At 40.9% G+C, this 72089-nt stretch overlaps 1 protein-coding gene across 7 annotated transcripts; it reads right to left on the bottom strand.

The window, feature by feature from the left end:
* Window positions 1-53691: 53691 nt before the first annotated feature.
* Window positions 53692-59021, bottom strand: LOC141601415 (DNA (cytosine-5)-methyltransferase DRM2-like). 7 transcript variants are annotated; one of them, XM_074421719.1, is made up of 10 exons: window positions 58774-58994; window positions 57780-57858; window positions 57585-57665; window positions 57180-57272; window positions 56665-56770; window positions 56515-56561; window positions 56048-56146; window positions 55592-55670; window positions 54658-55424; window positions 53692-54368 (listed from the first exon to the last, which is right to left on the bottom strand). In XM_074421719.1, exons 3-10 carry the CDS (start codon window positions 57585-57587, stop codon window positions 53937-53939), a joined length of 1626 nt encoding a protein of 541 aa, XP_074277820.1. In that variant the 5' UTR covers window positions 57588-57665; window positions 57780-57858; window positions 58774-58994; the 3' UTR covers window positions 53692-53936. The 7 variants fall into 7 exon arrangements, with proteins under 7 accessions (XP_074277820.1, XP_074277822.1, XP_074277806.1 ...); XM_074421721.1 differs by lacking the exons at window positions 57780-57858; window positions 58774-58994 and adding an exon at window positions 59003-59021; XM_074421705.1 differs by having other exon boundaries at window positions 57585-57858.
* Between the last annotated feature and the right edge of the window lie 13068 nt (window positions 59022-72089).

The following is a 72089-nucleotide window of genomic DNA, read 5'->3' as shown; positions in this document are numbered from 1 at the left end:
TTGAGAAGTGATAAAAAAAAATGAATACGTGGCATAGCTAGATGGCGTCTAAACAACAAAAAACATACACTTTTAAAACATTCTACATTTAGCGGCAAAAATGAAATAATAAAGAGCTAAAAAAAAAACCAACTTCTAGAATGGTTAGGAATTGAATTAAAATAGGCTTTAGTCCCTAATACACTTATATATAGAGTGTTTGTATACATTATATGCTAGCTTAGAGTTCATTGTAGCATTGGCTAATGGTTTAGTTACCTTTGAATATGCCTCGATTAATATGATTGTTCGTTGTTGACAGCGGTGACTGAACTTTTACCTACTCCTGTACAAAATTGGTTCGTTACCTTGCGGAGATAGGAAAACTAATCATTGTAACCCCAAAAAACGACTAAAGTGTATTATTTGCTTGATGCTTACTACTGAAGTTAGTTATCAGTTTAGTCTATTATTTCCTCCGAGTTTAGTTTCCTTTAAATCATTTAACCATATGATGTGTCACAAATACTTTTTTTTTTTTGGTAGTTGTAAATAAAGATATACCTAACTAGGTTTATACAGATGGCATTTGACTCATTTGGTCAAATGCACTTATTTTAGGAATACCTCCATAAACAAAAACAATAAAGTAGCTACATCCGCTAACATAAGAGTGTTGATGGCGTACGGCTGTCTGCACACAACGATTATCTTCAACATCCCCATCATCCATGAAGGGGCAGCTAGAGCTGGCCAAATGGTCGATCATACCTTTACTCATCTTAACAGACAAAGCTTCGGAGAAATACCTGCAACAAGACACAAAAATGTGTCTTGGAGATTCATCCCCTTGGCTATGAAAAAGGGCATTTGAAGACCAACGAGAAGCTTGAACCATCAAGAAAACACAAAGTGCACTTACGTCACTAGGACGTAGAAGGAAGAGGCGGAAAGCAGACCAAAATCTGTCTCCAAAGGAGCATAAACTCCTGCACTTTAGAGGACAATCCCAATAGACAAGAAACCCGTAGCCTAGAAAAGCGAGAAAGTATGTAACCAGCGATAAAGTAAGCAACTTGAAAAGACCCCTACCCAAAACCATCTCAACAAACCAGAAAGAGATGGACACAACACCAGCCGGATGCAAAATTACATTTGTTGTTATTGACTCCCTAATAAGATGACAATCTATTCCCCGAAAGGCTAAGGGACAGGACACCCTCAACCAAAGAAAGGTTATTATTTGAATAAATAAAAGACAAAGACATTGTTTAAACATTAGAAAGAAGGGGGACCACTGCAACCGGCACAACCACCAGCACCACCAGACCGTAACTTCCCCTACCAGTCCCAACAAAGATATTGCAACTGTGACACCCTTAAATCTAGCCTTAATTAAATACGTAAATTCTACAAAAAAACTGGTAGGATATGTTTGTAAATGGTTTAACTAGTCCAAAAACCTGCAATTTCAAAAATTTTTCTAACTTAAACCATTCACAACCAATCCAACTCAAGAAGAGTGTCAAAAACCCTGCAACAGCTGATAAACTAATTTACATACATAACTAAAGACGCAGAAATATAAGGATACAAACCAAAAATAGAAAAGGGAGACATATGTCCCTTCAAAAATATACAAACCAAAAGTGTAAAAGGTTTACTAATAGAATAGCCAAAACTAAGTCCAAGGTTCCTTGCTCACTAGCTCGTCTGTGACCCCAACAAAGAATCAACAACCTGTCAATCGCATTTTATACAAACACGAAAGCCACAATTCAGTGGGGAGTAACTTCGAGTCCTCCCAGCCACGAATCGTCAAAATTAATGTACATGTAGTAAAACATGTGAACAAGATGATAAAGAATTCAATTATCCATCATTCTAACATATGAGCCCTAAACTGACCAGACTAAACTAACATGTGAAACATTTAACAAATTGTAATCCAAACTCTATCAACCATAGCCGGCTTGCATCTCACCTTCTATGATTCATAGTGATGGGGCATATTCTGCACCGCTGACCAAGTCAACATATTGAGCAAGGTCAAAGATATCCACAACAAGTCAACGACTTGGACAGCCTAGCCGATGCGGCCAATCGGCCTGTCACCTGGGGTCTCGGCCTGACAACCAGCCAGCCGGGACACATATCCGCGTACTCATATCCAAGACCCTCGGCCGGCCTGCCATAGGTCCATCGGCCGAGGGTAGAACGGTCTTTCCACCTGCTAGCCACTTGGCCACTACGTGACAAAAGGTGAAAGCCTATAAATACTCCTCAACCTTCATTGAGGAAAGGATCCAGAAATTAACCTAAGAATCACTATTCATCTGGTAATATCTCCCTTATCTCTCTACAATATATCCTTAGCCAAGTAATAGCAACTTATCCCACTAAGTTCACTGACTTGAGCGTCGGAGTGAGTACGCTTGGCACAAAGCCAAGCCCTCAGTTCGTTCATTGTTGCAGGAGAGGCCGAGAGGAACGATAGGGACGAGAGGAATCCAACTCAAGACATCATTCTACAAGCCACGGGTGGTAACAATACTTGCTCTGGAATTACACCCGGAATAATTGGCGCCGTCTGTGGGGATAGACACTAGAAGCTAGTCACATTCTTTCCCAAACAAAAATACACACAAAAAACCCACCCCAAAAGCCAAGAAGATGTCGAAAGAACAAGAGGCATTCGTGACCGACGAAACCGAGTTCTACCAAGATGATACCGTCCACAAATCTGGAGTCGTGCAACCCTCCGCCGGTCAATTGATTCAACCGGAGTACGGGATGCCAATAATACCAGACACTCCACTGCCTGCCGACCAGGTCACCATCATGGGACATGTGGTTGATGTAGCAAAACTGAAGACGCTCCTGGACCTAATTGGGAGTACGCCGGCTCACACTGTCACGCCGACAAGAGCAACGGAAACCGTCCAGGAGACCAGGGCCCAAAACGTGACCCCAAGAAACTTGGATGGAGCATTAGGAGAAGCTGACCCTGTCAAGACACCGGGGAAGCCCAAAGTGGTCGTGGTAGACCTAAGTCCTTCTCGCACTCGTGAGAAGACTGCGTCGCCGCGGCACGAACGAGGCACACCCCGGAGGAGCGAAAGAAGCCCAACTCGCCAGAGTTGGAGAAGGAGCCCGACTCACCAGAGTCGGAGAAGAAGCCCATCTCGCTACGAGGAGAGAAGCCGGACTAGGAATGCGAGGAGCCGATCGCCGCGTGTCGCCCGACATGTGGTCAGACAGCCCCTCAGCGCCTACGTCCTAGATACCCCGGTGCCGACTAAGCTGAAGCTACCACCTATAGCATACAAGGGAGAAGGCGACCCAACCGACCACGTCGAGGCTTACGAGTCTCACATGTCAGTATGGGAGCAACCCGATGAGGTTTGGTGCCGAATCTTTCCAACGACACTGCATGGGATGGCACAGAGTTGGTACAAGGGGCTACCCGACGGGTCGGTATACTGTTACGCCGACCTAAAGGACGCATTCCTAGCCCAGTATTCCTGCAACAAGAGGAGGGCCGTGGAGACATCGGACCTCCTGACTATCAGGCAGGAGGGAGGCGAGTCTCTTCGAAGCTATGTGAAGAGGTTCGACGCCAAGGTTCAGCAGATTCGTGAGCTGAACAGCGAACTGGCAGCCTTCGCGCTGATGAAAGGCCTCCCGAGGGGAGACCTAAAAAACGAGCTCATCAAATGCGGCGGCCTGACCTTTGACGCCGCCAGACAATTGGCTGATCGGGCCATTAAAGTGGAGGACTATCACAAGACCTGGGCAGGCCCTAACGAGGCCAAATCCTCAGAAAAGAAGAGCCGCCGGGAGGACAACCCAGATGAAGGACGCCGTGGCAATGATCGGTCACGGTCTGGTGAAAGACGTCGTGACAATAATAGGTCACGGTCTGATAAATCTGCCAGGAAACAGGACTCGACGGGCGCCGGGTGGAGTTCGGGATCGTACCACCAGAGACGGTATAATGACAAAACCCCCCTCGTCGTATCGGCCGCCGAGGTCTTCGCCCTGAGCAAGCACGAGGGCCAGAAGTGGGAAAGGCCCCCCAAGCCGAAGGGAGACGGTGACACGAGCCAATACTGTGAGTACCACGGCCACACCGGTCACCTTATCGACAATCTGCAGCATCGAAGAATGCCATTGAAGAGCCGATCCGGAAGGGGAGCCTCGGCAAGTACGTTGCCAAAAGCCAAAAGACCGACGCGGTAGTTCAGATAAGAAATCCGTCTTCGAACGGATAGGAGTGATCCATGTTGTCATCGGGGGCAACGAGAACGGAGGGTCCGCTCATGGGCACAAACGGTACCTGAACGAGCTATATCAGGCCATCAACTTTGTGCCCAACACAGCGATCCCCGCTTCCAACATCCCCGATATGACTATTGGAAGGAGGGACTACGAAGGAATCATCGCTCCACACAGCGACCCACTTGTAGTCAATCTGGACATATCCAACCACCTGGTCAAGAGGTGTCTGATTGACACAGGCGCCTACACGAACATCATGTTCAGGGAGTGCTTTCTCAGCCTCGGTCTGAGAGTCAAGGACTTAAGCCCCTGCACCAATCCACTATATAGCTTCTCTGGGGCCGGCCTGGAACCACTGGGGTCAATCAGACTGCCTATGATGTTCGGCGAAGGGAATGCGGCTAAGAATGTCCTAGCCGAGTTCGTGGTCATCGACGGCTCGTCCGCCTACAACGTTCTCATAGGCCGAGTCACTTTGAGCGAGGCCGACGCAGTGATGTCCATCCGGGCCCTAACACTGATGTATGTCTCGGACCGGGGGGAAGCGCATAAGCTCGTCTCCAAGAACGAGAAGGACGAGGTGGTCAACGTCCAGATAGCTGCCAGAGGATGCAACATGCAATCCCTCAAAGTGGCAAAGAAGTCGGAGAAAGGAAAAAGTCCGTCCTTACAACAGGAGGGCGACCTCATGGATGCAACTAGCGGCTGACTGGGAAGGTGTGCCTGTGATGAGCCATTAGGACGTTGGTAATCTCGAAAAAAAAAAAAAAAAAAAAAAAATTGGTAGCGGCGGAGGTGCCCAAAATAGTTGTGGGCACCCCAACGCATGTTTATACCTAATGAAAAATCGTCCAAGTCTTCCATCAAAGTGTCCATTTTTTCCCCATCAGTTATTAAGAGAAATAGATGCCAGCTCACACTGTCATACCGACAAGAGCGGCAGTCTCCATGAAGAAGCAGGCACCGTCGCAGTCACCCCAAGTAGTAGACGCCACGGCAGTCACCCCAAGAGGTTTGACGCCGTCGCAGTCACTCCAAGTGGTAGACGCCACGGTCGTCATCAATAAATAGATGCCAGCTCATATTGTCATACCGACAAGAGCGACAGTCTCCATGAAGAAGCAGGCACCGTCGCAGTCACCCCAAGTAGTAGACGCCACGGCAGTCACCCCAAGAGGTTTGACGCCGTCGCAGTCACTCCAAGTGGTAGACGCCACGGTCGTCATCAAGAAATAGATGCCAGCTCATACTGTCATACCGACAAGAGCGGCAGTCTCCATGAAGAAGCAGGCACCGTCGCAGTCACCCCAAGTAGTAGACGCCACGGCAGTCACCCCAAGAGGTTTGACGCCGTCGCAGTCACTCCAAGTGGTAGATGCCACGGTCGTCATCAAGAAATAGATGCCACTCACACTTTGTCATACCGACAAGAGAGCGAGTCTCCATGAAGAAGCGAGCACCGTCGCAGTCACCCCAAGTAGTAGACGCCACGGCAGTCACCCCAAGAGGTTTGACGCCGTCGCATTCACTCCAAGTGGTAGACGCCACGGCCGTCATCAAGAAATAGATGCCACTCACACTTTGTCATACCGACAAGAGCGGCAGTCTCCATGAAGAAGCAGGCACCGTCGCAGTCACCCCAAGTAGTAGACGCCACGGCAGTCACCCCAAGAGGTTTGACGCCGTCGCAGTCACTCCAAGTGGTAGACGCCACGGTCGTCATCAAGAAATAGATGCCAGCTCATACTGTCATACCGACAAGAGCGGCAGTCTCCATGAAGAAGCAGGCACCGTCGCAGTCACCTCAAGTAGTAGACGCCACGGTAGTCACCCCAAGAGGTTTGACGCCGTCGCAGTCACTCCAAGTGGTAGACGCCACGGTCGTCATCAAGAAATAGATGCCAGCTCATACTGTCATACCGACAAGAGCGGCGAGTCTCCATGAAGAAGCGAGTGCACCGTCGCAGTCACCCCAAGTAGTAGACGCCATGGCAGTCACCCCAAGAGGTTTGACGCCGTCGCAGTCACTCCAAGTGGTAGACGCCACGGTCGTCATCAAGAAATAGATGCCAGCTTACACTGTCATACCGACAAGGGCGGCAATACCCCTCAGGAAGCAGGCGCCGCGGCAGTTACAGCCAGCGCAGTTGATACTCGCAGAAACGATCAAAACGCCTTAAAAGCGTTTAAACACAGTTGGGATGCGCACTCTAGACGACCTCGGCCGAGCCAGAGGCAAAGTGAAGATGCTAAATACGGTTGATACGCTCAGCTATTAGCGCAAGGAGACTCAAAGTGAAGTAAAGACCTCGGCCAAGCCGAAGAAAAAGGAAACGAACTCTTATTAAAAATGATAAGTTACAAGTAAGGAGAACACAGACGACGGCCGTCCCCATAAGGATAAGCCGAAACACAACCTACCAAAGTTATACAAAATACAAGGAAAAGAAAAACAAAAGATTACAGGTGAGCCTGGTGACGACCGCCCGTCTCCCTATGCCTGTTGCTGCTCGCCATCGGCAGCAACAGTAGCATCTTCTTCGATGGGCAGCCCAGCGGCGTTCTTAGCAGCCTCAGCTTCAGCAGCCTCAGCCTGAACCTCGGCAGCCTCAGCTGCCCTTGCCCACACGGCTTCCTCCTTGGCCGCCTTAGTCTTCTCGGCAAAGAAGGGTCGCACTCTCGCGCGCCGCCTCTTTTTCTATCTTCACCCTCACCGCCTCCTTGGCCTTCTCCTCCACGGCCTTCTCCTTGGCTTCGAGCTTATCGTCAAATAGCTCGTCAAATTTGGCCCACGGAAAGGAACCAGCAAGAGGGAAGAGCTCCTCAATCACTTCCCTGGCAGCTTCTTCCGCCAGATCCCGGAACTCGGTGCACATGTCAGGGAGCATTTTGGTTTGGAGCATCTCAATGTCGTCCTCCTTTTATCTAATAATGGCCTCCTTGCTCCGAATCACCTTCCCCTGGATCTGAAATTTGCCCCTGAATTCATTCTTCTTCTGGAGATAAAGGTCGGCATGTCTCTGAACAAGGTCACACTTATCCAGCAACTTTGCAACTTCGGCCGCAGCAGCCTTGGCCTTGGCTCTCTCAGCAAGGACCTCCTTTTCAGCGTCCTCCCTGAGCTTCCTCTCAGCCAAGAGCGCTTTCTCAGCATCTACCCTAAGCCTCTGCTCATTGAGGAGATCCAGCTTCGCCTTCGTGGCCACCTTCCTAGTGGCATCAAGCTCAAAAGCGGACCGAGCCACGGCCTTCTCCTGCTCTATAATACGAACACCGGTCAGCTCGTTCCATCTCGCCAGCTCCTCGATCAACCTCGCGCTTTCCGCTACAAGCCGGGTGGAGGAAACCTTCTGGGATAAAGGGTCAGTGGTGACGTTTCGATCACCAGCCTGCAGTCGGGAGGGGGAAGCCTTCTGGGATGAAGAGTCAACGGTGGCGTTATGATCACTGGCCTGCGCGGGTCTCTCCCCCACTTGTTGTTCATTAAGAGCGACGGCCGACAGCGGCTGATCTGCAAAATTTAACGAAAGCATCAGTATTAACATGCAGACCTATCAGAAAACCCGTCATCAGCAGCGCCTAATGAACCGGCCGAATCTGAGCCACGGAATAGATCAGTACCATGCTTGGCCTTCTTGGCCGAAGGACGCGCTTCCTCGCCAGTAGCAGGAGCAGCGACAGCGGTAGAGGCTGTCCCTTTTCTCTTACGGACAAGGGGAGACCCCTCCTCATCAGAGTCCTCCCCATTGGTGATATCAACGATCTGCACCGTTGCCTTCCGAACAGGGGGAATGGGAGGTGGAACTGATGTCGACGCCATCGCCGCCGAAGACTTTGTTTTTCGCGTATGACGCGGCATGTGACTAACAACCTTCACCTGGGCCTCCACCACATTCAAGCTCTTTAGCCGCTGATCCATGAGATCATTCGGCGACGTCCTGCGGTCATGGGCTAGAGCCTTGGGGTGCAAGTTAGCAACGGTTTTATCTTTGTGCAGCCCCATTCTCCGGAGGATATCCTCAGACAGGTCCGGTCCAAAGTGATCTGCGAAGGAAGCAAAGCAAGAGTTAAGTGAAAGAAATAAATCGAAACTCGAGAAACAGGAACATTGAGAGCGGTGATAGGCCTCGCACCGACCCCACTCACCCTGTGCTAGGGCCGGTATGAGGCCGACATGGCAGAGCGGCTCATCCTGGAGGATGATCTGCGTTGGGGGAATCCATCTTTTCGGCACCCCACTCCTGTCCGCCTCAAAGAGCCTCATCGCCAGCTTCTCATCCTCCTTAAGAAGGACCTTGCCGGCATCCATCTTGAGCTTCTTCCGGGTGACCCATCTGTCGTGCTCCGCCTTAGTTTCACACCGCAAATTAACTTGGTGCTGAAAGGAGCGGGGTAGCGGGTAGTCATCCGGCACCTTAACATACACCCACCGACCTTGCCAGCCTTTGCAGGAAGAAAGCTTGTCAACAGAGACAAAACCCTGCTCCGTTTGCACACTGTACCATCCGACGCGGCCAGAGATTGATGGCCGGAGTGAGTGAAGCCGGCGGAATAAATTCACCGTTGGGGCCTCTCCCTTGAAGAGACAAAGCCAGACAAAGCCGACTATGGTCCTCACAGCCAACGGGTGCAGTTGGGCAACAGCAACGTTCATGGCCCTAATAATGGCCATAACGTACTCATTCAGCGGAAACCGGAGCCCGTACTCCAAGTGCCGCATGTATACGCCGGTGTAGCCCGGCGGAGGGCAACAGACGGCATGACCCTCCTCAGGAATAACAATTTTGTATCCCCTGCCAAAGAAAAAATGACCCTCGAAAAATCTCTCGCCGAAACAACTGGCGAGCTTATGGGTCCAAGCACGGTCAAGACGGACCTTACAGGCGTCGCCGTGATCCATAACGTACTCCCTCCCCTTAGGACGAGCCCTTTCAGCAGCATCACCAAAATCGTCTGCGTCATCATCAACGTCATCGTCGTCCTCCCATTCCTCCAAAAATCGAGGATCAACTTCAGGAGAAGGAGACCTGGGGCCCCCAGACCTTATCGGGATGGCGTCTGGTTTCTCATCCTCATCAAGACGCGACGGGAATCCCCCCGGCGCAGAAGTGCCAGTCCCAGCGTCAGCAGAAGACATAATAGCAATGATTATTTAACAAAATAAGAAAGGAATTTTGTTTGTTTACCTTGAAGAAAAACACTCGCCGGAGTAGCAACCTTGAAAATTAGAAGACAAAGAAGGCCTTGGAAGTTTAGTGAGAAGAAAATTTTGGAGAATGAAATTGGTGGCCAATTTCACGGAACAACTGCCCTATTTATAGGAAAAAGCCCATAAAGAAGGACCAATCAGAGAACAGCCCATGAAGCGTCACCAATCAATGCCGAAAGGACACGTGTCGGACATGCAACCACGGAATGTCAATCGTCGCAACAGTTAAACGTCAATCAACGCAACAGTGATCAAGCGTCTTCAACACGCCCCTTCATATCTCTGCCTATTCGTTTTCCTCAACAAATTCCTGGGTATCTGTTCTCCGCCGGCCACATGATCAACCATGCTAGGAAGCACCGGCCTGGAGGCAATCAAAAACAACCGGCACTCTCAACCCTGGTCTCGGCCAGCGTCACTTTCTCTTCCACATCGGATGCCCTTCACACATCCATGCGGAGGGGGGATATATATGGTACGGCCTAATAAGAACCAGGCCGAGATAGAAGAAGCCGATACAGAGAAGTTTCAAAAATTACTTTCGCAGAATATACGCTGAGCATACATCGGAGCCCATACCACGGCATAGACTACGCTGGGGGCAAATTGATGGGGCATATTCTGCACCGCTGACCAAGTCAACATATTGAGCAAGGTCAAAGATATCCACAACAAGTCAACGACTTGGACAGCCTAGCCGATGCGGCCAATCGGCCTGTCACCTGGGGTCTCGGCCTGACAACCAGCCAGCCGGGACACATATCCGCGTACTCATATCCAAGACCCTCGGCCGGCCTGCCATAGGTCCATCGGCCGAGGGTAGAACGGTCTTTCCACCTGCTAGCCACTTGGCCACTTGGCCACTACATGACAAAAGGTGAAAGCCTATAAATACTCCTCAACCTTCATTGAGGAAAGGATCCAGAAATTAACCTAAGAATCACTATTCATCTGGTAATATCTCCCTTATCTCTCTACAATATATCCTTAGCCAAGTAATAGCAACTTATCCCACTAAGTTCACTGACTTGAGCGTCGGAGTGAGTACGCTTGGCACAAAGCCAAGCCCTCAGTTCGTTCATTGTTGCAGGAGAGGCCGAGAGGAACGATAGGGACGTGAGGAATCCAACTCAAGACATCATTCTACAAGCCACGGGTGGTAACAATACTTGCTCTGGAATTACACCCGGAACACATAGAATCATCAAACAAGAAAGGGCAATATATCAAAGACAGGCACAAATTCTTAGTACCGTCAATAGTCACTTTGTAACTCGAGTCTATACCACGAGGTAGGGAAGGTAATCGAACCGGTATCTTGGCTCAGCGGTTACTATTAAGAAAACATGGCCAAGAGACAACACAACCCTAGCCTAAAATCACAAGAGACCTAGACATGCGGATACACACCACCGCACCCAAGACCCACAACTTTTTTTAAAACAAAGTGAAGTGAGTACCCTAAGGACACCACCGAAGGGTTGGCTAGTACTTAAGCTGACCCCATACTATCAAAATAAGTACCTGAGGTCATGCCCCAACTTGGATATAAATCCACTAGTCAGGAACACAAAGGCTATCAAGCAGTGAACATATACTCGTCAGAGACTATAAAGACCTATCTATGATGAAGGCCGAAATACTCACCTAGGACCTAGTCCCAGCTAGTCCCAGCTTGAATACTTTAGCCCACACCACACAAGACTCACCACACAAGTCATTTAAGACACCCACTTAACCATAAGAGGGCAAAAAGTCCTACTTACCAACATAAAATCTAATATTCTATCATGTGAAAGGCTATATACAGCATACAATCCAACAGTTCCTCAATAAGTACTCAATACTAATTTCCAATCCTAGCAATTCTAACAATATTTAAGGCTTTAGGGGAAACTAGGGCCATTACTACAAAATAAGAAACTATTAAATTCAATAAGCTATACATGTGAACTAAAGCTTGATAAATGGCCTAAAACAAGAAAAAGGCCGATTATCTAAATCATTCAACCGAATTTTTACCCGCAACCCCACCTGCGGCAGTGCACGGGTCAAATTGCGGCTGACCAATCACTCAATTAACTGACATCGCATCAGTCAAAGGGACTAAGGCTCAGTTTTCGGCACAATCAACAAAACATTACAATTATCACTATAAAATTCATTTTGAGCCTATTAATTACCATTTCATTTTGTAAACTATCCTAACATGTGATAATTGTCAAAATAACATAATTTTTCTACCATTAGCATAACTTTTAGCTACTATAATGATTCCCTTAACAAGTTTAACCATGTATACTCATTCTAATTATATCCTTGATGCACCTAAAATGACGGACAAAGCATGGAAAACCGCGAAACAAGCAACGGACCGACCCGGGCCACCCCCAAGACCGGCCGGGCTGCGTGGGCTTTGCCGGTGGCTGCTTCGGCTTTCGCCGCACCATTTCTCCTCTTTTTTTTTTTCATTTTTATACATTATAAGACCGTCTGAACATTAATTAATCGTCCCCAATTCAACTTTGTTAATTTAAACTAACAAAAGGCATAATTTAAGCTAACAATTAACATGCATGCATCCATTCTAAACATGTGAAAACTAATTCTCAAACAAAAATTCACCAAACATACAAAAATCAAAAACATGTGACGATCTTTCATCGAGTAACTCGAAATATGTTACCTTAAGCTAGAAAAAGAGCAATTAGCACCTCAAAACCGAAACCCTAACGACGACTAGCCGCTATCCTCTACAATATACGAGTCCCCGAACTCGTCTTCCAATCCTTCACCTAAATAAACAATTAAATCACAATAATAAGCATATAAACCGAAAATACCGAAATTTGGTCTTAAAACAACTTAATGAAAACTGAAATTAAATTATACCAAGTTGTAGATCGCGACGAGGGGATTCCGGAAAGGTAAATTATGCGAAAAACGGACTAGTAACGAAGAAATTACGTCGATTTTGAGCTTGAAATGATAAAATGGTGTTTTTTGGTCTTTGTGAGATGTTGATGATGAAGATAGGAACAAAATCAGAAAAAGAAAGAATAGGGGGAGGGGATGCCGCGTGAGGGAAGAAGGAAAGGAGGAAAAGGAAGTGCGGGATTTTTAGTCGGGATTTTTACGAGTCGGTTTTGACTCGTTTCAATAATAATTAAATCCGTAAGTCAAACGCAAATTCCGTCAAGTCCAAAGTTTTTAAACACGAGATTACAATAAAATTGAGTATTCACACGACCCATTTCCAAATTCGTTTACCCAACGTTCAAACGAATTGTCATTTTTCCCCCGATACGCCCTTATTTCGAAATAAAAGATTTTACACGGTTTAAACTATTTTTAAACATTTCAAAACTATCAAAATAAATACTTTTCTTCAAAATATAATAAAATTATATTTCTTTGAATTATTTTTACTTAAAATACATTATTGTCAAATTTTACTTGATTAATTAATTATTTTCGAAATATATTAACGGTCCGAAATTTACGGGGCGTTACAATCACCCCTCCTTTTAAAAAGTTTCGTCCTCGAAACTTAGAAGGAGAAATTATAGCAATAAGAAAATATAGGTATCTTTTCAATGAAACGGGGATACTCTTGTTGATCAGACAAGAACATCCATATTCATATCAAGATATAAAAATATTTCTACACCAATAAATGAGAAAACCCATTATTGGGACGTCTCCAACAACGAGATTCAACATTCACTAATGTTAAAACCATTGAAAATCATAAAAGCATTTTCAAACTTTTAGTTTAAAATTCTATAGTAAGAATACTATCTTTACTAATTATGATTATACAAGGCTTAGTAACACGGAAAAAGAGTAAGAAAAGAAATCATTACTCAAAACGAGAAATAGCTTAGATGTCCAATCGAACAAGACGCTTTACTTAAGAGGTAAAATGAGTTCCATAAAGGCGAGCACAACAGAACAAGCCAGAATGGCAAGAATGACAATTGTCGGAGATCGGAATTAGGAAGATCGGTACATCGAAAAAGGTTCACTCAATTTTCCAACCACAAAGTCATCCTACTAGGTCCTCAAAACATCAACAGGGCAACAACCAGAGGCCACACTAATCCAAAGAGCCATCTGAACTACTCATCGACAAGTCTACGCATAAGCTAATCCTTGAGACAATCCTATTCTCTACAATTATAACTTAACCATTTCCCAATTAAAATGTTTCCACCAATATCCTCCATTGAACAAAATCAAAATCTAAAGTCAAAACTAGTAACAATATTATACCTTTACCAAGATTCAATATTCCCAAAACGCATTCATGCTTGAAACCAACCCACAAGCAACAAGTTGCACTATCCAGTCCATAATTAGCACTAACTATAAGATAAATGGGTTCATCACACAAATCATCTGATCGGTTTACTCAAGGTTCACTATCCTACTTCCCAACAATATTCCTATTCCAATAGAAAGATTCCTCATAGGATTAAATATAAGGTCCAAATTTACAATAACATTCCAAAACAATTTCCATAAGCCTAGGGTCAAGGCTTCCAACAAAGTTATATTCGTATCCAACTAGTGTCAACTATGGGTTCCTCAAATATTCTATAAGGTTTTCATTTCAAAACAAGGTAGTAACATAGCAACCCCAAAATCCGAAAAATCAATAGGATCTCACGTTCCTCTATCCTTTTACTAATTAAAAAATTGCCAAAAGCGGAACTACACTCAGCTACACTCAGCTACAACACCGTTCCATCATCTCAAGTACTCAATGCGACCTCAAGGTCTATAAATCTATGAGGTTAACAAATTCTTCTCAACACTAAGTCCCTCTCAACTCAAGAACTCTCAAGAGCCAACTAATACCAAATCACATCACCAATCCATTATAGTCATCAACATCCCCAAGGGGTATTCTTTCAAATTTGATATCCTAAACTTACTTACCATCAAATTCTCAAGGAACAAGGTCATAATTGTAACAACACTTTATCACCTCAGAGTTCCTAAAACCATAAATTGAAATTATGTTCCTCAGTCTAACAATTGATGTCAACCATACCATTCCCCTTTCTAGTTACCAAAACAAGTGCTAAAACCTCCCAATAATGTAGCTTACTCTCACTCTCATACCATACCTCAAGTAGTAATCAATATTACTCACTAAAACCAACTAATAATCCCACATTTAACATTTCCCCACACGGTAACATATACATTATCAAACCCTCATCTCCAAAGTGATTATGGAAGCCTATCACAAACTTGACTACTTAGTCAATCCTATATCCTCAAATCACATCTCACTAATTCTGTAAACATGGTCAACAAGGTACCAACCATACTAAGGAGAGAAGGAGTGATAAAGGAATAGAGAAACGGTAAAACATTTCATTTTTTTGAAGGGTGCATGAGCCTGACAAGTTAGGAAACTAAGGAGTCGGTCCGTAAAGATAACGGTTGACATAGATAAGAGGTATTCGAGTTAAGAAGATATCTCGGGAAAGAAGAAGATACGTAAAATTTAGCATAAAAACAGGGTTCAATGATCGTTAAAGAGAAGGAAAGGAGAAATGGAAAAGATAATGAAAGGGTTACTGCTTACCAAACACTCATCAAAGCTTATGATCGATATGGTAAGGTTACCTCACTAAGGTGCTCAACAAAGACTCAAAAGTCTACCATATCATAGGATTAACAAGGACTCACAAAGGTAGGTTTTCCTCAACTCAATTGGTTCCAAGAGCCAAAATTAATTCACCACACAAATTCATTTGTTACAATCCAAGTCCCAAGGTATCTCCTTTACAATTCTCGTCATCGAACTTCACTTGCTATGTCATCCCCAAGTACTATGGCTTGTTTATTCCATCATATCACCACTTAATACTTCTAGTCTCCGATACCATAAATTAGAATCGCATCTTTGAACTCACGAACTACATCGAACAACTTTCCACCAAAATTCTCAAATTCAGATATGATTAATAAGGTCAACAAAGGCTACTCCATACTAGATTTGGTCAACTCAAAAGGTTTAACAAACTAACTAATTCCAAAGTACGATACCAAACCATTAAGTAACGTCAATGTCCTATTGTATTCCTTTCAAGGCCTACAAGGATTAGGGCTAACTATCATTCCTTAATTTTTCCACAAGAAACATTGAGACTCTCAAATGAAGTAGCTCAGGTTCATTCCATCATATGTGCTAAGGTAGTACCCATGCTCAAACATCTATAACAAACAAGCTCTCAATAGAACTAAATCCCAAGGTGTTTCTCAACTCACTAGGCTCTCATATTAAGTACAACTAACAAGACTAACCAAAGGATCCCAAGTTATATTCTCCTATACCACTCAAACCTTAACCAATCAATTTCTCAACTCGTTCACGCCCTCCAATGATACATTCACTCACCCCAACGTACGAGGCTCAATTAAAAACATTCTCTCAAAACCGGGTTCTCTTGAACAAGGGAACTATCCTACGGAATAAAAGGAAGGTGTCCACATGGACTTTATTATAAGAAGAAAACGAACCTAAGATGAATCGGGAGAAAGAATTGAAAGGTAGTTACCAAGGCGAGAGAAGAGGAATTTGAAAGACAAGTAAACAACGAGATTGGAAAACTAAGGTAAGATTGCATTATCTACATTTATTGGAGAGCCATCTTACAAAAGAGAAAATCAATTAGTACCTAACAATTAGCAATCACAAACAGACTACCACATAAAATCCTAATTCTACCCATCCTACCCTTCTCTCAAGTTTATTTTTAAAGGTCAAGTGATTCTAAGTGGGGTGCACAAACGTGCGTCGGGAGCAATAGGCTCTGATACCAACTGTGACACCCTTAAATCTAGCCTTAATTAAATACGTAAATTCTACAGAAAAACTGGTAGGATATGTTTGTAAATGGTTTAACTAGTCCAAAAACCTGCAATTTCAAAAAATTTACGAACTTAAACCATTCACAACCAATCCAACTCAAGAAGAGTGTCAAAAACCCTGCAACAGCTGATAAACTAATTTACATACATAACTAAAGACGCGGAAATATAAGGATACAAACCAAAAATAGAAAAGGGAGACATATGTCTCTTCAAAAATATACAAACCAAAAGTGTAAAAGGTTTACTAATAGAATAGCCAAAACTAAGTCCAAGGTTCCTTGCTCACTAGCTCGTCTGTGACCCCAACAAAGAATCAACAACCTGTCAATCGCATTTTATACAAACACGAAAGCCACAATTCAGTGGGGAGTAACTTCGAGTCCTCCCAGCCACGAATCGTCAAAATTAATGTACATGTAGTAAAACATGTGAACAAGATGATAAAGAATTCAATTATCCATCATTCTAACATATGAGCCCTAAACTGACCAGACTAAACTAACATGTGAAACATTTAACAAATTGTAATCCAAACTCTATCAACCATAGCCGGCTTGCATCTCACCTTCTATGATTCATAGAATAATCAAACAAGAAAGGGCAATATATCAAAGACAGGCACAAGTTCTTAGTACCGTCAATAGTCACTTTGTAACTCGAGTCTATACCACGAGGTAGGGAAGGTAATCGAACCGGTATCTTGGCTCAGCGGTTACTATTAAGAAAACATGGCCAAGAGACAACACAACCCTAGCCTAAAATCTGCGCAGACCTAGACATGCGGATACACACCACCGCACCCAAGACCCACAACTTTTTTTAAAACAAAGTGAAGTGAGTACCCTAAGGACACCACCGAAGGGTTGGCTAGTACTTAAGCTGACCCCATACTATCAAAATAAGTACCTGAGGTCATGCCCCAACTTGGATATAAATCCACTAGTCAGGAACACAAAGGCTATCAAGCAGTGAACATATACTCGTCAGAGACTATAAAGACCTATCTATGATGAAGGCCGAAATACTCACCTAGGACCTAGTCCCACTAGTCCCAGACTTGAATACTTTAGCCCACACCACACAAGACTCACCACACAAGTCATTTAAGACACCCACTTAACCATAAGAGGGCAAAAAGTCCTACTTACCAACATAAAATCTAATATTCTATCATGTGAAAGGCTATATACAAAGATACAATCCAACAGTTCCTCAATAAGTACTCAATACTAATTTCCAATCCTAGCAATTCTAACAATATTTAAGGCTTTAGGGGAAACTAGGGCCATTACTACAAAATAAGAAACTATTAAATTCAATAAGCTATACATGTGAACTAAAGCTTGATAAATGGCCTAAAACAAGAAAAAGGCCGATTATCTAAATCATTCAACCGAATTTTTACCCGCAACCCTGACCGCGACAGTACGGGTCAAATTGCGGTGACCAATCACTCAATTAATCGACATCGCATCATCAAAGGGACTAAGGCTCGTTTTTAAGACAATCAACAAAACATTACAATTATCACTATAAAATTCATTTTGAGCCTATTAATTACCATTTCATTTTGTAAACTATCCTAACATGTGATAATTGTCAAAATAACATAATTTTTCTACCATTAGCATAACTTTTAGCTACTATAATGATTCCCTTAACAAGTTTAACCATGTATACTCATTCTAATTATATCCTTGATGCACCTAAAATGACGGACAAAGCATGGAAAACCGCGAAACAAGCAACGGACCGACCCGGGCCACCCCCAAGACCGGCCGCGAAACAAACATGTGAAAACTAATTCTCAAACAAAAATTCACCAAACATACAAAAATCAAAAACATGTGACGATCTTTCATCGAGTAACTCGAAATATGTTACCTTAAGCTAGAAAAAGAGCAATTAGCACCTCAAAACCGAAACCCTAACGACGACTAGCCGCTATCCTCTACAATATACGAGTCCCCGAACTCGTCTTCCAATCCTTCACCTAAATAAACAATTAAATCACAATAATAAGCATATAAACCGAAAATACCGAAATTTGGTCTTAAAACAACTTAATGAAAACTGAAATTAAATTATACCAAGTTGTAGATCGCGACGAGGGGATTCCGGAAAGGTAAATTATGCGAAAAACGGACTAGTAACGAAGAAATTACGTCGATTTTGAGCTTGAAATGATAAAATGGTGTTTTTTGGTCTTTGTGAGATGTTGATGATGAAGATAGGAACAAAATCAGAAAAAGAAAGAATAGGGGAGGGGATGCGCGTGAGGGAAGAAGGAAAGGAGGAAAAGGAAGTGCGGGATTTTTAGTCGGGATTTTTACGAGTCGGTTTTGACTCGTTTCAATAATAATTAAATCCGTAAGTCAAACGCAAATTCCGTCAAGTCCAAAGTCTTTAAACACGAGATTACAATAAAATTGAGTATTCACACGACCCATTTCCAAATTCGTTTACCCAACGTTCAAACGAATTGTCATTTTCCCCCCGATACGCCCTTATTTCGAAATAAAAGATTTTACACGGTTTAAACTATTTTTAAACATTTCAAAACTATCAAAATAAATACTTTTCTTCAAAATATAATAAAATTATATTTCTTTGAATTATTTTTACTTTAAATACATTATTGTCAAATTTTACTTGATTAATTAATTATTTTCGAAATATATTAACGGTCCGAAATTTACGGGGCGTTACAGCAACCCTTACAATTAGACCTTACTCCAACCGAAAACGGCGGCGGAGACAACCGTGACTTCACCAAAACGCAACAGCCCAAACCAAAGACACCCATTTCACCAAATGAAACCTCCCAGGACCACCGCCATACATGCAACAAGACCAAAACAAGTTCTACCAAGACCGACACAACAGACAAAAACAGGAACGAAAACATAACCCATCGAAACCAAACCAACCGATAACAAAAACGAAAGATCCGACCCAGGGATGGGGGGAATGGGGGGATCACCCCTGGGTTAAAACAGACCGACCACAACCTAAACCAAAAGACACGAACCAGGTGTGGGGGGAATGGGGGGATCACACCTGTGAAGCATGCAACAAAGATGGTGACAGGACAAGGATCCGGAGGGACAGGTCGTCAAGCGACAGACGCAACCCGAACATGAACACGGGTCCCAAGAAAACAAACGCTGCTGCGAGCCTGCCTGGAGCGATCCATCCGATTTTCGATGGAACCCACAGCAGGGGCCACGGTTGATCCGCTTAGAAAGCCGACAAGGGAGGGCGATCTAACCGGATGAGCAAAATCCGAGGGACGAAAAGAGATGAATCGCCGGAAATAGGCCATAGGGAGGACCCATCTCCGGCGATCAGGTAGAGGAAGAAGGGTTGGCGATGTGGGGAAGGCGATGGCGGCGGAGCACTAGGTTGATTTTTAGGGTTTTTTTGGAGAGAAAATGTTAGAGAGAGAGAGAGTGGGCTGACGAATTTAATTATTACTGTTTTTCAGATCGATGTGTCACAAATACTCGTTATACCTAAAACTTCTTAATCAATTTTTTAATCTTAGGACTTTGTTTGCTGAATAAAATTATAGCCAAAATGGTTGATGGTATGTATAGTGTTTGATTTGATATTTGTCATTTTTCAGGAATTGCTTAAATTCAGTAAGTACTCGTGACAATCTCAGTCACCCAAAATATGGGTAGAAGATATAATAATCAGGTATGGTTTTTATCTTTCCCCCCTTTTTTTCTTCATTCCGTAAACTAAGGAGTAGTTGATATCAATGGTGGAAGTAGGGGTTTAGTAGGGACACTCTTGTATAATGGTAATCTTACACAAGGGAGCCAGATAAATGTTAGTATTATGCGTTAATGGAGCTGTTAAAACACCACTACCTAGCTCCTGCGTTTCCCAGTATCTCCCTCCATTAAAACAGCTAATTCTCAGTCCAAACAGGCACATAAAATGAATACGAAACGATTTTACTGCAGTTAATCTAACTAATGCCATGCGTACCTTGACCGTGGTATGATTGATAGCTTAATACCAAGCCGGTGACATTAATCAGTTGGTGTCTTTCACATGGCAATTGCAAAGTACGTTTAGATGACGGTCATATGACAGAGTCACTGATTTGATCTACATTATCCATTTAAGCTCCTTGGTATTTGCTTTATTGTCGTTGTTGGCGTTGTCAGATCATCTCTTGCTATCTATTTGCCTTTATTTCTAACTGATTTCATTTCTTTGTATTTGGATAGAGTTTAAGGTTCCAATTAATAAAAGGTACACCTTGTTTAGGTGATTTTTACCAAACTCGTTGTTTCGGGTCAATGCGGTCGTACTCGTTGGTTGCTTGATTGATTGTCTGTATGTCGATATTTAAATAAGTAAACGATGTACGTAATGTAAATTGACACGTAAGATTTGGTGACGCGGAAAACTCAATGTGGGAACAACCGCGGGAGGGACGATACCCTGCCAAATATTGCACTAACTTTGAATGAGAGGACGAATACAATTGAAACGTAATGTAAATCTTGCTAGCACGAAGTCTTGTGTGAGATCTTCAATGTCCTCCTTTGATTGCTTCATTGGCTATTTATAGGGTAAGAACCCTAGATGTATCCTACCTTGATTATGGAAAGGAATACAACTTCCATAATAACTCTTGCCATAACACACGGTCTCCCTTCATTCTCCCTGATCTCCCTGACTTCTCCCTGAACCCTTTCCTAAATACGGACGCCTTCCCAGTGGGCCCCGTTTCCCTTCAAACGCATGTTGGCCCACCTATCCTTCCTCCACCGTGGACTCTACTTCCACCATACCTCCTTTCAAGGCCCATTCTCTTAACAACTTTACTAAGTGGGCTTTCCCTATTATGCAAAATTTAGCCCAAACAGTTTGCCCCAAATTTCTTGTGAAGTACGCTTTGAGGTGTCGAACAAGGAATTTACGTAATCAACTGCTAAAACCCTAAGCCGTCATTTGCACTCATTTTCACGCAAACTCATCATCACTGCCGCCCTCCTCCTCATTTCTCGCGCCCCTCTCTCTCTCTTCCTTTATAATCTCAACTCCCTCCCTACTTCATTTACTCACTTCCATTATTTCCCCAAAACCTCTTCCCCTTATTCTCATCTCTCCCTTTTCTCTTTTTCCGCCGGCTTCACTGTTTCACTCCCGTCGTCCTCTTCACCAGGTATTTCCCCATTCCTTTTCTTCTTAATTCCCCTTTTTCCTTTTTCCACCATGGGAAAAACTCGACACTCATCCTCAACCTCCACACTCTCTGACCGAAACCCAGACCCGGTTTTTCCCTCCCGGGGCCTTTTCACCCATCCCCATGACTGTGACTCCGCCCTGACCCATGCTGACATCCCTTTGATCAAGGGTTCACTTGGTCTTGGTGACGGGGTGGATATCGCCATTCCTGAACCCGGTTAAAAAGCTGATGCCATCCGTGCAGGGTGGGTTTGCTTTTACTTATACCCATTTAGATATGGTCTCCGCTTCCCTTTTCCAAAACTCGTCCAAGATTTCATCTTTACCAACAACTTCGCTATGGCACAAATCTCGGCCACCGTTTGGAGGGTTCTCCTCTACTCTTTAGCTGCATGTCAGAATTCTGGCAATTCCATGTCTCTGGGCGATTTGGCCCATATGTATGATATCAGGTCCCTGGGGAGGGGCCAATTCTCGCTCCGGGGCTCTGGTGAGACTCCCTTCAAGCATGTGTCAAAGTCCAGGGACGAGAAATGGTTTGAGGACTTCTTCTATGTGAGGAAGGCTTCTATCCAGCCGCCTGCTGACTATAACTTCGAGAAATGGGTCATAACTTCGAGTAAGTAGCCTCTTTGTCACCTGATTTGTTTATCCTGCTGCTTACTAGCTTACTTCATCGCCCTTGTGCAGGTCCCTGCTACCTGACTCGTATTGGCGCCCATATCCCTGCCCGCAACAAGTTATTCTGCATTCCTCAACTAGAGGGGAAGTTTCCTGACCTGCTTCCCGGATTTTCGCCTGCATCTTCCTCCAACCCCCTTCAATCAGCTCACAGCATGTCTTTTAGTAAGCCACCTATAGTCGTTTCCGCTTGCGTGCAACTTTGTTGGCCGCTCAATTTTCCTGGCGCCTGAAATGATGTCTGCTTGCAGGTTCAAAAGTTGACCCTTTGGAATCTATCCTCCAAAGCGCAAAAAGAAAGAGATCCGCTGCCAGCCCCGACGTGGCATCTACCTCCAAGAGGAGTGCTCCCGCTACTTTCTTCCAGACACCTCCAACTCACTCCAGCTCTGCTAGACCTGAACCCTTGGAGGTCGACCGCTGTCTCGTCATCCTCCTACTCCTCCTACTAGCCCACGTGCTTCTGCCAGTGGCGGCATCATTGCCCACTTCCCAGAGGGCTTCGGGAATGTTGATAAAGTGCCATACTGGCCTGAGATTGACCAGCTGCTGTTTCCTTCTCTGGTCGATGCCTTTTCGGAGTTTGCCCCTGAGGAGATGGCAGAGAATGACGTGCACAATGCTTTCATGGTAAGTGTTCTCCGTCTTCCACCTGTTCTAAATCTTTCAACCTTAATTCCTTGCTAACTTTAATTTCTTTTGCCCCAGATCTTCCAGTTTCCCCTCTATAACAGGAAGATGATCAACATAGTGCAGACCACCAGCCGCGCCACTAGTGCCAAGTACAGAGAGCTGACTGCGTCTATTGCTGATTTAGAGAAGCAGCGTGCTGACTTGAGGGGAAGGGTGGCTGAGCTAAAGGCAAATCTGGCTGGCGCAAAGAGGAAGCTGGAGGAGGGAGCTGATCAGCTGGCTCATACTCAAGAGGTTTGCACCATGTTTTCTGACTCCTTGAAACGCTCTGAGGAGAGGATCAGCGAGTTGATCACCCTGGCCACAAATATTGTCGCCTATGCTACCTGGCGGGGAAAGATCAGCGGAATGCGTGCTGCCCTTGAGGAGCCTCCAACCCTGCAAGCTATTGAAGAAGAAGAGAGGTAGTTGGAGACCCTGTACCCTGTGCGACCTGACTTGAGCGTCCTGATGCCTGAGGTTGGCGAGGTGAATTATCCTGCGCTGGCTGAGCAGGCTGCTGCTGGAGACGCAAGGTTGCCCCATGATGTTGCTGACGGAGCTCAGGAAGCTATGGCAGCTGAGGGTGCACAAGCTGGTCCGGTACCTGAAACAGATGGTCAGCGGGAAGAGGCAGATGAGATGCCAGATGTGGAGGTCATTAATGTGACCGAAAATTAAGAAGTTTCTTTTTTTTTTATCAATGAACTCTTGGCAGTCTGGCCCTGTGGTGGCAAACTTGTAATATTTTAAACTTTCTCTGGTAGCTCGCCATGGTGGCGATTAAACTCTAGGGCCGTACTTTTGGACATGTTTTGGAATGCCCCTTACCCTTGTTTGGCAAGTTTAGACTTATATCTTGGGTGTTTATCTTTTAGATTTCCTTAGATTAGGAGTTTGTCGTGTCAGCTTGCTGGCTGATTTAGGCGAGTCATGTCACCCCGAGGAGGCTGACTTCCAGACTCAGCTAACTGCCTTTCCAGTCTATTGACTGACTTAGGCGTATGCCGCAATGTAAGGAGGGGTGGTCGTGTCTGTGGGAATTATTTGTATGCTTCCCTTTAATTATAAGAATTATAACGAATTTATCATGATGAATGCGTGTCATAAAATAAATTACATAAATAAAAGGTAGAGAATTAAGAAATAACCTTCGGTCCTAGCTAATATGGCCTATGAACAATATCACAGTGATATTCTCCTATCAGTTGCACCCAAGATGATATGAGATATGCCTTTATTCTTTGCTAGAATCGATCCCCAATTTTCTGTAAAATTTTTAGGGTTTTGTGTTGTATTTTGATGAGAGGCAATGCTAGGTCAAAAGAGAATTAGGTTAAGAAATGAATCCCCTCTCCCCTTATAAAACCGAAAATAAGAGAAGAGAAAAGAGGGATATTTATTTCCTTTTTACTCGGTTTGACCGAGTGGTACCAACATCAAATAAGGAGAAAAATCTCCTTATTTTAAGTTGTTATCTAAAATGTATAATAATGTGTATTATTATAAATTGCCATTTATTTTGTTCCGTATTAATAAGTCTACATACAACAAACTTACTGCAATGTCGATATATATTAATGCTTATTCAGTAAATAATTTATAATGACAATATCGTATAATATATATATTAACTATAAATATCGCATATTTATAATTTGCTTATTAAATATAACCGTTTATGTTTAATTACGAATTAACATCTTAATTCGTTTAAGCTAACATTATATACAATAATTAAATATAACATATTATATTCAATTTACGAATTGTGATTAATTGTCTCACTAACATTATTTAATCGGCATTAAATAATCGTCTCATCAACACATTGACTAACTGTTTAGTCATATAAGGCATCAATGTGATTACATTTCCATAACCACATCTCCCAAACACATCCTTTAGGTGTGACTTTTAGGGACCAGTTGATCACCGCCATCAGTATGATAATAACGTCAAACTTTCTAGCAAGCCAACCGTTATTAGGTAATCGTTAATCAACTGATAAAATACGAAGTATACCCTTGTGAACCTATAAGAGATTTATAAATGTTATCACACTAATTTGTGGAGGACACAAGCTCCAACAAACTCCAACTTGTCCTCACAAGTGTATGTGCGATAACCGATTCTCATATCCTAAAATTTCTCCCACTCAATGTAAAACAATTTGCAAAATCCGTATTCACAAAAGTTGTATTTTACAAGTGATCAATATCAATAGTGGTTTCCCCGACTAGAGAGTAACTTAACTGATAAACGAATCATCATTCGAGCATGGCCATGCATTTCAGTTACAACTTCTCGAGTGGCCCTGAGAAATAACTAAACCTGATAAAGGTTGGATATTTTCTTCAACTCGAATCCTGAGATGTAAGCACGTATGAAATGACCCGGAAAAAATCTACTTAGCCTCCGATTCACGGCAGATCGTGAGAAAGAAACCAAAGTCACCCAAAAACTGCCTTAATCTCAAGAGACAGTCGATAGTCAAAAGAATCGACTCTAGGAACACAATGGACGTCCAATCCACGACCTGGCACCGAATGTTTTTAAACATTTAGGACTCCATTACGTTGTCACAAAAATTTGTCCTACGAGGTATCGTTATAATCTCGCATCTGTGATCGATCAGTCAACCGTTTGACTTATGGCTCGTTGAACGCACCATCAATCGACTGCATAATATAATAGCCAGAGTTATCAGCTCATTAAGGCGATTACGAACCAAAAACAAATATAATGTAATTCAGTTCACTTTGTGGCGTTCAATGTTGTCAGTACGATCCACATAAAAAACAAAATATTATAATAAAATGATGAAGTTATAAATAGTATATGAAAAGGATAATGTATCGAATTTATAATCAACTACTAAAACTCAGGAACACGTTTAATTCCCATGGAAATAACGTGCCCTACATGCTTATCATAATTCAACGGTTTAGTGAGAGGGTCCGCGATGTTGTCATCCGAAGCTATCTTGTCAATCACTATCTCCTCTTGCTCCACGTAATCACGAATTAGGTGAGCTTTCCGATGTACATGTCTAGATTTGTTGCTAGCCTTAGGCTCCTTAGCCTGGAAGATGGCACCTCTATTGTCACAATAGATGGTGATCGGGTCATTCGAACTAGGAACTACCGAAAGTCCTTGTAAGAATTGACGCATCCATATAGCTTCCTTTCTTTGTTTTTCAAGCGGCATAGTACTCGGATTCAGTAGTAGAATCTGCTACAACATTCTGTTTGGAACTCTTCCAGCTGAACGTAGCACCATTAAGAGTGAAGACGAACCCGGACTGAGATTTAGAATCATCTCGATCCGTTTGGAAGCTAGCATCTGCGTAACCGATTGCGCATAGCTTAGTATCTCCTCCATAAGTCAATACTCAATCCTTAGTCCTCCGTAGGTACTTGAGGATGTTTTTAACAGCTATCCAGTGTGTTACACCTGGAGTCTTTTGGTACCGACTCGTCATACTCAATGCATATGCCACGTCTGGACGTGTGCATATCATGGCATACATGATTGATCCTATTGCAGATGCATAAGGAATACGACTCATGCGCTCAATTCCTTCAGGCGTCGTGGGTGACTGAGACTTGCTCAACTGCATCCCAGACGTCATTGGAAGGTTCCCCTTCTTGGAGTTGGTCATGCTGAACCTCTCAAGAATCTTATCCAAATAAGACTCCTGACTAAGTGATAACGTCCGTCGTGATCTATCTCGGTAGATACGGATTCCCAATATGCGTTGTGCCTCACCCAGATCTTTCATCTGGAAATGGTTCTCCAACCATCCTTTAACCGAAGATAAGAGAGGAATGTCATTCCCAATCAAGAGTATGTCATCGACATACAATATCAAGAAAACAATCTTGCTCCCTCTCGACTTGATATATAAGCATGGTTCCTCGACCGATCGAGTGAAACCATACTCTTTTATCACCTGGTCGAAACGATGATTCCAACTCCGAGAAGCTTGCTTAAGTCCATAAATGGAACGCTTAAGCTTTCACACTTTCTTAGGATTTTCAGGATCTATGAAACCTTCGGGTTGCACCATGTACAACTCTTCCTCCAAATAACCGTTTAAGAAGGCGGTTTTCACATCCATTTGCCAAATTTCATAGTCATGAAAGGCGGCAATCGCTAAGATTATCCAAATGGAACGTAGCATGACTACAGGTGCAAAAATTTCATCATAATGCAATCCGTGCACTTGAGTGAAACCTTTTGCCACTAGTCATGCCTTATAGGTATCTGGTTGCGCGTCTACAGAATGCTTTATCTTGTAAAGCCATTTGCACTGTAGAGGTTTTACCTTATTAGGTAAATCAACTAGATCCCATACGTTATTCTCATACATGGAGTCCATCTCGGATTGCATGGCTTCAAGCCATAGCTTTGAGTCGGAACAGGCCATAACACCTTTATAGGTAGCGGGTTCATTACTCTCTAGGAGTAAAACGTCATTCTCCTCGACCATACCAATGTATCTGTCCGGAGGATTAGAGACTCTACCCGACCTCCTAGGTTCCTCAGGAATATTAACCGTGTCATCAGTTGGAGGAACAACTTCCTCCATCTGTTCCTCGGTTGTTGGTTCTGGAATCTCCGACAGCTCGAAGGTTCTATTACTTGTCTTGTTCTCGAGAAATTCTTTCCCTAAGAACGTCGCACTAGCTGCAACAAAAACTCGATGTTCGGTAGGCGAATATAAGTAATGACCAAACGTTCCTTTTGGATAACCAATAAAGTATGTCTTGACCGATCGCGGGCTGAGCTTATCCTCGTGTCTCCACTTGACATAAGCCTCACAGCCCCAAACCCGAATAAAGGACAAGTTAGGGACCGTTCCCTTCCACATTTCATATGGAGTCTTGTCGACAACTTTAGTCGGACTTCGGTTAAGTATAAGAGCAGCTGACAAAAGAGCAAAACCCCATAATGAACCAGGCACTACCGTGTGACTCATCATGGATCAAACCATATCAAGTAAGGTTCGATTTCTCCGTTCGGACACACCATTTAATTGAGGTGTTCCAGGTGGAGTTAACTGTAAAACGATTCCACAGTCTTTAAGGTGTTGATCAAACTCATTTGAAAGATATTCGCCACCCCGATCTGAACGGAGTGCTTTAACCTTTCTACCCAGTTGGTTCTCAACCCTGTTCTGGTATTCCTTGAATTTCTCAAAGGACTCACTTTTATGCTTCATTAAGTAGACATATCCGTATCTACTCAAATCGTCCGTAAAAGTGATAAAATATCTGTAGCCATCTCTAGCGGTAATTGACATAGGTGTAACACCCCCATACTCCAAGTGCCTTACCAGGACCACTCAGGTATAAGGATGCTACCATCTCGGTTACCCGAGGCATGATAATCATAAGACAATGAAGAAACATACTTTATTAAATAAGTTTAAGTGATTACATTACAAAACCAATCGTAAGCAAAATCTGTTGTTCTCAAACTATAAACCAACCGAAAGGAACTGTCCTAACAAACACAGCGGAAGACTAAAGACTTTGATATGTGATGACTCCATCCCCAGCTAGATCCCACGCGTATCCAAGATATACCTGTCAAGTTAAATCGCTCACCACCCCGAATGGATCACCACAGTTTTTAAAACATTTAAACGGGTCAGTACTAATCACACAACTTATATACATCAACAATAAGATAAACAGACAAATTTGAATCGTCACACACACACACACACACCACCAACCAATTCCCATCGTCTCAATATCGACCGTCCTTTGGACCTGACCACGCGATGGGGGACCGTAGCCGTTCCCACCTAAGCCCCGCTCATCGTACGAGCGATAACCCTGTCCCATTAATGTGCACATCCCCTTTCGTGGCGGGTTCCACGAAGGGCGAAACTAGGGCGTGAGATCACTCCCGCAAATGACCCCACTCAGCCGAGAACGCATCTCGAGAGCCATAGAAACCAATCACAATCACAATCACAATCACAATCACAATCACAATCATCGTATCAAACAACTAACTACAAAGACATCACCAATATCCCATTATGGGACTAATGCGAGTAGGAAATCCTACCGGAAAGCACAACACGCAGACGGTATCTACAATTTGTATCAAAACGGCTCCTCTACGAATTCTCCTCCTACCATACAACACATAGATGCTACCATTCAAATACTACTCATAAAAACCCCCAATTCCTAAATTAGGGTTTCACCAATCTTAACAAAACATTATATAAATTATATTAAAAGCTTACCCTCGACGCAAGGAATCCAACGACACGAACTATGATACGAACTGACCGTCTGAACTCCGGGAATTGTCAAGAACGCGATTAGGAAGAAGACTAGTTGCTTTCTCTCTTAAGCAGGTTTTAGGTTTTGTAAAAAGTGATTTAGAACAATGACGAATATGTTTAAATACCTTAATCGCGTAATTAACAAAACCCGAGAAAACTCCCCCGTAAAACCGGACACTCGATCGAGTACCCAAGGTACTCGATCGAGTACCCCCTCACTCGATCGAGTACCCTGACTACTCGATCGAGTACCCAACAGTCGAAACTATTTTATTTCGCAACTTGCCCTTACTCGACAGAGTAAGGGCTACTCGATAGAGTACCCCAAGACTTATAAATACGGAGTATTACAGTCTTCCCTCCTTAAAAAGAACTTCGTCCCCGAAGTTCAACCCATACATAAAAACAAACATACTAACTCGATCAAGACGCAACAACGTGACTAAGAACTCAAAACAAAACTCCAACCCAAACATGAACTCGTAACACCAACTCCACTAACTATTCCTACCTCCACAACATGGCTCACGATCTCGTATCAACTCCATTATATCTCTCTCAACACTAACTCCATACCCTACCAAAATACTCATAACATCAAACGGAATGTTACATTTTACCACCCTTAAAAGGAACTTCGTCCTCGAAGTTTACTCATACACATAACCTCATCATCCAACTGTCAACACTAGTGAAATATTCTCACACTCCTAAACATCACGCTACTACAAGCACGGTCATGACCTTTAATAAAATTAACCACAACACGAATCAACCTTTTATTCGACATCAAGACTCCAACTTCCAGATATATTACCATATGCACACCCATCAACATCTCTTTTATCACATCATACACCTCTTAAGATAAATGTTACGTCCTCGTAACTCACTAATACTAAATCCTAGATATATCTTTTCATAATCCTCATCACCGTCGCATGTCAAAGATATCCACCTATAATCTAAACACTCGCCATGCACCTACCCAAGGCTCACTTACTTAAACAACTCTCATACTTCACTTCTCTCGTCACACCACCTAACCTATACCACAAAATCCTTAATTTAACCCAAAACTTCACTTGTTCCCTATTACCGCAACATGACACACCTCTCTATATAAACTACATAAAACTCTTACCACCAAAAGCATAACTCACGATCCACACTTGTTACGTACACTCACACTAGATCCTCAAGTTCCTTTCTTTTATTACCGCAAGCCTCATACATAATTTAACACGACACTAATTACTCAACGCCCTACACTCACTGTCTCAACAAAGGATTATGAACCACCTGCATATATCAGATCATTACTACACATGTTCTACGAATCACTTGCCATTACCATGTCCACTAAAGCCTTATCTAGAACAAGATCAAAATTATCAGAATAACCTCTCTCACAACCGTGTCCCATCAAGCAGAATATCACTATACCATGACAACAACGAAAACATATTCAACTCTATTTCATATCATACTCTACCTCATTCTTTATCTTAACCTGGTAAAGAAAACATCAATAAGCAAGACAACTGTCTACATGTTCAACCAAAACTCACAAAGAACAACAGCAAACAAAACAACAATCTATGTATAACTGGTATGCACATTCAAAAACTCGTATCATAATCATCCCGCCTACTCCACCACAACCGGTGACGGCATCACAACACCGCCACCAACAGCCACACCGTAGTGCGAAAATACCCGCATCACAACACTAAATATCGAGCCCGGATCACCACCCGAGGCACCACAACCACATCGATAGACATCACAACTACATACAATTCCATAAATACTGACTCGGAAATAACCTTTCGGACAAGAAAACTTACTCAAATCCACTTTACTCAATCACAACGCAACATATTATATGAATAAACAGATAAGCATCTCATGAACATCATCTCTACCATTTCACGGAATACACGTGTGTTATTAATACACATAAAATTATAACTAGCCATGTCAAATTAATCAAATTATTACCTTTTTGGATATCATTCAATTAAACTACCGTGTCCAACATATATATTACATAACATTCATAAAAAATGACTTTATAATTATCACACCATACCACTTCTTGTGAGGTCAGAACCTCACACAAACATTTACACATATCATAGACCCGTAATCACAACCAACTAGTTAATCCTGACCACGTAAGTTACCACTCAACAAAGGTTACCTGTTGTCCGAGCTTAACTCGCATGCTCCTCATCACATTCTTCCATTCGCATCACCAAAGACCTTTCGCCATACATAACCATACCGCTAACACTCATTATGAGAAACCACCTCCTAAGACTATGTCTTATACTTCCTGACAACCATACTTTTATCAATTCAGTCTTTACAAAATCAGCCTCTTTAGAATTGCCACTTTTCTAATATACCCTTACCCTTAACCACTAGTCAAAGACCATAACACTACCTTTGTCCAGGACATCAAACCTCTTCACTCATCTCTAAACATCATGATTTCTTTTCTATCTTTGGTTAACATCCCAAACAACGAACATCGAATTCATGAACAAAATTACCTCAACATTCTTCCCAATATTTTCCTTAATTGAATCATCATCCATTTCTCCACCAAAATCTCATATCATGTAGATATTCTACTAACTTCTTACTTTCCTTAATTCCTCGAAACTCATTATCAATCATGTTGTCCTGAAACTCCTATATAACCTTTAGCTAACATCCTCGTGACGCTATCACACATTTCAATGATTCCTTACCTTTATATCACATAACTCCGGTGAATATTTTCCCTCAGCTTACTTTTATCCTTCTTTTCTCCTTACACTCAATAATACCAATTAATAGTTCAACTACTTGTTCCTTCTAGCTAACTCTTTAGAAATCCAGTTACCCCTTCGTTGCACCAAAACTCAAATTCCATTATTTTCTACCGACATCATCTCACTCTTTCTTACCATGGATCTTCTCTTATTATGCTATCACTCACACTTGCCACTAATCTATCCATAGAATCAACGTTTAATGTTCAAACAATTGCATCTCCCTTTTTACATCTCTAGAAATCAAAATTCTTTTTTTATATCGTTAATCGTCCAATGAAATCACACATTAGTTTCGTCTCTCGATAACACAAATTTCCAAACTCAGTCACTATCTGCAAATCCACCTCACGACATGTCTCCATTAAGTTCACTATATACCACTCTTCTCAATTCCTCTAAAATGACCTTTCATTACATATATTCTTACTCAACACTATTCCTAACCATCTCCCTCCATAATTCGTTATACATCTCAGATGCCATCATTTGCGTCCCTCATTTCAATCTTTTCATTCTCACGTTCCATAAACTCACATCATCCCTTGCCCACATTCATTTACTTTTACATTACTCAACATACAAACATATCGCTCATCTCATCTCACAAAACATGCTCTATGTCTCAATTAAGCCATAACGATCTTTCTTTTCTTTTTCCACTATCTATCACAACCACATATAGCTCATCTCCTCCCACCAAACTCATGCTCACCAAAAGGTGCCACTCACCACCTCATAGGATGGGGTAACTTACGTATCAAGACCAACATACATGTAAAACAATGCATAAAGAAGCAAAATAACCACTTTGAATTAAACATAATATGCAACGAAGTCAAAAGATAAACATGTGACCCAAAACAGGGGTCACTAGATCGAGTACAGGCCACTCGATCGAGTAAGGGACTTACTCGATCGAGTAGGTCAAGATCAGAAGCACGTAAAACAAATCACCAGGGCTACTCGATCGAGTAACTAACGTACTCGATCGAGTGCCCCCCTTACTCGATCGAGTACCGAGGATACTCGATCGAGTACCCCAATTCTCAGCACTGTCCAGTTTTCGTAAAACAGTCATAACTCACTCATTTCTTGGTCGCTTTGTGCGTGTGACCTATCGTTAGAATCGTAAAAGAACAAGCTATCACCTCCAATTGGAATCACATTAAAATCATTTACGCATCTCAAGTTATAACAGTTTAAAGACAACTTTGTTGTAATCAGACGACATAACTATTCGATTTTCTCTTTCAAACAACTTAAACATCAACAAAGCGAATAAAAGCGACTCAATACTTGTAAAACCACTATCCCTAACCACATGTTACGACCTACAAAAAGCCAAACAATAACATTTATCATGCACATAATTCATTTAACTTGCCAATCATGGCTTCCCACATGCTTTTATTCTATCACTTTTCGTAAACAAAATCACAAATACATGACATCAAGTCCCCTATTCACATGTTACTAGCATAATAACATTATAAAATAACTTTCATTATATGACATGCTTAATCATAAATCATATTATCACACAACGATTATTCATCTTTTTCCACTAATTCATCCATCATGCCACATATTTATCCACCACATTCGTTCAACATATTCACCCAACACATGTTCAATTCACACTCCCAAATTTCTATACTCTTACTCAAAACGACAACAACAACATGTATACTTACGCATCGCTTTATATATATATAGACAAAACACTTTTCCTTACATAATGATAACATACCAAATTACATGTATCAATCCTTATACTTTCATGCTTTACAATCAACCAACATACAATTCACGTCATCATCATCTTTCAATTCAGTTTCCCCATCCTCCACATGCATGCATCCATCAATTCATACAACATACTACTACGTAGATACACACAACACACAATAAGCACATAACGATCCCGACACATATCCCATGGTGACCGGTTCAAAATTGTAGGGCGAGTTCGCGACTTTAGGACGTCTCCCAAGTCTTTGCATTAGCTCCTACAACTTTTACCCCGGGTTCATTTTAATTGACTCCCTATTTTCATTGGATTTATTGGTTACAGGTTTCAGGATCGTCGCTCTGATACCATTTGTAACACCCCCATACTCCAAGTGCCTTACCAGGACCACTCAGGTATAAGGATGCTACCATCTCGGTTACCCGAGGCATGATAATCATAAGACAATGAAGAAACATACTTTATTAAATAAGTTTAAGTGATTACATTACAAAACCAACTGTAAGCAAAATACAACTGTTCTCAAACTATAAACCAACTGAAAGGAACTGTCCTAACAAACACAACGGAAGACTAAAGATTCTGATATGTGATGACTCCATCCCCAGCTAGATCCCACGCGTATCCAAGATATACCTGTCAAGCAACTGCTCACCACCCCCCGAATGGATCACCACAGTTTTTAAAACATTTAAACGGGGTCAGTACTAATCACACAACTCAATATACATCAACAATAAGATAAAAGCAGACAAATGAACCGACACACACACACACACACACCACCAACCAATTCCCATCGTCTCAATATCGACCGTCCACTTTGGACCCGCCCGCCATGGGGGACCGCAGCCGTTCCCACCTAAGCCCCGCTCATCGTACGAGCGATAACCCTGTCCCATTAATGTGCACATCCCCTTTCGTGGCGGGTTCCACGAAGGGCGAAACTAGGGCGTGAGATCACTCCCGCAAGTGACCCCACTCAGCCGAGAACGCATCTCGAGAGCCATAGAAACCAATCACAATCACAATCACAATCACAATCACAATCACAATCATCGTATCAAACAACTAACTACAGCACATCACCAATATCCCATTATGGGACTAATACTGAGTAGGAAATCCTACCTGGAAAGCACAACACGCAGACGGTATCTACAGCTGTATCAAAACGGCTCCTCTACGAATTCTCTTCCTACCATACAACACATAGATGCTACCATTCAAATACTACTCATAAAAACCCCCAATTCCTAAATTAGGGTTTCACCAATCTTAACAAAACATTATATAAATTATATTAAAAGCTTACCCTCGACGCAAGGAATCCAACGACACGAACTATGATACGAACTGACCGTCTGAACTCCGGGAATTGTCAAGAACGCGATTAGGAAGAAGACTAGTTGCTTTCTCTCTTAAGCAGGTTTTAGGTTTTGTAAAAAGTGATTTAGAACAATGACGAATATGTTTAAATACCTTAATCGCGTAATTAACAAAACCCGAGAAAACTCCCCCGTAAAACCGGACACTCGATCGAGTACCCAAGGTACTCGATCGAGTACCCCCTCACTCGATCGAGTACCCCAGCTACTCGATCGAGTACCCAACAGGTCAGAAACTATTTTATTTCGCAACTTGCCCTTACTCGACAGAGTAAGGGCTACTCGATAGAGTACCCCAAGACTTATAAATACGGAGTATTACAATAGGTCCACAAACATCAGTATGTATGAGTCCTAATAGGTCACTAGCGCGCATTCCAACACCTTTGAAGGAAATTCGAGTCATTTTGCCAATGAGACATGATTCACACGTGCCATATGTAGAAAAATCGAATGCGGGAATAGTCCCATTATCGACGAGTTTCTTCACGCGTTTCTCATTTATGTGTCCCATTCGACAATGCCATAGATAGGTTTGATCTTTGTCACCAACCTTTAATTTCTTATTATTCACGTGTAATACTTCCGTGGTTTGATCTAAGATGTAAATTCCATTCATGGAAATTGCTTTGCCATAAATCCTTTCATTGAAAGAGAAAATACAGCTATTATCCTTTATTGAAAATGCAAAACCGTCTTTAGCAAGTACGGAAATAGAAATAATGTTCTTAGACAAACTGGGTACATAGTAACAGTTATATAAAAATAACTCAAAACCATTAAGGAGTTGGATTACGTATGTTCCCTTCGAGACTGCAGCAACTCGTGCTCCATTCCCGACTCGCAGGTCCACATCACCTTTTTCGAGAGGTATGATGTTCTTTAGGCCCGCAAATGATTACATGAGATGAGAACCACAACCAGTATCAAGTACCCAAGTTCCGAAACTTGCATGGTTAATCCCAATCATATGAATATAAGATGATATACCAACAGGAACGACGCGGCCTGCTTTTATGTCCTCACGGTACACGGGACAGTTCCTCCTCTAATGTCCAGTCTTGTGACAATGGTGGCACTCAATGTCACCGCCCTTGCTCTTTGCCTTGCCTTGTGAGCCACTAGTCTCACCAGGCCCACTCTTACCGTTTCCTGGCTTTTTAAACTTTGGCTTACCTACAGCTAGGTCGCCATGAGCCTCCCTTACCCTTACTTTTATTGGAAATCATGAGAACATCTTGCTTCATGCTCCCACTCAATTTCATATCCTTCTCGGTCTGCACGAGAAGAGAGTGGAGCTCATGAGGCCTTTTCTTCATGTCATTCATATAGTAATTTTCCCTGAAAAGGGCAAAACCATCATGAAGTGAATGAAGCATACGGTCAATGACTATGCTCTCACTGATTTTGCAATCAAGTGCCTCCAATTTCTCGACATTCTCAATCATGTTGAGAATGTGTGGGCTAACCGGTTGGCCCTTCTGGAGTTTCGCATCAAAGAAGCGACAGGTATGCTCATAAGTAACGATTCTCGGTGCTTTTGAGAACTCGTTAGTGAGCGTGGTGAAAATCTTGTTTGCACCTTGGGCAATGAAGCGTCTCTGCAAATTGGTTTCCATTGCAAAGATGAGTACGTTCTTTATCGCACCCGCTTCCATAACGAAGTCGCTATAAGCAACTGTATTGTTGACTCTTGCATTTGGGCCTGGGTTTGGCGGTATTGGCTCAGTTAAGCACTTGAGCTTACCGTCAGCAATGGCAGCATTCCGCAATGATGCCTCCCAGTCCGCAAAGTTGGACCCGTCATTTTTCAGACGTGTGAACTGATTCATGTTGTCCATGAAAATTTTAAGCCAGGACTCGCGTCCAAGTGTGGCACTCGGCATTGGGATTTCGTTATTTCCAGCCATTTGTTGTAACAGTATTATCAAAATAAACTTATTCTACACTGCGAAAAGAAGAATAAAAATAATAAACATGTGCATCGTTATGATTTTAAGTCTTAATGCAAAACTGTTATAAGCGAAGACTCCAGAATTTATACAATTGACCTCCCTCAAGAATTATATAAATGATCCCAAGACTCAATTATCTGTAAATTGATAAGCCAACCTTTTGGCTAATTCTACTGTTAGAATTCTTGGTCGATAAATTTCTGTAAATTCTATCTTTAGTCCATCATAATCACGAGAAACTCTTCGGACTATAATGTTGAGATAAACTAAGTCAACACAAACTACTTACCCAACGTAGAAGGGGTCATATTATGCCTACCGACGAAGAAGGGATTCATAGTTGTTTGCCCTTATAAAGACTAGTCTCAATTTCCGTTTTAGAGGAAGATCCCATCAACTTTATTTTAATTCATTTTAAGTGAACTAATATCTAGCATGCGTGAATGAATAAACTAAGGTGATGGCTTAATAAATATGTGTGACATCTGTATGTCTATGAAAACTAACATACAAACTATATGAGTCAATTTTCATGCATTTTAGTAGATGGTTTGGTTTTAGGCGGAATATGATGCACTAACTAACATGTGAATGAAAAGCAATAAGAACGGTAAAACGTAAAACAAAATAAAGTCCTAGTGTGGCCTATCTATCAAAATGAACATTAAATACAACTTTGGAATCCATCCTTGGACCCGAGAAGCTTGTCTTGATGTTCCATCTTGATCCATGTAGCGGGAGTGAGCTCCAATCTCCATCTTTAGTCTTCTTCAAAATTACAATTTAAATTACATAATAAACCTATTTACATTCTAATTTCAAAACCGTAATAAATAAAGAAACCCAAACGGAGATACGAGATCTCAAATTACATTAAAAATTATGTTTCCATCATTACGAAAACATAATTTAATTAAGGCCACAATAGGTTTTACAAATTACAACCGATTGTAAAAAAACGTAAATAAATTCATTCAACGATTCATTCAACTAAAAAAAATGCATCAACTAAATCAATTAAACATACAAGACATAATTCCTTAATTATGTTGATTAATTTCCCAAACCACCTATTTAAATGATCAAATTAAGTGACAATTCCTCAATTAATCACATTAATTTCAATCTTAATTCACATTAAACTTGTAATATGAATTTAATCCATCAATATTTTAAACTTCTTTAAAATAATTAGGTATCTTAAAATTGTGAACTGTTTCACAACAATTAATCATACATTGTAAATTTAATGTATAATTAATATTGGACAAAACAAACAAAACAAAAACCTTTTTTTTTCTTTTGGGTTCGGCAAAACAGTAGAAAAAAACAGAAGGTTTTTTTTTTGTTTTTTTCAGCTCACGGTAAACAGCCCTAAAAGAAACAAATTTTTTTTTCTTCAAAATGCCCTCGGCATTTAACAGTAAAAAAACATAAATTTTTTTTCTTTTTCTCGGCTAAAAAAAAAACGAAACAGCCTGCTAATTTTTATTTTCGGCATTATGCCCTAATAAAAAAAATTAGATGAACAAATTGTTTATAGTTGCTATTAGAACAAGATTAGCATATAAATTGATGAAACATGATTAACCGTATATGCCAAAAACTATATAGCAAAAACAAATTTTAACATCATCAACAAGACGATTTCCATTTACATTTTAACTTAATCTTCATTAAATCAAACATCTACCAATTCTTCATATAATCATTCTAACTGATTAAAACAACAACATGAAAAATCAAAATGGAAATAAATCATCAAAAACAAGAAAAAAAAAACCGGCTGAAAAAATTTCAATTCGGCATTTTTAAAAAAAGAAATTCAGCCGATTAGTTTTTTTTCTTTTTTCGATTCTCCAACTTTTTGTATAAACTTAATTTATGAAAATCATCAAAAATAAAATCGTGGCCTTGGCTCTGATACCACTTGTGGGAATTATCTGTATGCTTCCCTTTAATTATAAGGATTATAACGAATTTATCATGATGAATGTGTGTCATAAAATAAATTACATAAACAAAAGGTAGAGAATTAAGAAATAACCTTCGGTCCTAGCTAATATGGCCTACGAACAATATCGCAATGATATTCTCCTATCAGTTGCACCCAAGATGATATGAGATATCCCTTTGTTCTTTGCTAAAATCGATCCCCAATTTTCTGTAAAATTTTTAGGGTTTTGTGTTGTATTTTGATGAGAGGCAATTCTAGGTCAAAAGAGAATTAGGTTAAGAAATGAATCCCCTCTCCCCTTATAAAACCGAAAATAAGAGAAGAGAAAAGGGGGATATTTCTTTCCCTTTTACTCGGTTTGACCGAGTGGTACCAACATCAAATAAGGAGAAAAATCTCCTTATTTTAAGTTGTTATCTAAAATGTATAATAATGTGTATTATTATAAATTGCCATTTATTTTATTCCGTATTAATAAGTCTACATACAACAGCTTGCAGTCGATATATATTAATGTCGGTCTGTAAATAATTTATAATGACAATATCGTATAATATATATATTAACTATAAATATCGCATATTTATAATTTGCTTATTAAATATAACCGTTTATGTTTAATTACGAATTAACATCTTAATTCGTTTAAGCTAACATTATATACAATAATTAAATATAACATATTATATTCAATTTACGAATTGTGATTAATTAATTCGTCTCTCGGCTAACATTATTTGATCGGCATTAAATAATCGTCTCATTAACACATTGACTAACTGTTTAGTCATATAAGGCATCAATGTGATTACATTTCCATAACCACATCTCCCAAACACATCCTTTAGGTGTGACTTTTAGGGACCAGTTGATCACCGCCATCAGTATGATAATAACGTCAAACTTTCTAACAAGCCAACCGTTATTAGGTAATCGTTAATCAACTGATAAAATACGAAGTATACCCTTGTGAACCTATAAGAGATTTATAAATGTTATCACATTAATTTGTGGAGGACACAAGCTCCAACAGTGTCAACCTGAGAGGTTGATTTAGACCAGTCGTGTCAGCCTGAAGAGGCTGATTTAGACTCAGCTAGCTGCCGTGTCAGTCTGATGACTGATTTAGACGTATGCCGCAGTTTTGGACTACTTAACCTTGTTCATGACGCAAGGTGTGTTCATCACGTTTAGAGCCAACATGGGCGTAATTTAGGCAAGTTTATCGTCATTCTAGGACCAATGGGACGCTGCAGGATTCTGGTAGCTCAGAGATCCCTACGTTCCATATACGTGTGCATGCATGCTGGGGCCCTGATTAATTGCGATTAGTGCGAGCTACGTCCAGGGGGTGGTATCAGGGGTAGCTGGGTAAGCGTATTTAGCTGTCAACCAGGCTCCCTTTCATATGTTCCACAGTCCGCCTGGTGAGGGTTCTCCTGTTGGGGAAAGTAGTTTAGGCATGTTGGAGTGTCATGTGCCTTGTCACCCCGCGTTGGCAGTTGACAGTCCTGCTAGATACACTTTCAACGTACCATAGACATTAGGATTCAGAGTGATGTACTTAGAGAAGCCTGAAAACAGAAAAGTCTATTAGAAGGATGTGAAGTACCTGACGCCATCCCATGGGGTACCAGAGCAATTGTGGTCCCAGGACGCTGTCAGACCACACCATCCAATAGTAGTTTAAAATATGAAAGAGTTAGAGACATGGGAATGAAATTGGTAGTATGCCTACTACCGGACTTTCTTTTATTTTAAAATAATTTGGCTTTTCATAGTACATTATGTAACACCCCCATATTCAAAGTGCCTTACCAGGACCACTCAGGTATAAGGATGCTACCATCTCGGTTACCCGAGGCAATGATGATCATCAGATAATAACGAAACAACATTAATAGTATAACTTTAGTGAAAGGTTACAATCTAAAGCCAAAACCAAAATACGAATACAAGTTCTCAAACCAACTGTCTAATCAGCTAAATGAAATGTTTATTAAACTACTAAAGCTATAGTGGAAGACTTCTATCATCAGACGGTGGCACATCCCAGTTATCCCAGTAACTCGACTCATACCTGCTCAATAACTGCTCACCATCCCCGAATGGATCACCACGGTTTTTAAAACATTAAACGGGGTCAGTACTAATCACACAATTTATATAACCAACAGTACAGTAAACAACACAGCTCAAACAGTCCCACACAATCACACCCACTCCAATCAATCTCCGTCACCGACTGTCCACTGGACCAGCCCTGCCAGTGGGGGACCGCAGCCGTATCCACCAAATCCCCGCTCATCATACCGAGCGATAACCCTGTCCCATTAATGTGCACATCCCCTCCCGTGGCGGGTTCCACGGAGGGCAAAACTAGGACGTGAAGCCACTCCCGTAAGTGACTCCACTTTGCCGAGAACACATCTCGAGAACCAGAGACAAACAATCACATCCATTAAACAGCAATTAAACCAACAACCATCACAATACGAATACGATATTATTCAACAAACACACAACACCAACAACGCATTATGGGACTAATACTGAGTAGGGAAACCCTACCTGGAAAGCATAACACAATCAGACGGTCTCACAGCTGATATCAAAAAGCTTCCTCTACGAATCCTCCTCCTAACATACAAACATATAATCACTACCAATCACGAAATACAACAAAACCCCCAAATCCCAATACTAGGGTTTAACCAACTTTAACGAAATACTATAAAAACGGTACGTAGATCTTACCCTCGACGCAAGGATCACAACGGTATAAAGAAAGGTAAAATCCGACCTTCCAAGCTCCGGGATTTGCCAACAATGCGATTGATGCGAAGAACGTAGTTTGATTTCTCTTTTTGAAAGTAATTAGGTTTTAAAAGTGTTTAAAGAAAAGTGACGGAAGTAATTATATACTTAATCGCATTATTAACAAAACCCGAGAAATCATCCCCCGTAAACCGGCTACTCGATCGAGTAGCTGAGGTACTCGATCGAGTGCCCCCTTACTCGATCAAGTATCAACGTTACTCGATCGAGTGCCCAACAGGTCAGAAACTATTTTTAAAACGCACACACCCTTACTCGACAGAGTAAGGCCTACTCGATAGAGTTCCCAGAGACTCATAAAACCGTAGTATTACAGTCTTCCCTCCTTAAAAAGAACTTCGTCCCCGAAGTTCAAACCACAACAAAACAAAGACACACACTACAACACTCCCGACTCAACAACCAAAACAAAACTCAACATAAAACATGTTACTAACCCAAACTCGACCCGACTCAACCACAACAAACATACCGACACAACATAACAAGGGTATGACAACTCTTAAAAACTCTTCGCGATCATCTCCTACCCCCCTAAAAGAAACAAGGTTACGTCCCCCGTAAACATACATACCTGATCAAAAAGGAAAGGGTAACGCTCTCTCATGGCCTCCTCTGCCTCCCATGTAGCTTCCTCAGTCTCGTGGTTAGACCAAAGGATCTTAAGAAAAACTGTACCCAACCTGAAACTCTATATCCCGGCGATGTAGATCTGCATAACTCTTTTGCCTATCCTGAGCTGCTCTCATCCGTTCCCTGATCATCTTAATCTGTTCAACCATCTCATGTACCATCTCTGGTCCTAGAACTACTGCCTCAGCACTGTCGTCCCAACATCGGACTCCTACATCTCCTCCCATATAAAGCCTCAAACGGTGCCATGCCAATACTAGTGTGATAGTTGTTGTTGTAAGAAAACTCTATCAAATCCAGCCTCTGTTCCCAGCTACCACCAAAATCCATCACACAAGCTCGTAACATATCCTCAAGAGTCTTGATCGTTCTCTCAGTTTGACCGTCTGTCGCAGGATGAAATGATGTACTCATCTTCAAAGTTGTTCCCAAAGATTCCTGCAACTCTTTCCAAAACCTTGAGATAAATCTCGCATCTCTGTCAGACACTATGTCCTTAGGGACTCCATGTAACTTAAGCACATTCTTCCGATAAGCCATAGTTAATTGTGCTTTAGTCCATGTATCTTTCATTGGCACAAAGTGAGCTGACTTGGTCAGTCGATCCACTATAACCCATATCATGTTGTTACCCTGTTGACTCTTCGGCAAACCCACGATATAAGTCCATAGAAATGGATTCCCACTTCCACTCAGGTACCTCTAAAGACTGAATCTTACCTTGTGGTCGTCGCTGTTCCCCTTTAACTCTCTGGCATGTCAAACAACGGGCCACAAACTCAGCTGTTTCTTTCTTCATCCCAGGCCACCAAAACGTGTTCTTTAAATCCTTGTAAAGCTTGTCACCACCTGGATGTACTGAATACGGTGTACAATGTGCCTCTGTCATGATTGTCTTTTTCAGCTCCTCATCATTAGGGACACACCACCTACCATCGAACCTCAAACTACCATCTGTATGAATAGAGAATCGAGACACTGTCCCTTTCTCTACTCCAGCTCTCCACTCAACCATCTTAGGATCCAATGCCTGTTTACCTCGAATATCATCATAAAGATCAGTGCTCTTGTCAAATCTCCCATGGCATCCCCTCTCTGCATCATATGTATCCCAAACCTCCCCACCTCATCTCTCAACCTCATCAAAGATAGAGCTGTAAACAAAGAATGTACACTCTTCCTACTCAAAGCATCTGCAACAACATTGGGTTTCCCTTCATGGTAGATAATATCCATATCATAATCGCCAATCAGCTCCATCCACCTCCTCTGTCTCATGTTCAACTCCTTTTGAGTGAAGATGTACTTGAGACTCTTGTGATCCGAAAATACCTTAAAGGTCGCCCCATAAAGGTAATGTCTCCAAATCTTGAGAGCAAACACCACTGCACCCAACTCCAGGTCATGTGTAGGGTAGTTCTCCTCATACGGCTTCAATTGCCTAGAATCATAGGCAATCACCTTACCGTTCTGCATCAAGACACAACCCAACCCGTTCTTTGAGGCATATGTATAAACCTCAAAGTTCTCGATCCCTTCAGGCAATGCTAAGATAGGAGCTGTGGTCAAACGTTCCTTTAATGTTTGGAACGCCGTCTCACAACTCTCATCCCAACGAAACCTGTTCTCTTTCCTCATCAAAGTTGTCATAGGTCTAGCTATCTTGGAGAAATCTTTCACGAACCGTCTGTAGTATCCAACTAAACCCAAGAAACTCCTGATCTCAGCAACATTCTTTGGTGCTTCCCACCTTGTCACTGCCTCAATCTTTGCCGGATCCACAGCTACTCCCTCCTTAGAGATCACATGCCCCAGAAAAGCAACTTTCTCTAACCAGAACTCACACTTGGACAGCTTGGCATATAACTCATGCTCCCTCAAAGTCTGCAACACAATCCTCAGATGCTCCTCATGCTCCTCCTTAGTCTTGGAGTAGACTAAGATGTCATCGATAAACACCACCACAAACTTGTCCAAAAACTGTCTGAAGATTCTGTTCATCAAATCCATAAACACAGCCGGTGCATTAGATAACCCAAACGGCATCACCACATACTCATAATGGCCATACCTCGACGTGAAAGCTATCTTTGGTATGCCCACCTCTCTAATATTCACCTGATGGTACCCCGGCCTCAAATCAATCTTGGAAAAGACTGATGCACCACTCAACTGATCAAACAGGTCATCTATCCTTGGCAAAGGATACTTGTTCTTCACCGTCACTCGGTTCAGCTCTCTGTAGTCTATGCACAACCTCAAACTCCCATTTTTCTTCTTCACAAAAAGAACTGGTGCTCCCCACAGCGATACACTAGGTCTAATGTATCCCTTCTCTATCAGATCATCTAACTGTTTCGTGAGCTCCTCCATATCTTTAGGACCCATCCGGTACGGTGCCTTAGAGATTGGCCCCGTCCCCGGTTTCAACTCAACTGTGAAATCTATCTCCCTCTTCGGTGGCAACCCCGGAATCTCCTCTGGAAAAACATCTGCAAACTCTCCCACCACTGGTATCTGATCGACTGTCGGACTCTCTATCCGGTCATCTCTCACATGGCACAAGATCAAATGGCATCCCTTCCTCATATAAGACTTCAAGGTAACAGCTGCAATCAACTTAACTTTGGGTTTGGCCAGAAACCCACGATAAGACATACTAACACCCTTAGGACCTCTCAAAGACACTTTCTTTTGATGACAGTCTATCTTAGCTTTATACTTTCCCAACCAATTCATCCCGACTATCATCTCAAATCCGTCAAAAGGAAACTCTAGCAAGTCTACAAGTAGATCAACTTGCCCAACTATCATAGGCACATCTCTATACAACCTCCCACATGATACAGACTCACCCGAAGGTATAAAAACTTTCTCACTTACAGACTCATATACCCTCAAACCCAACCGTTTAACATGACTCGAAGATACAAACGACTGAGATGCCTCCGAATCAAACAAAACAAAGGTATGAATACCGTTAACAAGAAAAGTACCAGTGATAACATGTGCATCATCCTCAGCTGCTTTCTTGTCCATCATGAACAGCTTTCCACTAGTCTTCTGTCCACCTCCCTGGACAGTACTGGCTGATGTGGTCGGCTTAGCACCCGACCCCTGATTGTTGTTGTTGTTCGTAGCTGGTTTCTGATAAGAATTACCGCCATTGCGGTTACCTCCACCCTGATAGCTCTGACTTCCCCGGTTAGACCACGACCCAGACGGTCTATTGCTCGCATAACTCTGTGCAGGTCCCTGAGAATAGCTCCCCCGAGCCATAGCAAGTCATTCCCCAACTACCACTACTACTCACACGGCCACGCCCAAAGGAAGCCCCAGCACTGAACCCTGACCCAGAAGAAAACCCTCTAGCTTGATTGTGGTTGCCTTTCTTATGACTAGATTGGCCACCACCCTCACTCTCAGTCTTTCTTTTCTCACCCACTCTCTCCTGAGCCATCTCCACCAACCTCTCAGCTCTTCCAGCCTTCTCATAAGCTTCCTTAACATCAGTAAGGACTCCCACGGGTAGCTTATCCATGATCTTAGGGGTCAACCCCCTCTCAAACCTCAGCGCCAGGTTCTCCTCACTCAAACCCATATCCTCAGCATACCTAGACTTCTCATTAAACTCGCTTGTAGTACTCAAAGAATCGACATATCAGATGTCATCTTAAACCCATCAAACTCTTATCTCAACTTACTCCTCACATGTTCCGGTACAAACTCTTTCCTCATAGCCCTCCGAAACTCTTCCCAAGGTATAGCGGATAAGCCCTGGTTCGCATACATCTCCCTAGCACTCACCTTCACCTTATCCCACCACTCTCCAGCTGCTTCCCTCAGATAGAACGCAGCTTGTTCTACTCTCATCTCATCAGGACAGTGAACCAGGTCTAGTATGTTCTCCATCTCACGATGCCAGTTGTCAAGAAGGTTCGGTTCCCCGGTTCCCTTGTACTCTTTTGGGTTAAACCTCGCTATATAAAGGCTGATCTTAGAGGGATCAACCTCCTTATCCTTTCCCACTTTCTTTAAGGCCTCGGTAAGAGCATCCTGATGCTCCAACATCTTAACGATATCATCTATATTCATGGTCTCAGCTCTCGCATACAAAGCGTTTCTCTTGGGAGGCATCTTAAAACTATATAAGAAAGGGTAGATATAAACATACGCACTAAAACCTCAAAACACGAAAGCAGACTGCCCAGAACACACTCGATCGAGTGCCTAATCCTACTCGATCGAGTAGCGGCTACTCGATCGAGTGCCCACCATACTCGATCGAGTGCCCCGACATCAGACCCCAAACAGACCTTCTGATCTCTAACATACTCGACCGAGTAGCCCAGCTACTCGATCGAGTGACCCCCTACTCGATCGAGTGCCCTATATACTCGATCGAGTGCCCAAAAACACGATTCTGGTTGTAAAAACATCAAATACCCACTCGATCGAGTCAGACCCACTCGACCGAGTACCTCACCTACTCGATCGAGTACCCTTACTCGATCGAGTCATGCTGACTCGTATATACTACCCGCATGTTATCTCACATATCCCAACATACTATACAACTTATAAACTCAACATTATACTATAGTTAAGCACGAAATTCTACCAAGCTTTTCATATGATCAATAAAACAATTACATCATATTATCAAACGTCACATAGTAAACACCCAACATGCTTCTTATTCAAACAACAGTTCTATATACTTCACCAACCTTTCGTTCACAAACTCGACCTTCTACTTCAAACATCCAACAATTACAACATACATCACCACATCCACATACAAGCTAACACGCATCACATACGACCTTGACATATATCCCCCATGTGACCGGTTCAAAATTGTAGGGCGAGTTCGCGACTTTAGGACGTCTCCCAAGCCTTTGCATTAGCTCCTACAACCTTTACCCCGGGTTCATTTTAATTGACTCCCTATGTTCATTAGATTCATTGGTTACAGGTTTCAGGATCGTCGCTCTGATACCATTTTGTAACACCCTCATATTCCAAGTGCCTTACTAGGACCACTCAGGTATAAGGATGCTACCATCTCGTTTACCCGAGGCAATGATAATCATCAGACAATAACGAAACAACATTAAATAGTATAACTTTAGTGAAAGGTTACAATCCAAAGCCAAACCAAAATACGAATACAAGTTCTCAAACCAACTGTTTAATCAGCTAAATGAAATGTTTATTAAACTACTAAAGCTACAGCGGAAGACTTCTATCATCAGACGGTGGCACATCACAGCTATCCCAGTAACTCGACTCATACATGCTCAATAACTGCTCACCATCCCCGAATGGATCACCACAGTTTTTAAAACATTAAACGGGGTCAGTACTAATCACACAATTTATATAACCAACAGTACAGTAAACAACACAGCTCAAACAGTCCCACACAATCACACCCACTCCAATCAATATCCATCACCGACTGTCCACTGGACCAGCCCTGCCAGTGGGGGACCGCAGCCGTACCCACCAAATCCCCGCTCATCATACCGAGCGATAACCCTGTCCCATTAATGTGCACATCCCCTCCCGTGGCGGGTTCCACGGAGGGCGAAACTAGGGCGTGAAGCCACTCCCGCAAGTGACTCCACTCAGCCGAGAACGCATCTCGAGAATCAGAGACAAACAATCACATCCATTAAACAGCAATTAAACCAACAACCGTCACAATACGAATACGATATTATTCAACAAACACACAACACCAACAACACATTATGGGACTAATACTGAGTAGGGAAACCCTACTTGGAAAGCATAACACAATCAGACGGTCTCACAGCTGATATCAAAAAGCTTCCTCTACAAATCCTCCTCCTAACATACAAACATATAATCACTACCAATCACGAAATACAACAAAACCCCCAAATCCCAATACTAGGGTTTAACCAACTTTAACAAAATACTATAAAAACGGTACGTAGATCTTACCCTCGACGCAAGGATCACAACGGTATAAAGAAAGGTAAAATCCGACCTTCCAAGCTCCGGGATTTGCCAACAATGCGATTGATGCGAAGAACGTAGTTTGATTTCTCTTTTTGAAAGTAATTAGCTTTTAAAAGTGTTTAAAGAAAAGTGACGGAAGTAATTATATACTTAATCGCATTATTAACAAAACCCGAGAAATCATCCCCCGTAAACCGGCTACTCGATCGAGTAGCTGAGGTACTCGATCGAGTGCCCCCTTACTCGATCGAGTATCAACGTTACTCGATCGAGTGCCCAACAGGCCAGAAACTATTTTTAAAACGCACACACCCTTACTCGACAGAGTAAGGCCTACTCGATAGAGTACCCAGAGACTCATAAAACCGTAGTATTACAGTACATTACCCTGTAGGCTAAAATATACTTATTATTAAAAGTAATATCTTTTCAGGTGAAGTATGTTCCATGGGCGTTGTATGATTTGACCGTCCATAGTCATCAGTCTGTATGCGTCATGGCCAACAACTTCTTCTACATGGTATGGTCCTTCCCATTTGTAGGCGAATTTGCCTGCCTTTCGATTTTTAGTGTTCTGGAACACTTCACGGAGAACCAGGTCTCCTACCTCCAGGAGCCTGACTGTCACATTCTTGTTGTAACTCCTGGCCACTGACTGTTTGTAGGCAGCTAGATGTATTTTTGCACTTGCTCGCAGCTCCTCTACTGTGTCTAGGCTTCTGACCATCTCTGCATTGTTCAGTTCCCCTGTCATACATCCATACCTGTGAGTGGGGACCAGAACCTCTGACGGAATAACTGCTTCCGCACCAAACACCAGGATGAAGGGTGTTTGGCATGTTGCTATCTTTGGCGTCGTTCTATCTGACCATAACACCAGTGACAATTCATCTGCCCACTTTCCTCCTAACTCCTGTAACCTCCTTCTCAGATTATCCATGATAATTTTGTTACTGGACTCAGCTTGCCCGTTAGACTTTGGAGTCCTGGGTGTTGATTTCTTCAGGGTGATGTTCCACCTGGTACAGTATCTCTCAGCATCGTTGGAGATGAATTGTGAGCCATTGTCACATATGATCTCTGACGGGATACCAAACCTGCAGATGATATTTCGTTTTATGAAAGAAATGACTTGTTTGTCCTTCACTTCTGTGAATGCTTCTGCCTCTATCCACTTGGAGAAGTAATCTGTCATTGCCAGCATCCATATTCTGTTCTGCGTGGCTCTTGGTAGGAGGCCTACTATGTCCATGCCTCATGTCATGAACGACCAGGGAGAAATGATAGGGTGCAAGGGCTCTGCTGGCTGATGGATCATTGGTGCTGAGCGCTGGCAGGCGTCACACTTACGTGCGTATTCTGCTGCATCTGCCCTCATTGTGGGCCAGAAGTATCCTTGTCTGAGAGCTTTATTTGATAGACTCTTGCTCTCTGCATGGTTTCCACATTCACCACTGTGGAGAGCATGTAACACGGTCTGTGCTTCCTCCTTGTCCAGGCATCGTAAGTAGGGACCTGCCAGTGACTTCCTGAAGAGTGTATTATCAATTAGTATAAATCTGGAGGTCTTCACTCTGAAAGCTCTTACTTCCTTCTTGTCATCTGGCAGCTTGCTATGTCGCAGCCAGTCTAGGTAGGGTGTGCGCCAATCCCAGTTATCTGCCTGTATAGATGGTTGGTCAGGCGGTTGGTCGGCTGGCTGGGAGCCTTCCCCGACCTCCGTAGCTGTCTGAACTCCCACTTCGTCCTGATGGTCCTCCAGTTCTCCTCTGTCTATTTCATCTGTCTTCTGGATAGAAGGTTCTAGCATATGTGCGATAGGAATGCTGGATAGTTCTGTTGGCTTGAACGTTGCGCCCAGAGTTGCTAAGGCATCTGCTTCCACATTCTGATCCCTGGGAATCTGCTTGAGCTTGCAAGTTTTGAATTTCTGTTTTAGCTTTTTTGCTACCTTTAAGTATGCAATCATCTTTGAATCTCTGGCTATAAACTCGTCATTTACGTGGTTGACTATTAGCAGAGAGTCGCTGGATATGTGCAGGTGCTTGACTCCTAATTCCAGAGCTAGCTGCATTCCTAGTATCAAAGCCTCGTATTCTGTTTCATTATTGGTTGCCTTGAATTCACATCTTACCGCTTGTGCTATCAAATCCCCCTATGGTGACCGCAGGATTAACCACACACCTTTTAACTTCTGGTTATGCGAGAGACATTCAGGTGGTGTTGCGATAACTTATACGCCAGTATCCTTTTATTATCTAACTAATTAAGTCACAGGTTCGAATTCCCCTCCCCATATATTGTGTTGGCCTGCAGCTCATCATTTGACATAAAAAAGTGAAATATGAAGCTTCAATCCTTATCTACCCATTTTTGAGCTTGTATATGTCTATGTTAAAATTTTATTTTACTTTCCTGTTGGTAGAAAATATCTAGTACTTAGTTTTCTTTCTATTATTGTTATTTTAGTCTTAAAATTAGATCTTTGAATTTGATTCAATTTGAAAGTCTTCTAACTCTTTATTGCCAAATACAGTACAAAATAAACTAGAAAATTTCTTTTATCAAGGTAACAAGTTGATTAAGTGTTTGACTTCTGCTAAATTAGTGCTCTTGGATAAGGAAGCCGAGAAGGTCATTTGCAAGCCAATAAACGGCTCGGCCCATTTGAAAAAGTTTGTGACTTCCAACGAACTATTTAAATGCCAAACAACTATTTCTATACCAAATAACACGAAGAGTGTTTGACATTTTACAGGAATGTATTGGCAAACAATACATATTCAAAGTCAAGGCTGAAATAAGCATGTTTGGGTACGAGCGAGAGATTAATGGACAAAAGACAATGACAAAAAAATCGGAATTTGAAGAACCAAACAAAGACAATCGTGTAAAAGAAAAGGTACTACACCAAACCGACGCTTCAACGTTGCACATAAAAAACATATACAGTGTAAGCATCGGAGACAACAACTTAAACACGTAATGAGTAGAAAAAAAAAAAAAAAAAAGCGCAATAGATATTATAAGTAGTTTAAAAGCGCATTAGAAATAATGATCATGAGAATGTACTGCCTCCATCTGAATTTTTCACTTATTTTTCCAAATTAACCCTTTATCAATTAGTTTCCTTTCTTTTCGAAAGTTAACTATTATCTTTTTATTGCAGCATCCCTTGTGCGTACTCCTGGATAATTTGCTACTCTGTATTTACTATAAAAAAAATGGTCTTCGTGTATAAATAACTATAAAGAGCGTACACATACAACATTGCTAATTTTACCTAAAGATATAATGAGTAAACTTCAAGTACCAAAATTAACAATAGAAACAAAACCAACAATTAACAACGCCCCGTGAATTTCACGGGCAATCGAACTAGTTATCAAATAAAACCGTTACTGACGAATTGCATGAAAAAAATCAATTTGCCCCAAACTAGTGATTAAGAACAATGTGCTACATCTAATGCATCTGTAGTGCAGGAATGACGGAATGTGCTAAACCACACAGAATGTGGCAAGGAGAACAGATGCAGTCATGCAGAGGAAGTGATCACACACCTCAAATTGGACACAAGCTTAACGGAACTCTCAACCTCAAGAGTAATGGTCTTGTCGGTTAAAGTTTTGACAAAAAAATCGCATGCCACCATGTAGACGGAGGACCAAGTGGAGTGTAATCTCCTTCTGGATGTTGTAGTCACTAGTCAGCAAGGGTGCGGCCGTCTTCAAGCTGTTTTCCAGCAAATATTAGACGCTGCTTGTCTGGGGGGAATCCCCTCCTTGTCTTGGATCTTAGTTTTGACATTGTCGATTGTGTCAGAACTCTCGACCTCAAGAGTGATTGTCTTTTCAGTTAGGGTTTTGACGAAGATTTGCATCTAATTTAGGTCAGAAAATCTAATCAGTAACCACATACAAGTATATGCTAAAATCGATATATCGAAAAAATCAACGCAAATTGCTTGATAACAACTCCAGCTCCATTGTTCAAACAAATATATTAATCCAAATATCCCTAAATCAATCAATCAATCAATCAACGAATCAAACGAATGACTAAGACGGAGAGAGTAATTAAAAAATCACCTCGTAAAAAGCTTAAGAAAAGAAATCAAAATAACCATAAATCTTGGTTATACCCAAAATTCAAACATATTCACCATCAATTCATCAATCAAACAATTAATTCTTTTGGCGAACAAAAAATTCATTAAAGTTTAGAATTTGAACGATTAATAACGTAAGGAAGAAGAGACAAATAAAGTAAGAATATCTGGAAATTCAAGCATAAAATTGAAAGGGGAAAAGCAATCATCAACTGATAAAAATATAAATATGTAATTCACAGTACAGTACAGTCTGTCTGCACATCCAGCTTAGTTATTCCCTGTCCGAAGGCTAGGCGTATTCTGGAATCCGACCTCTATAGATTTGCTTTCCGTTATTTCAGATGACCATTGTTGTCGTACTTGTCTGCAACCAGCTTTCCTTTGACAGCGAAACAGGCCCCATCACAATTGAGTTTCTTACGGCTGCTAATATGCTAGACAACCGTCAACAATGGAATATGCAGCCCATTCTCCGTTCTCATGCGTCACTTCCTTAGGATTATTCCACACAATCCAAGTAACTGCCTATTCTCGACTCTTATGATTCTTGCCCATTCTTCGTCTGGAGCAATGTCATAAACATTCCATACCCCCTGTACAGCACGGCATAGAAAAGTTGTATGTCAACCAGATTCATAAGCTGCATTACACCTCTTAAAGCAGGGCCAGTTACAGCCGCATAGAATCGCATTGTGTCCAATTTCCTTATCCAAAATGGTCCTATCAGGATAGTATTTTGCACTAAGATGCCTCACAGACGGTGGAATCCTAAACCGCCTTCCACTTTACTTCTACACAATTTAGTTTCAACAAGTTTAACTATCTCAAACGAAATCAATGAAAAAATCTGAGGCAAACCAAGCAGAATCCCTACGAAAAGGATTTTACAAGGCCATCAATTCTCAGAGTGCTAGGTTTAGATAGGGCACTCGGGTTTTTCATAAGAAAAACTACATGTAATGAGAATCATAATTCCCACTTAATGAATCAACACTTGTTCAAAACTCTTTTCTTTTCATTAAAACAAAAATTCTCACAAGTTTGTACAAATCAATAGAAAGCGGACCAACAATAGTTCATAAGAATGCATGGTGGTACTAACATCCGTCTTAAATGAGAATTTGTGAACAAACCTATCTCAACTAATTAAGATCCAAAAGCCTCGGTGGTATGTTTGCATCAAGACTTCAAGTATGTGCCCAAAATTAACTTTACAAAAAGAAGTTCATCAGCCAGCGACTACCTATTTTTCATCAAAGTCATAACAGTGTCTAGAATCCTGGAGTACTGAAAGAACAAAGAAGAATGCTCCCCTAGAAGTCCATCTCTAGTCCTCCTATTCCCACCTGCAAGATTGTTACATGGGCTTCCTCCAATCACGAGATCAAACCCGCCAAACTCTGTAATCCATCGTCTTATCATCCGACTATCCACTTTCTGCACGTCATCCAAATGGATCAGCTGACCTCGTTGCTCTGTTTGATCCCACCAATCCTGAAAGATCTTCCTACTGACTTCTGATATCTCTACTGAAACCACTGCCTTGAGTGGGATTCCGAGTCTGTGGAGGGCTACCTCGGCCCCACCAATGCCGGAGAAGAGGGACAAAACGGTCATTCCTCGTGGGTAGATGGGTTTCAGAACTGACAGGTGGTATCCAACTGTGTCAATCTGAAACCAAATATAATAAAACAAAGTAAAGATTAATGTGTCTGATCAGCATTTGAATTAAATCATACATTTGCTTTGTCAGCCGACCCCAAATCATTTTGGGATTAAGGCTCTGATGTTGTTGTTGTATTTGATTTAGCAAATAAGGTTGTCAGGACAAAATACAAATAACCTTTATATGCTACAGTTCACTTCTTCATCAGCAACACAAACCCAACTATGACAATTAAGAATTAACAATGACGGAGCTGAACATTACGGTGACAATTAATGAGCAAAGTTTGCAAACCTGAAAGGAGTTCCCTAAGGCTTTATATCTCTCAGTCCAGCCAACACCTCTGGTATGATCCTGTGGAAATCCCAACAACATCTCCACATCATTAGGTTCCAGTATAGCAACCTTGTGCTTTCCAACCCAAACCAAGTTCCATTTCTTGCATTGTTTCATGACATATTTTATGTCACTTGGAGACGGCGAACCAGATTCCACCCGCTTCCTAATCCTGTCCGTAAGTGGAGCACTTCCTATACAAGTTAAGAGGCAATTTAACTTTTCTCGTTTGTCCCAAGTGGGCCACCACGTCTTTGTGTATGGGAGTGCTTCATGTATGGTTTTGGGGGGAATAGGAAGAAGAGGTTGTCTGTTTTCTATAGGAAGGTTATGTATATAACCTCTTTTTCTAGCAGCGGCTGAGAAATGAAGAGAGTCCACAAACTCGGGTTTTATGCCATACAAACACCGGGAAATCTCATCCCAAACTCCCTTTGGAGTGCAGGCGACGTTTTCGTAGTAGAAGTAAGGAGGACCAGCAGCTAGTTTTGGGATCTCCCTCTTACTTACCCCTGTTGAGTACCCAGGAACCCCAAAGCCAATCATATTGTTTAGATTGATTGAATCCCTGCTAGGAATAATTTGAATCAGTTTACGGGGTCGCTCTATGGACCCAAAACTAGGTTTTCTCTTTTGGGGTGGTAATGTAGGAGCATTAGTGACAGTCTCTGCTGTTTGAGCCGCAAATATGAAGTCGGTAAGTTCGTCTAGTGGAGCATCAGATCCTGAAATGCAAACCATATGTAAATAAGTTGTCAAACAAACAAAAATCATGTTACTTTCTATAAAAATAATACCCAGGAAAAGAAGTTACAGAAAAATGAAATATAGAGACTCTGGCAAGCACCAAAATTTGAAAAGATGAAACAATATGGCCTACTCTGCTACTCACCACATTGCTCGACAGCCTTCACCGCATCAGCATATTGATAACCCATGGCAATGAGGTGTGATAGTGTGTCTTTCATTTCCTGCAAAGCAAAACAAATGACATTTACTAGCAGAACTTTTCTAGCTTAAGAAAACCTTTCCTGATTGTCAAGCTATAATTCAACCAGGAACAAAAGTAGATTGAAACTTGTGTCGAGTATCAAACAACGGTAACATGTAAAAGGACATTCAGGACACAAGGTATACAAAGATGAAGTTAACAAAATCCACTGATAATCGAAAGATTGCCCCTTTAAAATGGATATATTGACAACATCATGGAATGGGAAAGAAAACAAACAGTTGTAACAAGCATTGGTTTTCAGCAGTTGTGCAGACTGTTTCACATTTTTCTGTTGAAACAGGAAAGGTCTAAGGCTCATAGCTAAGCAATGTAGAGAAATTATAGCGCACACACCTCCACCTCTGCACAAGAACTATCGCAGTCAGAATCCTCCTCATATGGGAAGCTTGCTCTAGATGGACGAGGGTCTTCACTAGGAAAGTTTTCAATAACCTGCATTTATGCATATCATGACAAAGTCAGATATACATAGTTGATTTAAGCTGAGTTTTAAATTTGTAGTTTTACAATGAAACGAATAAATAGAACACACAAATTAATCCATTTAATTATGATAGATGCATTGTTTGAAACTTTCCTGGTAAGCATTCCTGTCACCTGACAACTTATATAATACGCTGCCTATTTTGATGACGATTCTCAAAATAAAAACCATTCAATTAAACCATTTGATTATGATAGATGCATTGAGGTCAGTAAGGTGTGAAGGCTACCATATTTACCATTTACCAAGGCCTTTGATAACAGGTTATCACATTGAAAGTAAAAGAAGCATAATCAATGGTGACGAAACCACTTACAGGATAAGAGAGAAGGCTGTTCAGAATTGCTTCAGTATCCTCCTCCCCTGTCAAATTATAGGTTCAGAGCATTAAACAAAAAATCGTATTAAAAAAGGTTATATGTCGATCTCAATTCTCAACCAACAGAAGCATGACAAAGATTCGCACCATTCTCCTTGAGTGCTCGAATGACCAGCTCTTCATTAAATCCCATTGCAACAAAATGGTTAAGAATAGCTGGATTCTGACTTGTCGATGAAGATGATACGGCATCCTACAAGCATTTAACATGATTATCCTTCTTATAAGCTATGATCTTGATTGACAAAAAAGGCATTCAGCAAATAAAGAATAAAGACGTATACATGTTGATTCGACATTTCTACTACTTCCATCCCAAATTAGCTCCTCTTTTGACTTTGATAATCAACTAATGACAACTTTGGTCATTAGTTTCTCAAAATATATGTACGAGTTCAATGTAGCATTTCGAAAGTAGTAGTCATTGCATATTACTGGGATCGGATGGAGGGAGTAGTTAGCAAACCTCAAGTCAATATAAAAGCTCCACAGTTAGATTGAAATAAGAAATAAGGCAGGTGGAATATAAATTTAATAAATTGACTTGATTGTCAACATATATAATTTTGTAACTACTCTCCAAGGCTCCGACAAGTACATACTTGATAATTTTCAATCTCTTGAAAGAATTCCATCTCAAGCTCATCATCAGTGTCCCACTCATAGCTCTCCACTGAACTGTCATCAGTAGGATCCTGCCAAGCAACACAAATATTATGAGACGACAAATGATGACTTTAAAGACGTCCATATTATACACGATGGATAGCCCCGCCCCTACAATAAGTGTTTTACCCCTAATTATACGTGATATCCTGCAAATCATTGTATATCAGGTTTGTACCCAGTTTAATTAACCCGGATAATCAGTTATACTCATCAAGACATAATTCATCTCAAGACTAACTCAACCAACCGGATTAACTCGTCAATATCAGATTAACTCATTACCAAAAGGTTTAATTCAAGGGACACAATTAAAGCCCAAAAATAGGAAGAAAACACACCATTGTGTTAAGTGACTCTTCTGCTAAATTAGTACTGAACTAGAGACTTTGTTGCGGGAGGATTTATCTTTATCAGCTCGACTTTGTTCCGAAAAGCATGCAAATACAGAAACGTTAAAAGCCAATAATTGAAGACAACTCTCAACGGAATAGTCTTAAACAGCGGTTAAATTCTGTCACGGTAATTTTCAAAACCTTAACAAAATTGTCCTGGGTTTTGATATCGCGGTGTTAATCTAAAACCGTATTCAATGGACAATTTGCTTCCATATATCTGCCATAAAAAACAATTATAATCAATTTTTTTGAAGGATTTGAGTAAATTCTCACGTAAAAACACCTTTAAAAACAATTCCAAGAACTCTAACAAATGTTAAAACCCTCAGGAAAAACAAACTGATTTATCAAATTAAATCAGTACTCCCTAGTAATTTATACTCATAAACCAACTCACAAATACTTGTTGCACAAATTTATCCTAAAACGAGATCTTGAAGTAACCACTTCTACCGACTAGTAGTGTTGTGTATAGCTCCGTTTTACAACTATATTAGTTGTAAAACCGTCTTACACAAGACTAACTCAAACCGACTTCAGAGGGGTTTAAATAAACCGTTGAACAAAAGCATAAAACAAACAATTACCCAAAAAAGAAATACACAAGTTTTTCTTTTTAAAAAAGTTGACATAAAATCCACAACTGAATTTTTTTTAATATTTCATTTAATCTGCCAATTGCCAACTCCATTGATGATTTAGGTAAAACATGAAATGTTTTATTAAAAGCGTAGCAACATCTTCCAGAGAGAATAACTCACGGGGTTAATGCTTGACATTGCTCTTAAAACCACACTTAAATCCATCAATGAAGAAGAAATAATACATGTCAAGTTTTATTTCCTAACATTATTTATTCAGCTTAAAAAAAAAAAGAGTTAGTTTTGTATATAAGACGGTTGTACTCCAGTATAGTTGTAAAAAAAACCGATCCAACCACAACCCGATTAGTGGGTAAAAGTGGTTACCAAAAGATTCCGTTTTACCATAAATTTGTGTAAATCCGTCTTACACAAGTATTTGTATACAAAAAAATCCGAACAACAATAACGTTGGCTTAAGAAAACCCACACAAAAAAATTGACAACAAATTCTTGGAGAATAAAAAATTAGATGAAATTTTGGTGCATACTTTAGTAAGAGGAATTAGAGTGGAGATGGGAGAAAAGTGAATATGGTAAAATGGATGAATATGCATAGTAATAATATAGGAGGAGTATATGAATATGCATAAAAGATGAGAAAAGTGTGTCAGGATTCTCAATGTGGTGCAGGAAAAAGAGTGTGGAAGACAAAAAGAGAATGCTATAAATGGAAAGAACCAAAAATTGTGAAAGGAAAATGCAGGTATTCTAATGTACCAGAAAATGCAAGTTGGTCAGAATATATGCAAGGAGTTTATGTTTTTGTGAGCCAAGGAATAGCGATGTAGAGAGTTGAATATAAGTCAGAAAATACCAAGTGTGTCCAAAAATATTTAATGTAAAGACACTCACACTCTTTGGGTGGCATCGCAATTGCTCCAAAACGCTACTCAAATCCGTCTGATCAGATTTTAATGGAAGCACGATATCGATTTCATCTTTTTGACTCACCCGATCTCGGTCAGAATTGGGTCTATAAAAAATTTAAACAAGTTTGGGTCTCAGTTCTGTTGAGTGACTTGAGTCCCATACCGTACCCATTAACCCACCTATTTTATTTTTTTACTTTATTTTTAATTATGTCAAAACTTAGGACATTAGCAATAGAGGTTTGTCAAAAGATTTGTAAGATGATGTGTCCATTATTTTAGAGGTTTGTCTACAAACCCTCTATTGTAGGACATGGATGTTGAGGTTCATCGATGAAAGGGGTTACAAAATAGTATCCAGGTTTGTGGAGAGAGAATGTGAGAGAAAAAATAGTATAGCGAGTCATGTTATGAACCTTAAAAGGTTTATCTATTGTTGATATGAGGTTTGTAAGTAAATGAGTTTGTATATTATCTTATGTGGCATGAAAACAAACATATTAAAGGTTTGTCTATTGTTAATGCGGCTCGATGAAATTGTGTTTTTTTTTATCTTTTTTTCGAGTGTGGGGTGGGGGTCATAGGGGTCATACAGTCATGTGATACCTCAAGAACCTCGAAAACTTTTGGTACTCAAACCTCCGCCACTGATACACTGTACCATCCCCTCCTATCCCCCAATTCCAATTCCTATTTTATTCAAGTGCTTCTAAAACGTTGAACTATGTCACTCCAAAACCCCTATTCGATCTATACTCCATGTTTAGACATAGTTGGCACTAAATTTGTGACCCGCATAACTAGCATATACACAAATTAGTCCATTGTTAAAGAGTCTTATTACACTATGCACTTGCCCTTATGTGCCGACACCAGGCCCGTCTAATTGGGGGTGCTCTATGTGCATTTGCACTGGGCCTCCAAATTTTTAGGGCCCATACTTGACATTACCCACCATTAATTGAGAAAAAAAAAAATGAAGTCAAAGAGCACGACTCAATAGTCAGTACTCCACATTCCAATAGGGGTGTTCATTGGTCCGAGACCGGACCGGACCGGACCAAACTCTCTGGACCGAAGACCAAATAAGGGTTAAGAGGTGGACCGAGGACCGGACCATATTAATATTGGTCCGGTCCGGTCTGGATCACAAAAACACGTGGACCGGACCGGACCGGACCAAATGGACCAAATATTATTGTCATTGACATGTTTTACCATATAAAACTAGAACTCGAGAAGTTCGTAATGATCAAAATAAACAACATTATTTTCTTACGAGATTTAACTACATAATTACACATCTTATAATACGTGTAAACAAAGTAGAAAATAAAATCAATAATATTACAAATTTAAAAATTCTTTTATAACATAACTTCGGTCCATGGTCCGGTCCGCGGTCCATTCGGGTTGGTCCAGGACCGGACCGAAGACCAAAGTAGAGTAAATAGGTGGACCGTGGACCGGACCAAACAAAATTCGGTCCGGTCTGGTCCGGACCAAATGGTCCGGTCCGGTCTGGTCTTTGGTCCGGACCACTGAGTGAACAGCCCTACATTCCAATACTCTTATTCCTCCCTTAATCATCTCCTTCCCCAATTAAAATTAATTTTTTTCCCAAAAAAATCAAATTTACTCTCTACCTTTTAACCTATCTATCGTTTCTTCTTTTTTCAATCTTTAAATACGATTATCTCAAATCAATTGCTCACAAATCATTCAAGTTTACAATTAAAGAGATTAGAATCAAAATTTTGTCCCTTTGTCGGTTTCAATCGTCGGCAAAAATCTCATATTTACACTTGGATTTCAAAGAAATCGAAATAGGTGATATTCATTCTCAATTGTAATGAATTTAATGATATTCCATTTGCAGCTATTGGAGATAGGACAAGGAGTTGGATATCGGTCGATCGGAAACTCGTGACGCCGATAGTTCTGGAATCCGGCAGCAAAAAGGTTGTTTCGTTTCATCACATATCTCTTATTTTGATATCAGTTACCTAGAATAAGAAAATTTGATACTAAATCCGAGAAACGGAAGAAAAAGCAGCGAATAGAGCAGTTAGTTCAACCTCAAAGGGGTGCACTGGTTAAATTTCCTTCTAATACTGAAAATATTAATGATAATGATGGTTTTTTGGTGAGTGAAAGTGCCGTAATTTTTTATAGTTCTGATTCTGACATCCTTATAGACAATAAGGATTATTTGTATTGGTTTAATATTTTTATATAAATGTTCTTTGATTTTGTAGACCTCATTTTTTTTGCACCGGGCCTCCACTTTTCTTGAGACGGCCCTGGCCGACACAATACTGAGCATACAAATTACACAGAGAAATTGATCAGAAAACCGCAACATTGAGCATAACCTTTTTAATAACAAAAATAGTAGTGTTCATCATCCACATAACATGGAGTGAACATCTTAATTTTATTAGACAATAGCGTGAACAGTTTAATTTAAAGAGACTTCTGTGTCCATGACAAATAGACGATACTACTTACTAGACTAGACACCAATACAGCCACATTTAAGACATCAACCAACAGTGGCTTCCAGTCAAACAAACCACATTAAAAACCACCACGCAGACGAAGAACAAGGTGAAGGGTGGATTCCTTTTGGAATCGAATGATCCCATCGAGCGCTGGAAACGACCCAATGTGCGCCCATCCTCCAATTGCTTCCCAGCAAATATCAGCCTCTGCTAATCCGGAGGGATCCCTTCCTTGTCCTGAATCTTTGTTTTCACATTGTCAATTGTATTCGAGCTCTCCACCTTTAGGGTAATGGTCATTCCTGTCAAAGTCTTGACAAATATTTGCATTCCACCCCTTAATCACAACACCAGATGAAGTGTACTCTCTTTCTGAATGTTATAATCAGCCAAAGTACGACCATCTTTGAGCTGTTTTCCAGCAAAGATCAAAGATGAGACGCTGCTGATCTGGTGGGATTCCCTCCTTATCCTGAATTGAAGAGTTAGGAACGATAAATACCTAAGAGAGGGAGGGGGTGAATTAGGTGTACCATTTTAAAAAATTTGTTTTCAACTTAGTTAATTGATAACTTAAATAAAGAACCTTAAAGTACAAACCTTGAAAAACTTAATAGGATGTAAGTTCACAAGATGGTACAGCCGTTTTATGTCACAGTATAGCTGACTATGCATGACACAAAACTTGATTAGATATAAGCGAGAAATAGCAAAGTGAAAGAACGTAAAAGTAAATGAACAAACAAACGACATTCAAAAAATTGGTTCAGCCTCTACTCCGAGGCCTACGTCCAACCGTTATTTTATTGCTTGTTAGAAATTTACTCAAACTTACTAAACCCCTTACAATGAAAATAACTCGCCAACCTACTCTGGTTGCACTCAAACTTAAAGTTACTCCGCTTCAAGAGTTTATGGGTTCTATCTCAAGGTGTACAGAATCTTTGAATCTCAAGAGTTCACTTGATAAACATGGAGATTACAATTAAGACTTAACACGAGAATCATGGAACAAACTCATTACGTCACAGTACAGTGAACTGATACTTGGAGGTTTATAGCTTTTCGAAAACAAATGAATACTTTAAAATCTGAAAAACGTTTTGCAAACACTTGAAGAACAAAGCTTTAAATGCACAAATGATTTGCAAGGTTTTACAATAAATGCTTTGGAAAGTCTTGAGAAATAAATGAGACTAAGACACTCTATTTATAATGTATTTGATCACAAGTAAGTACAACTTAGATAAATTAAATCCAATATAAAATTAGTAGCCTTTGAATGACGGTAAGTGTTAGGCTTTAGGCTTGGGGCTCAAGTCATTGATAAAAATCAGAAAACTTAGGCCAAAACACTCAACATGTGACATTTTACCAAAATGGCAAAAACTTTTCTAGCTTTAAAAGTTTGACAAGTCCAACTTATTATTTTGGTAAAAGGTAAATGCACAAATCTAGAGGTTTAATCAATGTGGATTTGTGACTTAAAATTTCATATTTGTTTTCAAATTTTGAAGATTCAAATGTTAAGGTTCGAAATTTGTGAAGTTTTAACACTTAAACATTTCAGTAAAAAATCCTTCATACGGTAGTATCTGAAACCACAGTGCAGTGCATTGTTGCATGGTTTTGCGGCTACTTGACATAAGTGAGAATGTTACACTTACTCTTACAATTTTCGACTAAGGCTAGGATAATATCATTGTCTTGACTTCTTGATTGCTTCATCTTGATCATCTTGAGCCATCATTGAAAGTCCATTTGATTGTTTCAATCACTAATAATTTTGCAACTAAAAGCAAACAATCAAATAACAAAGGGACTTGGCATCATCAACCAAATGTGTTCTAACAAATTCCCCCTTTGATGATGGCAAGTCCAAACATGTGTGATATTTCCCCTTAGCCCATGGTTAGTCGATCTTTGGTCATTTCAACATATACATAATTTATAAACATGATCAAGGTATTCGAAGGGTGCAACATGTTTGGCTAAAGTAGAACATCTAATCATGGTAGCTAAGACATAATTATGGTGAATGTTAGCCTAAGAGTTAAGAAATCACACATAAGCACATTTTGAACTACTTCCCCCTCTTGACATCATCAAGGAGGATAAAACATGTTCAAATTTAGCTACACGGTTTAAAACACACGCAAATATTGTTCAAGCAAATTAAAAAAACGTCCAAAAGGTGCATAAGAGCTTTAAAGGACAAGGAGCCAAATTAGGATAAGGGATAAAAGGATTAGGGAGGCAAGAGCTTAAGCCATGGATTTTGGCTTCTTGTCATCAAGACGTTCAAATAGGTCTTCGTTCATGGTACGGAGATCAGCCACTTCATCCCTTAGTTTGGTATTTTCCTTGATCAAGTGATTAACATGCCCAACAAGTTGATCCAATTTTGCAAGAACCACCCCCTGTTCAACAGTAGACCCTACCGTAGCACCACCTCCAATTTGATTTTTCCGCATCAATTTCCCATTTCTTATTTCCATATTCATCCGAGAGAGAATACCCGGAGTCATTTCATCACTCAATTTTTCAATGGCGGGACTTCCCTTCATTACCAACTCTTCTTTCATAAAGATAATGGAGAGCCACATACCATAAGGTACCATGGCATTTTTGTCAAAGTTGCCGTTTTGAAATTCGGTGGACATCTCGTGAATGCGGTAAAACATAAGACGGGGAAGGTTGATTGGTTTGTGTTTGACGATATGGTTAATAAGGAGCATGTCAAGAAGAGAGCATCTCCCTCGACTGTTATTGTTAGGGACAAGGTTGCGAAAAACAAGGTTAAAGATAAATCTAACGGGTGCGGATAATTCGAGAGCATAAATGTTGGTTGGGCCGTTGTCGTCATCAGGTCGAAGAACCTTCATGACTTGGATAGATGTGACTTCATAAATCTCACCCCAGTCACGTTTTGGGTAAGAGGTAAGCCCGACATCACACACTTCAACGTGGGCAGCAAGTTGTTCAATTGTCCAAGAGGTTCACCCAACCCTGTGCATACATGGCTTCTTTGAAGTATTTGAAGGCAAGAGAAGTATCATACCAAGATTTTTTGTATCTCCTTCCACTGTGAAAGCAACAGACCAACATACCGTGACATAGCTTTAGTACCTCCTCCGAAAGATCAAGTGAGTTAAAATGATTAAGGACATCATTCTTGAATGATTCTCCAAAGGGTGCAACAAGCAGGCCCGTGCATGTGTTAAGTGGAACTTTGGCCTCAATGATGTCATCTTCATTAGCCACACCTTCCTCTAGACCGAGTATGGTTCGTGGATATCGAGACTTCTTGGGAGCCCGAGGTTTTGACCCGGATCCTTTTCTTCTTTTACCGTCGATTTTGGGTTTAGGTGGAGATAATTCAGGTGTCACATCATCATCATCACCAAATATCTCCACCATCTTTCTCTTGGATCGGGTTCTAGAGGCGGGTTTTGAGAACAGTGGGTCAAGCCCATCATCAAACACTTGCTCGGCATCCCCTTGATCTTCAACATTGATGATTTCTTCAACATGCACCTCCTTTGTTGCATCAATATTTGGGGGTTCATCAATATTTTCAGCATTCTTACCGATTTCTTTTTCCTAAACTTCATCACTCTTCTCCTTTTCTTTATCGACTTTAATTTCAACACTTTTCTCCTTATTTTCTTTCGATTTTTCTCCCTTTTCTCTCAAATCTTTCTTCTTTTCTTTTGATTGTCTCTCATTTTCTTTTGATTCTTCCTTACTTTCTTTTGATTCTGCCTCATCTTCTTTTGTTTCTACCTCATCAAATTCCCCCTCTTTCTCCTCTTTATTTTCACTTGAATGACTCTTTTTTTCCTTTCCTTTTTCTTACGACTTCACATTTTCATCCTCCTTTTCAATTGTTTCAACTTTCTCATATTCCATGGTAGCGGGTTCCTCCTCATCAGTATCAAAGTCAACCTCGATGTCCAACTGTAACGAGATTGAAGGTCTCCTACCACGACCTCCTCTGCCCTGACCACCACCTCTTTTGGCAATTGTTTTCTTTCGTGCAACGGTGGTCTTGGCAGTAGCAGGAATGGTTTCATCAGTTTTGGCAGCGGATTTGAGAGGCATTTTTCTTTTTGCAATATATTTTGGATTTAAAGTGTTTCTAAGTTGGAGAACTTCCTTGGAGTATTTTGGTTTTGAGTACATTTGAATTATTGTAAAGGGAAAGGGGTTCTGACGGTTTTGGGATTTCGAAAAAGGAGTTGATGGGGAGTTTTGTTTAGTGGGTAATAGAAGGTTAGTGTGGGTATATGGGAAGTAATTGTGGGGTTGGCGTGGTTAACTAGGAGAGAATAATGAGGGTGGAAGGTTGAGTGTTGAGGAGTTAAGGCCAGGCTTAGGCTTTTGAGTGATGTGACATAAAGGTGTTTAGTGGTTCAATGTATCAATTATCTCAAATGCAACAAGAGGTTATTAAGTTGTTTTGTTCGGTTAATTTGCATGCACTAAATAATGTATTTAGCCAATTTTATTTACATGTTAATCCAACCTCTAATCAATCATTAAGAGAATTAATCCAATAATGTTACATGTCACCTAATAAACCAATTTCCAACTGAAGTTTTACGAATTGTTCTCTTTCTAAAAGTTTTGTAAAAATGTCCACAATTTGATCTTCCGTTCTACAAAAGCTTAGACATATATTACCTTTTTCAACTTGATCACGCAAGAAATGATGTCTTATGTCGATGTGTTTAGTGCATGAATATTGTATGGGATTCTTTGATATGTTAATTGCACTAGTATTATCACAAAATATGGGAGTGGTCTCGAAAATAATACCATAATCATGCAATTGTTGACGTATCCAAAGAATTTGTGCACAACAAAGAGCGGCACTTACATACTCACTTTCGGCCGTGGATAATGCAACTGTATTTTGCTTCTTAGATGCCCATGAGATGAGACATAGTCCTAAGAATGTAGCAATACCCGAAGTGTTCTTCCTGTCCAATGAGTCACCGGCATAATCCGCATCCGAAAATCCTACAAGATCAAGTTCGTAGTGAGTTGGGTACCAAAGATATAGCGCTTGTGTTCTAATAAAATACCTAAAAATCTGTTTGACGACTTTGAAATGTGATTCCTTAGGATTTGATTGGAAACGAGTACAAACACACACACACACTAAATCGTATGTCGGGTCGGCTAGCGGTTAAATAGAGTAATGAACCGATCATACCTCGATATACCTTTTCACTAATGCTCTTACCATTTTCGTCCTTATCAAGCTTGATTTTAGGCACCATTGGTGTAGGCATAGGATTAGAATTAGTCAACCCATACTTATTTAGCATTTCTTTTAAATACTTTTTTTGATGAATCATTGTTCCGTTTTCACTTTGTTTAACTTTTAGACCAAGGAAGAATCCAAGTTCTCCCATCATACTCATTTCAAATTCAGAAGTCATTAAATCAGAAAAGTACTTATAAAGAACATTGTTAGTTGCTCCAAAAATAATGTCATCGACATATACTTGTACAAGCAACAGTTCGTCTCCTTGTGACTTGATAAACAACGTTTTATCAACGGAACCACGTAAGAAACTATTTTCCAATAGAAACTTTGAAAGCTTATCATACCAGGCCCTAGGAGCCTGTTTTAAACCATAAAGTGCTTTATCAAGTTTTAAAACGTGGTTAGGAAACTCGTTGTTTACAAAGCCCGAAGGTTGTTCAACAAGCACTTCTTCATCAAGGTATCCATTTAAAAATGCGGTTTTGACATCCATTTGAAAAAGTTTTATACCTTGATAAGATGCAAAAGCTACAAGCATTCGTATGCCTTCAAGCCTAGCGACCGGTTCAAAAGTTTCGTCATAATCGATGCCCTCTTGTTGGTTAAAACCTTGCACCACTAGTCTAGCTTTATTCCTTACGATTTCTCCAACATCATCTAGCTTGTTGCGAAAGACTCACCGTGTACCAATTACAGTACGTTGGGAGGGCCCAGCGACAAGATGTTATACCTTGTTTCTTTCGAATTGCTCCAGTTCCTCTTACATGGCTCTCACTCAGTTTTCATCAGTCAGGGCTACTATGACATGGTCAGGTTCAATTTGAGAGAGGAATGCATTGTATATACAGAAATTTTGGAGCGATGATCTGGTTTTTCTTCCAGATGTTAAGTCACTGGTTAGATTTGATAAAGGATGTGAGCTTTGGTGTTTCCATTTTTTGGGAATAAGTGGGTTTGAGGAGTCGGTTTGTTCGTCTGTAATAGTGGAGGAGACTGTTGCATGAGGATTGTTTGAAGGGGGCGACTGTGGTTCTTTTTTGTGTGGTTGGGCTGTTCTTCACCATTCTCATTCCCCCTGGATGAGCTAGCATCTTCTTGTGTCGGATGACGATTAGTTCCCCCTGAATTTTGGACATCCTCCTCAGGCAACAGTGGCTCCAACTGTTGCTCAGTCTCTTCCATCACTTGATCCATATCATGTCGTGTCATTCCAATCTCAAAATCATCATCATATTCATCATCCTCATCATCAACCTGTGTGTTTGACATAAAAAGGCTAGATTCGACAAATATTATATGAACACTTTCTTCCATTTTCATAGTCCTTTTGTTATAAATTTTATAAGCTTTACTATGATCGGAGTAACCAACAAAAACTCCTTCATCACTACGAGCATCAAATTTGCCAAGGTTGTCTTTTCCATTATTGTGCACAAAGCATTTACTACCAAAGCATTTTAAGTGTGAGATGTTAGGTTTTCTTCCTCGTAGTAGTTCATAGGGAGTTTTTTCAATGATTTTTCTAATCATGACACGGTTGTAAATGTAACAAGATGTGTATACGGCTTCGGCCCAAAAATTCTTAGAAACTTTAGAGCTAATGAGCATGGTCCTAGCCATATTTTCAAGAGTTCGATTCATTTGTTCCACAACCCCATTTCGTTGCGGGGTTCTTGCGACCGAAAAGTTGTGGCTAACACCATTCTCATTACAATAGGATTCAAATGACAAGTTCTCAAATTCGGTTCCATGGTCGGATCTCAATGAAACAAGTTTGTAACCAAATTTGTTTTGAACCTTTTTTACCCAAATTAAGAACTCATCAGATGTTTGGTCCTTAGAAATTAAGAAGAGAAGCCAAACAAATCTTGTAAAATCATCTACAATGACATAAATATAACGACTTCCACTTCTACTCACAATACGCATGGGACCGCATAGATCAATATGGATGAGTTCAAGAGGTAAGGAAGTGTTAACTACCTTTTTGGATTTAAAGGAGCACTTGACTTATTTTCCTTTACCACAATCATCACAAAGTGACTTAAATTCAAACTTAATGTTAGGAATGCCGTCAACTAGATCAAGTCTCTTGAGGGTGTTAAGTGTTTTACCATTTACATGACCAAGTCGTTTGTGTCAAAGCCAAGGGTCGTTCTTTTGAACACTCATACATGATAATGTTTGACCCGACAATGAGTATAGATTAGTCATATAGACATCTTTGACACGTTTACCTTCAAGTATGAGTTCTCTAATTTTTCCATTGATGATTCTACAGTCACTAGCAAGAAATTCAACAATATTACCTCGATCACATAGTTGGATCATCTGATGTCCCACGCCTAAACAGGCCAACTATTTTCCAATTTTCAAACCAGGGCAGGCCTGCTTGCATCTCCTGACGGCTTGTACCTCAATAGGCTGCTTGATGTAGACCCTGGTTCCTTCCCAGCACTCGTCTAGGACGATCCCGACTTCGGTTAACCCGAATATAGGACGGATCATATGACAAATCTGCCCCTTTTACATTGAATTTGCAAAACGCCTTTCTAAAACAAACGGGTCATGTTATGCACCATAAACCAAACTCATTAAATAGATGTTTAATTTCCGTCTTGCATGCAAATCAACAATAAATCCAACTTGACATCAATTACTTGATATTTGGATAAACAAACCGACAATAAAGCTCACATGTTAGGTTCAAACTTGTGGATGCGCACTCATGCATTTATCCGTTTTATCAACTTTTGCATTTAAACAACCAAGATCGATCAATAGAGGTTGCTACCGCGGGCGGGATTGGGTGTCCGATTAATGGGCTTCCCAATACGTAGCTTCACCTCATACTCAGAAAATTTGGATAATGGACGACCTTATCCAGGGCGAATGAGAGTCATTATAGAGATATGATGCTAAAGAGGGATGACTCCTTATCTTTAATACCTATGTCATAAACCGCTTTTTGCCTTGGTTGACCTAGGTATAAAGTGGATTCGAACGGGTTCCAAGCATCCCACAAATGTTTAGTGGCGACTCCGAACATCTCTTGCATCGTTTCGAGACCTTTGCCGAAACAAAGCCGACCAATCTAAAACGATCCGATCGAGAGCATTTTTACGCCATCGAGCATGGCTTTCAAAAGACCGCTATACGCCCACAAATTGGCTTGGCGTGTAGGTGGCATGTCCACAACAAGAATCACGAGCAGTCCACAAACTTGAGAGAGATTAGAGTTACGTGGAAGGTTTAGTTTTTGGTAAAAAGTAATTATGAAACTGTAAATCCCGTTTTATAACTTTAATACTCTTTAAATCAAACCGCAAAAATAATCACCGTCAGGCCGGATACTCAGTTGATTATAGAGTATACTCGGCCGAGTATCCCCTACTTGGTCGAGTATTCTCATACCCGGCCGAGTATTCCTGGACAATAGCCTGACCAGAAATACACGACGCATTACTCGACCGAGTAAGTCATATTCGGTTAAGTAACAAACCTAGAAAATCGTAGTATTGCACTCGTAACTCCTACGCGTACAACGACATAATGTTCGTCGGGGTACCATGAGCGAAACAATCTTGTATCGTGCGTGGGGTAAATTAATTTTCCACCCACATTTAGCCTCGACATTAACTCGAGTGTGGTTAAGTTGGTAGGGGAGTTTAGGATTTTGTAAAGGCGTTAGGCATGGAAACGACCTCAATCCCATTGATATACGCAAATGTGGTAAAATCTTTGGTTGAAGACCTAAACGTGAGTTTCAAAGGCAGTTGGTTGTTTTGGTTGTTGAAGATTGAATACTCTTTTATAAGGTATTCATGGCCGAGAGCTTTTGTGATTTGATAGACACTAACATCTCTAAGAATGGTGTTACCATTAACTGCGACCGAAAAAATAGCCTTTTTTATGGCGCAATTCCGATAAAAAACGGCATAGAAATGTAACCTTAAAAAATATGTCCCGGGAAAGGAATGGAGATATTGTAGGTGAAGCTATGGTTGAATATTCTGGCGGTTGCATACAGATCTCCAAGAGTATCGAACGCTTGAACCTCCTTGGTTATTGGGTTTTTCGGGGCAGAAAAAGGGTTTATCGGATGTCCAATTTCTTTAGTAAAGATCATTTGTTCTTGAGGAAGTTGTAGCACAATTGATATGGGGGTAATCATTTGGAGTATAAGAGTAATTAGTAGCTAGTGTTACCTTAACAATGAGTAATAAAAAGCAAATGGATAAGTATAATTGTATGGTTGTAGAAGTTTAAAAAAACAGAGTGTTGAATTGGTTGCAGAGAAATGAATTGAAATGAAAGAATCGAAGAAGGGAGGTGAAGAAGCAGGTAAAGAGGAAGAAAGTGAAGTAATATTTGTTTGATTTTTGATGTGGATATTTGATGTTGATTTTTGATGGTCGAATTTGAAATTACAGAGAAATGAAAGAAAATGAAGGTGGTGGAGTATTTATATGATTTGCCAAATTGTCGCCACACATCCATTTGGCACTTAAAACATTATACACAACTTTGTTTGCATATGTCTCCTATATTTAATTAATATACTCTCACAACTACATTTTTCTCAATTTACTTATTTTAATTTTAATAAATAATAAGGTTTTATGATTGAAAATTTTCAAAGTTAAGTTAAGGTTATAATACCTAGTTTAGGACAACTCCATTATTCATTTGACCTTCAAAGGTTGATATTTTGTTGGGTCGTTACTCGTTATTTTCAAGTACAATTTAACAAAAATGGAATTACTTGTAGGTTTTGTGTGCTATTAATATTTATCGAAAAGCTAACGTATTTGTGGACTGGCTAGCAAATTGCAGGATGCCTCAATCGCAAATTCCGTCTGATAGAGCAACATATTGGAGGCATCTCGTGGCCTTGTGTGGTTCCTTTTTACTCGTTTTAGCTTCGTTTTGTGTGTCGTAGTTTAGTTTTCTTTACGTTTTTCGTTTTCGGAATTTATATTCCGCTTCTACATCACCAAAAAAAAAATCTACATTATATAAAAGTCAAGTCTTTTTACGACTTCTGATTGGTGCTTAAATTAAGGAGATAAAAAGACTTTTAACCCCACCACTTCTTATACCCTCAGAAACACAAATTTTGGTCAATTGGTATGATTTTTTACCCGTCTTAA

The sequence above is a fragment of the Silene latifolia genome, chromosome 1, assembly GCF_048544455.1.
Source record: "Silene latifolia isolate original U9 population chromosome 1, ASM4854445v1, whole genome shotgun sequence".
Classification (NCBI taxonomy): Eukaryota; Viridiplantae; Streptophyta; class Magnoliopsida; order Caryophyllales; family Caryophyllaceae; genus Silene; species Silene latifolia.
Note: the sequence above shows the minus strand (reverse complement) of the source record. Positions and strands in the feature narration are given on the sequence as shown.

Bases quoted from the DNA above. Each gene is read 5' to 3' on its own strand.
- LOC141601415 (XM_074421697.1), bottom strand. From the start codon at position 58,839: ATGCATATTCATCCATTTTACCATATTCACTTTTCTCCCATCTCCACT. The intron at 56,771-57,179 runs GTATGTACTTGT...AAATGCTTGTAG, and splicing joins AAGAGATTGAAAATTATCAA to GATGCCGTATCATCTTCATC. The intron at 56,147-56,514 runs GTAAGTGGTTTC...GCATAAATGCAG, and splicing joins ACAGCCTTCTCTCTTATCCT to GTTATTGAAAACTTTCCTAG.